Genomic DNA, 71,324 nt, shown 5'->3' with positions numbered 1-71,324 from the left:
GTTAAGAAGAACACAGCTCCTACAGACCCAGCTTCAATTGGAAACCAACCTATGAAGGAAAAGTCTGCTCTTCCTCTCTTACCATCTGTCAATGCGGGCGAATCATCAAACAAGAAAAAGAAGAAGAGCTCTAAAAAGAATAAGAAGCAGGTGTTTGAGGACAACGATGATCTTGTTTCCCCTCAGAAATATCTTATTGTGCAGCCAGAACAGATTATCCCCCCAAAGCAACGTAAGGAAACAAGAAGCAGGAAAGGCAAAGAAATCCAAAAGGCGAATCCTTCATCGGGTTCTGGCCTCAGCTCTTCATCATCTTCGGAGCAGGAACCCCCTGTAGATTATGAGTCGGACCTTCCTTCCTCCGGGGATGAGAAGCAAGAAGATCATACGCAGTATATAAAAATCCTCTCTAGGAAAGAGCGGAACCAGTTGAAGAGCACCTCGAGAGGATCCTCGAGGAAAAAATCATCTCATTAATGGCGGTTAACACCTTTTGTTGGAACATACGCGGCTTTAATAGTAGTATAAAACGTAGCAGCTTCAGGAAATGGATAAGGCATGAGAAACCCCTTTTTGGTAGCCTTATTGAGACCCGTGTGAAGGTTCACAAGTCTCACAAATATTTATCTACTTCTTTTGCGGGATGGAATTTTGCGGGTAACTATGAATTTGCAGAGTTAGGCAGAATCTGGGTGTTGTGGGATCCTTCTTTTCAGTTGGTTGTCCACTCCAAGTCGAAGCAGATGATCACCTGTATCGTTAGGTTGCCGCATTCTGCGGAGGAGGTGGCAATTTCCTATATCTATGCTCTCAACTGTAAGTATGGCAGGAGAGAACTTTGGGAAGAGCTTCGGAGCCTGGCTAATGATCCTATCATATCAACTAAGCCTTGGGCGGCTCTAGGTGATTTTAATCAAACACTGAACCCTCAGGAAAGTTCTCAAGGTGGCACTCGAATTACTGGGGGTATGTCTGATTTCAGGGACTGTATCGAGGATGCTGGGCTCTCTGATATGTCTTTTCGCGGCAACTGGTTTACATGGTGGAATAACCAAATCGATAACCCTATTGCTAAGAAACTGGACAGAATCCTCATCAACGACAAATGACTTCTTCAGTACCCCTTGTCTTATGGTCACTTTGGCGATATGGGTGTTTCTGACCACTGCCCCTCATCGATTGTCCTTGGCTCCCCTAATACCTCCAAGAAAGCCTTCAAGGTATCTCACTTCCTCCTCCATCATAATGAGTTCATTCCGAGGGTTGCGGACCATTGGGAAAACACGTTTGTCTCGGGCACTGCCATGTTCTCTCTTTCGAAGAAGCTGAAATCTCTCAAAGCTGTCCTAAAGTGTCTGAACAGGGATCACTATTCGGGAATTGAAACTCGGGTTAAGGAAGCGCATGGAAACCTTGTTGATCTCCAGGACAGATTCCTAGACGACCCTTCTCCTCAGTCGGCTAGCTTGGAAAAACAGGCTTATAAAAAATGGTATGACCTTGCTATTGCTGAAGAGAGGTTCCTTCACCAAAGATCAAGGGTTACTTGGATGGAAAGTGGGGATGCTAATTCTGCATATTTCCACCGAGTTGTTGCAACCAGACGATCGACTAACCAAATCCATTATCTAGTTGATCAAACGGGTGATCGGTTGGAGAAGACGGATGCGATTCAGGGGCATTGTATTGATTTCTATGCGACGTTGTTGGGCTCTCAATCCCGTAATCTCTCGGAAGAGGACAAAAACACAATCTTCCTTCTTACTCACTTTCGATGTACTGAAGAAGCAAAAGCGATGCTTACTGCGCCCGTAACAGCTGAGGATGTAAAGAGGGAAGTGTTCAGGTTACCCGCCAAGAAATCTCCGGGTCCTGATGGCTATACCGGAGAATTCTTCAGGAAGAGTTGGGATATCGTTGGTTTGGATCTTATTGATGCTGTGCAGGAGTTCTTCTCATCAGGGAAAATCTTGAAACAATAGAATGCCACTGCGATTAGTCTAATCCCCAAGACTGAAGGAGCTGAGAAACTTGGGGATTTTCGGCCCATCTCTTGTTGCAACGTTGTCTACAAAATCATCTCCAAGATTTTGGCACGACGTCTTCAACTGCTTCTCCCTGGAATGATTTCTCCCTCGCAGTCTGCCTTTGTTAAAGGAAGATTACTTGTGGAAAATGTTTTGTTGGCAACTGAGCTTGTTCAGGGGTTTGAAGGAAAGAACGTTTCTACGCGTGGCCTTCTTATGGTGGATATCCGGAAAGCTTTTGATTCTGTGAGTTGGGAGTTTATTCTTCAGATTTTTGAGGCAGCTGAGTTCCCGAGCGTGTTTACCAATTGGATCAGAGAGTGCATAACCACTCCCCAGTTCTCTATAAATGTGAATGGTGATCTATGTGGCTACTTTAAGGGAAAACGTGGACTGCGCCAGGTTGACCCTCTCTCCCCTGCTCTTTTTGTCATCGCGATGGAGATTTTCTCAACTCTTTTGACATCGGAGTTTGACAAAGGAAAGATTGGCCTTCACCCTCTTGCCAGGTATCCGAAAGTCACTCATCTTTCCTTTGCAGATGACCTGATCATTTTTTTCGATGGCACTGTGAGGTCTCTAGAGGGAATTTCCTCTGTCCTAGATCGCTTCCACAGCCTCTCGGGGTTAGGCTTAAACATGGAGAAATCATCTCTCTTCCATGCGGGATTGAATATTGGGGACCAGACTACTCTAAATGGTCTTGGGTTCCGCAATGGCGTTTTCCCAGTCAGGTATCTTGGTCTTCCGTTGATTAGTAGAAGGCCCCGTATTTCTGAGTACTCTCCACTCCTTGATAAACTCAGGGGGAAGTTCACAGGCTGGTCTGTCAAATGTCTATCTTATGCTGGTCGGCTCCAACTTATAACCTCTGTTATCTACAGTCTAGTAAATTTCTGGATGTCCGCTTTTGCTCTTCCTACTGGTTGTCTGAATCTGATTGAGAAAATGTGTAAAAGCTTCCTCTGGTCTGGTGATGTTTCTAAAAGAGCGGCTTCAAAGGTCGCTTGGAAGTCTATTTGCTTACCGAAGAAGGAAGGAGGGCTGGGACTTAGGAGCTTCAAAGCATGGAATAAGGCTCTCAACCTGCGTTTGGTATGGCTTCTCTTCTCCAACAATGTCTCTCTTTGGGTTTTTTGGAACAGAGAGCATAGGCTTAAACGCACCAATTATTGGCTTGCTGAAGAGAGAAGTAATCACTCTTGGATCTGGAAGTTTTTATTAGGCCTCCGACCTCTCGCCAAGCTTCTGATTGGCTGCGAAATTGGTGATGGATGCTCTGTGAGCTACTGGTGTGACAACTGGTTGGCTCTTGGTCCGTTAATAGACTACATTGGCCATGCGGGGCCCTGGAAACTTGGTATTCCCATCGGCGCGCGTGTTTCTCATGCGGTCGCTGCTGACGGAACCTGGCGCCTTCCTAATGCGAGATCGAGGAGCTTGGAAATTAGAGACCTGCGAAATACTCTCATTTCCACTGTCCCACCACAGACAAGCAACGGACCTGATGTCTTTTCATGGGGAATTGAAGGTTCCCGTCGCCACCAATTCTCGACTAAGTGCATCTGGGATTTCCTAAGGCCGAGTGCTCCCATGGTTACCTGGTTCAAAACGGTCTGGTTCAAGCATGCTACTCCACGTCATGCCTTCCACTTCTGGACTGCAAACTTGAACAGGCTACCAACCAAGGATCGGATGATACAATGGGGAGTCAACGTCTCTGAGGTTTGTGTCCTCTGCAACCTTTCTCCGGAAGCACGTCACCACATCTTCCTCGCCTGCCCTTTCTCGCTCCAGGTCTGGGACAGAGTTCTACAGCGTTTTGAGGCTACTCCCTCAATATTAACTACTTGGCTAACTCTTCTCCAGTGGATGAGGACGCCAACCAGATCGTTCTCTAGGACCCTGAAATGTCTGGCTGCCCAGGCAACAGTCTATCTCCTTTGGCATGAGCGCAACAACAGGATCCACACACAGGTTTCCTTAACGGTGGAGGCTCTTTTCAGGAAAATCGACCGAACCGTGAGAGACTCTCTTCTTGTCCGCCTCCGGAAACGAGGCTGCGAGAAGCTTCTCTCTCAATGGTTCACCCACGCCTGATCATCTGCATCTTGTAATATTGTTCCCGCCCTAGTTTTTATGGCTTTTATTTTTTTTTGGGCCTGAAGCTGCTGGTTTTGTCTAAAGCATTGTAATTAAACGCGTGTTTCTTTTGGTAATATATTCACATTTTATCAAAAAAAAAAAATTGTCTCAAATCATCTTAATATCTTACATGTTTTAATAAATTAACTCATGGACCTTAAATATACTTATATATATATATAACTCTAATCAGCTCGATCATATATATTATTGTATAATATAAATATTTATTAATCTCAAATATTTGATATTTTAGACCAATTGATTATGATAAAATACGATAAAATATTTGTTTACTATGAATTTTTATGAAAAATATTATTTAAAGTTAAAAATTTTAAATTAAATCTCTCTTGTATTTAAGAAATTTTAAAGTATTAAAAGTATTATCTAAATTTTCGTAATAAAATTTAATTAGAATTTTTTTTTTGAATTTTTTGAATTTCAATTAAATTGAATGTAAATTTTTGTAACTAAATTTAATTAAATTTCTAATAATTTGAAATTTAAATTAAAGATGACCTAGATTTTAAGAAATCTAAAAATATCTAAATTAATAACTAATTTTTGGAAATTAAATATAAAAATAAAATAAAATATTATAAAAAAAAATTTAGGAGTGTTTGAATGCAAGCACTAAATATGCTTCTGTTTTAATAGAATAGATATGAATGTATCTAGATCTAATCTTCTTTTTTTGTTTGTTTGTTTTTTTTTTCATTTAAGATGAAGGTAAATTCTTACAAATTTTGTTTGTTAGGTACTCCTATAGTTAATTAATTTTGCTATATAAATCGATCGTTGTACCACTTTTTTTCCTCACTTTTTTAGTCATTGTTTTTACATATTAATGGCAAAATATCTAAGTTTTTTTTTTGTCAACAATATCTAACTTTTTATTGTTATTTTTTTAATTAGGAAAATAACAGAAAAAGAATTTTATAGATGTTTTGGACTAGCAGTATAGGTTAGATTAATTATTTTTTTGGCTCTCCCTTTTTGCTTAGGATTCTATATCCCAAATAGAGTATTTGGTTTTTAAAAATGGGGGTTTTTTGGCTGGGTTATTTCCCCAACTGCTGGAGAGATTTTGTAAAGATATAACAAGATTTTGGTGAATCTGTATCAAATCTAAGTGTTTGTAAGCTAGGATTTATAAAGTTTGAGTCGTGTTCATCAGCGCCGCTCTAAATACAAAAACCCTAGATCATCTGTTTGTCATCTGTGAGTGCATTCTTGAGTTCTTTCTGCAATGGCGAATATCGATAAGGCTTTAAGGGCTTTGTCGCTGGAGGAAGAGGAGGATACTCCTTTCATTATGCCAAAGGATCCGAAATACTGTTCGAGTGAAAGGAATATAATGAGCATAATGGGCAGAACGTTAAACCCTGAATGTCAGAACATGGCAGATTTAATCCTGGACATGCCGAGGAAGTGGCAAGTGTACGATCGAGTCAGAGGCATGACTTTAACAAAGGAGAAGTTTCAGTTCATATTCAAATATGAACATGATTTAGAAGAGGTGATAAGAAAGAGAGTTTGGACTTTCAATGAATGGTCGATGGTGATCAACAAATGGATGAAAAACCCACCGGAGGATTAGCTGCAGTTCATGCCGGTGTGGATTCAGATTAGGAATATCCCGGTCAATTACTATACGGAGGCTGCTATCTATGATCTGGGGGATTTAATCGGATAGGTGAAGGAGATTGCCTTTGATCCTTATAAACCTCAAAGCAATGATTACGTGAGGGCCGAGGTAAATTTTGATGTTTCTAAACCGGTGAGAAGATCAAAGGCTGTGGTATTGCCAAATGGGGAGACAACTACTGTTTGGTATGACTTCGAGAGGATTCAAAAAAGATGCTACCACTGTCAAAGGCTCACACATGAGAAGGACAAATGCTCTATCTTAATCAAGTCACGAATTGATAAGGCTGCAGCTCGAAGACAGAGTATTTTAGAGGCAGAAAAGGTTCATGAGCCGGTTTTGAAGGATAATGACCCTCTTTTTGGAGTACTTTCCGAGGATCAGGTAGGGATCGATCCATCGACTGCAAGGACTCGGATCAACTCAGAGGTCCTACATGAAATGAGAACTTATTTGTTGGCTGCAGAGGAACCTGAAAGAAAAGTGAGAGAGGAACGTGTTAAGAAGTTCATTTTGGACTTGAAAGGTGATCGACGAAGTCAAAACATGATTTTAAGACTTGAAGTGCCCCCACAAGTCACCACAGATATCGATAAAGTAAAGGGACCTATTTTCCAGAATAGAGAGGATGGGAATGATGGTAAGCGGGAACTTAGTGAACACAGTGGAGGGAAGCTGATAGGAGCGGTGATAAATGCGGGTTTAGCTGTGAGAAGAATGCAATCGATTGAATGCATTGCTTCAGAGAGAGCTGCAGCAAACTATGAGTCTGAGGGCTCTGTTTTCAGGTCTGTGTCTATGGGATTTGAGATAGGTTCCTCTGAGGCAAGCTCGTCGGGTATGAAAGTCATAGCCATTAAGCACCGAAGGAAGCTTACTCCGACAAAGAGGAAGTGCAAAAGATCCTCTAGGGGAAAAGTTGCAGGAAAGGGAGTTGCTGCAGAGGGGATTACGGTGGGAGTTTCACCACAAAAGAAGAAGGCAGAGGAAGGGAAGATAGAGTCAACCAAAATCGCAAGGCGTACAAAGAATGAGGTGGTCCCGCATGAGGGACTGCCGGAATCCCAATGAGTATAATGAGCTGGAATTGTCAGGGTTTGGGCCGGGCACAAGATCTGACAATTCCTAGACTAAAGGAAATGCGTAAAAATCATTTTCCTAAGGTCTTGTTTCTGATGGAGACGAAGAGATGTAGAAATGCTTTGGTTGATTTACAAGTTTGGTTGGGGTATGACAAGGTCTACACGGTTGAACCGATTGGATGGAGTGGTGGGTTAGCTTTGCTATGGAAAAATGGTGTCACAGTTGACATGGAGTTTGCTGACAAAAGTCTCATTGACGTTAATGTACATATGGGTTCGTTTAAGTTTTTTGTGTCTTTCGTATATGGAGATTGGTTAAAGGCACAGCTCGGGTATGGGAAAGACTTATGAGAATCGGAGCTCAGCGACATGGGAGTTGGTGTATAATGGGTGATTTCAATGAAATCTTACACAATGGTGAGAAGCTCGGGGGACCTAAGCGGAGTGATGCATCATTTCAGCCTTTTGCAGAGATGTTGAGGACTTGTGACATGGCCGAGCTACCGAGTTGTGGCAATGGATTCACGTGGGCATGTACTTGAAACACACATTGTCTAGTGCAAGTTGGATAGATGCTTTGGGAATAAAGCTTGGAGATCACTTTTCTCGATTGCTAATCAGATATTCCTGGAAAAATTGGGTTCAGACCATAGCCCTGTACATGTGTTGGTTCAACTGATGAATAGACCAACATTGGGAAGAGGAACCTTCCGATTTGATAAGAGAATGATAGGGAAACTTCTGGTTAAGGAGACCATAAAGGAAGCTTGGATTGGAGAACACACCTCTGCACATATCTCTTTGATGGACAGAATTGGGAAGTGTCGCAAAGCTTTAGGTTGGTGGAAGAGACAGAACAATCAAAACTCTATGGAGCGCATACAGAGATTGCGGGTTGATTTGGAGGCTGAACTTACGTCTATGTACCCCAGTTTTGAGCATATTCGAGAATTGAAGATGGAAATTGCCAAAGGGTTTCGAGAAGAGGAGGTCTGTTGGCGTCAAAAAAGCAGAGAGAAATGGCTACTGAATGGCGATAAGAATACAAGCTTTTTTCATGCTTCGGTTAAATCGCAAAGGTCAAAAAACAATTTGGAGAAGCTTATCGATGACCAGGGCAGAGAAGTCACCGCAGTTGCTTCGATGGGGGGATGTTGCAGGGCAGTATTTTAGAGATTTGTTTTCTTCTACGGGAGAGGGTGATCTGGGGAATCTCTTTATTGATTTCCAAGCGAAAGTCAACGATCAGTTGAATGACCATATGATAAAGAAAGTCACTGCTAAGGAAGTTCGTGAAGCTGTTTTCTCGATCAGAGCTTCTAGTGCTCCTGGAGGCTATGGCATGAATTGTCTGTTCTTTCAAACATATTGGGATGTACTAAGGAAAAGTGTGACTACGGAGGTGCAAGGTTTCTTTAAGACTGGTATTTTACCGACGTTATACGCAGATTTGTTTGATCCCGAAGGTAAATAATCAATCGTTGATAACAGACCTCAGACCTATAAGCCTATGTACGGTCCTGTACAAAATCGTCTCAAAGGTTTTAGTGGCAGGAATCAAGTAGTGGCTCAATGACATTATGAATCCGACTCAATCGGCATTTGTATCAGATAGGCTTATTTCCGACAACATCATCATCGCGCATGAGCTTGTACATGGTTTGAGAACTCACTCGAGAATTTCAAAAGAAGATATGGCTATTAAAACAGATATATCAAAGTCTTATGATCGGATTGAATGGAGGTATCTGGAAACTCTGATTTATGCTTTGGGTTTTCATGAGAAAGTTGTTAAATGGATCATGACATGTGTGTCAACGGTGACTTAAACTGTTTTCATAAATGGTGAGCCCCATGGTATGATCAAGCCGGAGAGAGGCATACGCCAAGGTGATCCGCTGAGCCCATTCCTTTTTGATCTGTGCACCGAGGGTCTATCTCATCTTTTAAGGCGATCTGAAGCTGAAGGAAGAATACATGGGATAAAGTTCTCTGAGAATGGACCAGCGGTGAATCATTTGTTGTTTGCAGATGATTGTTTAATTCTTTTCCGAGCAAGTGATGAGGAGTGTGCAGTTATATACGATGTTTTACAGCAATATGAGAATATGTCAGGAAAAAGATTAATTTCAAAAAATCATCAATCACTTTTGGAGCTAATGTCCATGCTGATGTCCGAGGAAGCATTCAAGAAAAGCTGGGGATTATTAACGGAGGTGGTGCTGGCAATTATCTTGGGATTACAGAGTGTTTTAGTGGCTCTAAGATAGACATGCTCCATTACATCCAAGAGAAAATGAAGGCTCGATCATGGCTGGTATGATCGATTCTTATCACAAGCGGGGAAAGAAATTCTGTTAAAGTCGGTAGCTATGGCAATGTCAATTTTTGCCACGTCTGTTTTTAAACTTCCGAAAACAACATGTGTAAATCTCAGGAATGCTATGGCACAATTTTGGTGGAATGCTCAGGAAGGACAGAAGAAGATTCAGTGGGTTTCTTGGGAAAGAATGTGTATAGAACAAGATCTGGGTGGAATGGGATTTCGGAACATTAAGCTTTTCAATCAGGCGTTACTTGCAAAACACGTATGGAGGGTTTTGATGTTCCCTGATAGTTTATGTGCTCAGGTGATCAAGAGTCGATATTTCCCTCACACAGACATCCTGAAGGCAAGACTTTGGTTACCGTTCGTCGTATGCCTGGAGAAGCATCCTACATGGCCGTGAACTTCTGCCGAAAGGGTTAAAACACGGTATCGGGTCGGAGGAGTGTATTAATGTCTGGTTAGATCCCTGGATCTTTGACGAAAGACCAAGAGCCCCATTTCGGAGGAATCTGTTCTTTAACTTAAACATGAAGGTTAAGGAGCTGATAGACCCTCAAACGAAGACATGGGATAGGGGCAGATTGCAAGAACACTTTGTACCTCACGATGTGGAGATCATTCTGAAGATTAAACCAGGTTTTGGAAGAGATGATAGTTATGAATGGGTACACAACCGCAATGGAGACTATTCGGTGGGTTCAGGATATTGGCTTGGGAGGAAACTTGATGAATCTGCTGTCAGAAGGGAGGCATTGGCAAGCCCTTCTTTGAACTCCATCCGAACAAGGGTATGGACGGTAGCGGCGGCGCCAAAAATCAAGGTCTTTATGTGGAAATGCTTGAATAATGCGATATCGGTAGGGGAGTGTTTGGCAAAACGTGGCCTCAAAACTGATGAGATGTGCCAGATATGTGGAGAACGAAATGAGACTATTAACCATGTGCTTTTTGAATGCATGGTAGCAATACAGCTTTGGGCACAGATGTGCTTTCCTTTTCTACGTACTGGATTTGAACCTCGATCAGTTTTCGAGAATTTCCATTATTTACTTGAATGCAGGAGTAATATGGAGATACCAGAGGAGACGAGAAGATGCTTTCCATGGATCTTGTGGCAATTGTGGAAGAATAGAAATTTGTTTCTATTTGAGGGGAGATGATTCACGACAATGGAGACAGCAGCAAAAGTACGGGATGATACAAATCAGTGGTTACAGGTACAGAATATTATAATAAATGAAGGAAGTACCAATGCAATTCAGAGGATAGATCCCAAAAGATGGGAAGCACCAGAGGGAAGTGATCTGAAATGTAATATTGGCGTCTCGTTGTCTAGAAGGAATAACCTTGTGGAAGCTGCTTGGATTTTAAGAAATAACAAAGGTGATGCGATGATTCATAGCAGAAGGGCTTTTAGCAACATCAGAAGTTTACTTGAAGCAAAGGAAAAGGCTTTATTGTGGTCCATCAAAAGTATGTGCAGCCTTAAAATGAGCAAGGTGACCTTTGCATCAGACGCTTCGGAAATGGTTGGGGCCATCCAACGACCAAAGGCTTGGCCAGCTTACCGTGGCGTAGTAATGGATATGTAGGAAGCTTTGAAAGGTATTGGTGAATGGAATTGGGTCTTGGAATCAAAGCAGGCAAATCGTATGTGGCTAATGGGGAACCGGTGTGGTTGAGGGATATGATATCAGCAGAAAAACCTCCTACCTCGGTGTAAGAGAGTATTTTTTAAATTTGTTTCGCTTGTTTGGATATGTATTGAATTGGATGGATCCTTTGCTTTCAATAAAATTACTATTCCAGTGAAAAAAAAGATGTTTTGGATTAATAATGTATTTGCGTCATCACTCAGAATCAATTTTTGCATTCATGCATACTATTAAAAAAAAGATGTTTATAATTCAAAAATGGTAGGTAGAATGTGAGAAAAAAATATTGTATTGATGGACCCCTATTCACAAAATTGGCTGCCTATTCAAAAAATAGACTGTCTAGCCGCCTAAAAACTGCTTAGGCACTAACCAATCTGATTTATGACTATGCGGTAAATTAGGTGATTATTATATTTATATCTAATATAGACCAATTTTTAAGAGAAATTATGATTTATTTGAAAAAAATCTGGATCAACTTTTTTCAATTAAATGACGCATTTTATATTTTTCTTTAATCATACTAATATAATAAGTTTCATTAAAATAATTTTTTATATCTTTCTAGAATGAACTTTTTTATAATTATTTTTTAAAATCTATTTATAAAAATTTGATGATAAAAATATTAAAATAATTAAATATTAAATAGATTAGTCACTTATTAATCACTGATTTTTGGGCTAGGCGTTAGACGAAACTCCGACTAACGCCTATTGCAATTTTGAATATTGGAGAGACCTAACCCAATATGCAATTTATTGTTAGATTGTCAGTTAAGCAATGGCTTATAAATTTGAAAAAAAAAATCATATTTTCTCGTATAGTTGAGAAACCTTAATTTACAGTACCGAAAATTTTACAATAATTTTGGTTCTTCTGGTTTTTGATAATTTGTTTAATTCCACAAACCCATAATATCAAAAAAAATTGGTAGTTATATTCTCTTTCAAAAAAAAAAAAAATCTTCGAATAGTTGAGAAACCTTAATTCACACTCTCATCAACTTTAAAACTAGAAATCATGATCTAAAATTAAATAAATTAAGAAATAAAGATCAGTAGAATACCTCATTTCTTGAAGAGAAGACAAATTTTTATCTTTATCAAACTAGATTTTAATGTATTCAAGATGATGATTTGATGCCGAAAACTCTTGTATTTATAGCTATGAGAAGTATTTGTTATCTCTTCGGATTACATCTATGTGGCTTTAAAATTCTCTAAATTACATCTTAGTATGGTAGGTGAAACGTAGAAAGAATTGTATGGATGAACTTAGTCTAATTTGTATTATTTATTTATTTTCTAAAAAATTTAGGGCATAACTGTAATTTGTTTTGAGAAATTTACATTTCTTCTTATAGCTAAAAACTACTAATTTACAAAAACATCTTTACATTTTTTTTTGCGTTTTAAACCATTTTTTATATTTTAAATCCATATTATCAAAGATATTGTAATAATATATGTATTTTGAATGTAAAACAAATAACAAAAAGTTCATAGATTTGAGAAATCATCATTTATTTGAAAAAAATTCTGGAACAACTTTTTTTTTTCAATTGAATGACACATTTTTATTTATCTTTAACCGTATAAATTTAATAAGTTTCATTAAAATAATTTTCTTATATCTTTCTAAAATGAACTTTTTCGTAATTTTTAAAAAAATCTATTTATAAAAAAATTAATAATAAAAATATTTAAAAAATTAATAATAAAAATATTTAAATTATTTAAATAATTAAATATTTAAATATTTAAATATTTAAATAATTAAATATTTAAATATTTAAATATTTAAATAATTAAATATTAAATAGATTAATCACTTATTAATCACTGATTTTTGGGCTAGATGTTAGACGGAACACGATCGTCTGACTAATGCCTAGCGTAATTTTGAATATTGGAGAGACTTAACCCAATATGCAATTTATTGTTTGATTTTCAGTTAAGCAATGGTTTATAAATTTGAATAAAAATTTCATATTTTCTTGTATAATTGAGAAACCTTAATTTATAGCGCCACCAATTTACACTAATTTTTGTTCTTATGGTTTTTGATAAATTGTTTAACTGTATAAACCCATTATATCAAAATATTTGTAGTTATATTCTCTTTTTAAAAAAAAATCTTTGTATAGTTGAAGAACCTTAATTCACACTTCAACTTTAAAACTAAAAATCATGATATAAAATTAAATAAATTAAGAAATAAGATCAGTAGAATACCTCATTTTTTGAAGAGAAGACAAATTTTGATCTTTATCAAACTAGATTTTAATGTATTCGAGATGATGATCTGATGCCGAAAACTCTTGTATTTATAGCCATGAGAAGTATTTGTTATCTCTTCGGATTACATCTATGTCGCTTTAATATCTTCTAAATTACATCTTAGTATGGTAGGTGAAACGTGGAAAGAATTGTATGGATGCACTTAGTCTAATTTGTATTATTTATTTATTTTTCAAATAACTTAGGGCATAGCTGTAATTGTTTTTGAGAAATTACATTATTTCTTATATCTGAAAACTACTAATTTACAATAACATCTTTACACTTTTTTGCGTTTTAAACAATTTTTTGTATTTTAAATCCATATTATCAAAGATATTATAATAATATCTCTATTTGAACGTAAAACAACAAACAAAAAGTTAATAGATAGATTTGAAAAAACTATTGTATAACTTATTATTAGAGAGTTATAATTTTACTATCTAGATTTAGATCTATCTAATGAGTTATACAATAGTTTTTTTCAAATCTTTTATTTTTTATTATTTTACGTTCAAAATAGGAATATTATTACAATTTCTTTGATAATACAGATTTAAAATACAAAAATGGGTTTAAAATGTAAAAAATGTGTAAATATGTTTTTTGTTTTGTAAATTAATGGTTTTCAACTATAAGAGAAAATGTAAATTAATGGTTTTCAGCTAGATAGATCTGAATCTAGATATTAAAATTTCAAATCTATTAAAATACGTTGCTTTTAATTTTAATTTATTGAAAGCATAGTAAATAATTTTCATCAGCTCAAAATTAAATATCTAAGATAAATCTGAATGTAGATAGTAAAATTTCAAATCCACTAAAACTAGAATTTCATTCAGATATTAAATATCTAAGATAAATCTGAATGTAGATAGTAAAATTTCAAATCCACTAAAACTAGAATTTCATTCAGATATTAAATATTTTAAAGACTGGACATGTGGATGTACACATACTAAATTTTTTCTAGATATAATATATGTATAATTATTTTTTGATATAATATTTAAAGAAAAATATAATGTATAATTGAATTTATATAAAGAAAATATTATCCAAAAAAATTTAGTAAATTTTTTATTTTATCTTTTTGGCAAAGAACACCTGGTTTTGGATGGAAATCCAAAATTTTAAATATCTAAGAGCCACATATCTAAATCCAGATAAATGTACCACAAATCCTATTCATGCCTATAAATACCTACTTTACTTTTCTTTAGTATTAAATCATCCAAAACTTAAGAACATAAAAAATAAGTTTTATTAAGATCGAAAATTTGCCATCTTCAGGAAATGAGGTATGTCACCAACCTTAATTTGTGAATTCATTTAGTTTTTAATAGTGATCATTTATAATTTTAAAATTCATTTAAAAAACTTTCTGTTAAAAAAAAATACTTATTTGTTCTCAAAATAATTTGTATTTTATTTTCATTTTTTATTGCTATGAAAACGTACATATATTTATATATATCATACTTCATTACCAAAAAGCAAAATTTTCGATTTTTTGGTCATATTTTAAAAATATTTTTACATATACAATAATATTTAAAAAATAATAATTGAGAGGCGATATATTTATTTTTTAAAATATTTCTTACTACTAATTTTTCATATAAGGAAAGGTATCTTTGATCCACAAAAAGAAACAGATATTTTCATATAAAGAATGTATTTTTGACCCACTCTAAATAGAAATATATATTTTCATATAAGAAAATGTATCTTTCACCTACTCTAAATAGAAACATATATTTTCTTATATAAAAAAATGTATCTTTGACCCACTCTAAATAGAAATATATATTTTCATATAAGGAAATGTATCTTTGACCCACTCTAAATAAAAATATATATTTTCGAAGATACATTTCCTTAAATAAAAAATTAGTAGTAAGAAATATTTAAGAAAAGAAATATATCTCCTATTAATTATTATTTTTAAATTTCACTAATTTAAATAGAAAATGTATATCATTTTTGGTTAATGAGAAATATTTTTCTTAATCTAAAACTTATTTATCAAATTAATGACATAAAATACGTAATTCAATTTATTTTTGTGGAGTTTAGTAATGGTATTAGGTGAAAGTTAAAGGATATGAAGATAATTTACAATTATGAAAATATATAACAATGGCTATTTGGTGATATTTTCGTGAAGTTTGAGAAAATATTAGATTATTTTGCATGATAGCAAAATGATTTTTTTTTTGCACCATAGACTTTTTACCCTCTATTACATTTTGCAAGTTAGAATAACAGTGGTTGAACAACTGATTTTGATTTGTGGGATTCTTTGTCCCCCAAACTTTGGAAATGATACAAAGTTGTACAAAATCAAAGCTTTACTTCAATCGCCTCCTAAAGATAAAAACTTTGATAATGAGAATACCTGACTAGTGAACTTTCCTGCGCCTTGTGCAGACTGATATAATTTTTCATTTGATTGTTTGAAAATCTAATAGTAGTTTGGATTTATTTGTTTTTTATTCTCCATTGTTGAATATATTTGTTTGAAGACATGATCGTGAAAACAGTGTAAAAAATAATGGATAAAAACATATGAATATTCAAATAATTTAGTTTAAATGGTTTTGAGATCTTTTGATCACTGTTATATGTATTTTAGACGTAGTTTTTGAAGCACTATACATACTTATTCGATTTTGATCATTGTTTTATGTATTTTAGACATAATTTTTTGAACTACTGTACTAACTTATTCGAAGAAAAAAAGAAGAGGTTAAACAATTTAGAAGGGTGTGAGAGAATTAGAAAGAAGGCGTACATATTTATACTAAAAAATTTGAAGCCGAAAACCCTAATCTAGACATCACAAATACCGTCATTCCATTAGACTATTTATTGATTTTTATTTTTTGTTAGATTTTTACTAAATTTTGGTTTTATAATAAAATTTAGAAACGGTTTGATTGACAATAAAATGAAGCATTAAACCACAATAATTTAGAGCGATTTGTTTTAAGTTATTTTAATATAATCATCAGATAAGAACCAATCAAAAATGATATGTAATTAAAAATAAGGTTAAAATATCTTTTTGCAGCTGGAACTCATTCTAGAGATGACACGTAAGCAAAAACATTCTGAAATTTGCTGTGGAGCCGACATTGTGACGATATTTCATTATTTAGAGATGATTTCTTTTTTTTTAACGATATTTCATTAGTTAGATATATAGATTTTTTTGTTAGATTTTTTTTAAATTTCGGTTTTCTAAAATTTTAGAAACGTTTTGATTTGACAGCGAAATTAAGCACTAAACCATAATAATTTACAGTGCTTTGTTTTAAGTTATTTTTAACACATCATTACATAAGAACCAATCGAAAAATAACACGTAATAGCTAAATGGGGTAAACATATCTTTTTGCAGCCGAAACTCATTCTCGCAATGACACATAAGCGAAACACAGTGAAACTCGCTGTAAACACGCCACATCAGCAAATCACTACACAAATATATTGTCTAATAATGGTCTTATTATTAGGAGAGGATCTGCTCGTTGTTTTTGAAAATATATTATTTTAATTGCTTCTTTTATATATGGATTCTTCTACTCACTACACGCAGATTATGAGATATTGTATGGCTATACATAAAATTAAGATATTTGGGATGTGTTGTAAGTGTGTAACCTTATAATATTCCATACTGTGTGTAGTTGGCATGCATTTTTAAAAAAAAAAACCGTAGAAATTTTAGGAACTTTGTACTCAGTTTTGGTTCATAATTTATACTCAATTTGTATACAAAGCTTTTAACATGCATGTGAAACAACGAAGCTTTGCATAACAAAGACATAGACTTCCATGTTCAAGATAATGTAACTGAGAAGCTGCAAGTTTCTTAGTCCATACATCTCTCTGATTTTGAGGTTTTAAGTATTTGCACTAGCTCTATGACAACAGGAAATGTGTTGTTTAAGAAAACGACAATACATTTTCTTTTGCATAGCAAAATGACAGCGAATTTCAATTATTTTGGAAGATTTTGTTCTTTTTATCTAAGGAGGGGTGGTTTTTCCCTAAAATATTTTTTCTTTCATGTGAAAATCTAGTCTATCAAAATACATGTTCTATAACATAAATGTTTTATTCTTATCATCTAAACGTTATAGAGAATGTAATTTTTCTTATACCATGATATTTTTATATATATGAACATCTACTTTCATAGCTGACAAAAAAAAAGAACATCTACTTTTATCATATTGATTTATAAATATGTACGGATATATTATTCTGGAATTTTATATTGTATATATATATATAGCGTATAAAATATTGGTATATCTATTTACATTTTACAACAATGCCAAATGAATATACTTTGACAGTTAAAATATTTTATCAATACCGTTTTGCTATTTTTAATGAAAATTTTACATTTGTTAGATCTTAATATTTACTTATTCAACTCTAATTCTCAGCTTCATGTTTATGAGAAATTTTACAAGAGGTAAAATACAAATTATCATGTAGAACTTGAAGTAATGAGATGAAAGATATGAAGAAAACAAAATATTAGAAATCATAAAGTAAGAAATGTTGATAAAGGAGCCAAATAAAAACCGAAAAAAAAAATAAGAGAGAGTTTAGTAATTTGCCTCACAAAAGTATCATTTGTCTAAACCATTTTCTTACGTATCTAGCTCTTCAAATGAATGTGAAAACATGTGCTAGTTCTATTCAAGTTTTCATTAAATATTATATGAAGTATCTTTAACGGTATAATCAACAAAATAACGCAAGTAATTTTTATACCAAAATAATGCGGTAAATACTTTTTGCCATTTGCTAGTAGCAAATTAGGAAATCGTCATTTACTCAAAAAAAAAAATTAGAGAGACGGAGACGAATCAGCCATGGAAGCTATGAAGGAGATGGTTGAGCAAGAGTTAGGAGAACTGAGACAGACGTTCGCGAGTGGGAGGACAAGGAGCATGAAGTGGAGAAAGAGACAGCTTAGTGCCATAATCGAGATGGTCAAAGAAAAAGAAGATGAGATATGTAAAGCTCTGTTTCAAGATTTGGGCAAACACCCCACCGAAGCTTATAGAGATGAGCTTGGTGTCGTCAAGAGATCAGCCACTACTCCTTTAAACTTTCTCGATCAATGGGTCCTTCCCAAAAAGGTACACGATCATCCCAAAAAGGTACACGATCAAGATTCGAGGCTAAGAACCTTGCTTTCTCTAAGCTTTTGATTTTGTTTTTCCGGGAAAAAACATAGCAAACTTCCTCTGATGTACTTGCCAGTTAAAGGGAAAGTGATCTCAGAACCACTAGGAACTGTTCTGATTATGTCCAGCTGGAATCTCCCCATTTGTAAGATTCAAATCTTGAATTTGAAAATTGCTTCTATCCCTTTTTAGACAAGAAAATTTAACTAGATTTTGTGTTTTTGGAACCAGCTTTGTGTTTAGACCCACTCATTGGAGCAATATCAGCAGGGAGTACCGTGATGCTCAAGCCATCTGAGCTTAGCCCTAATGCTTCCTCTTTCCTCGCTAAGACGATCCCAACTTACCTAGACTCTAAAGCCATCAAAGTAATGGAAGGAGGTCCCGATATCTCCACAGTCCTCTTGCAGCATAAGTGGGACAAGATCTTCTTCACCGGTATCAAATCCATCTCTAAACTCACACAGTCACACTCCAACAAAAACTGCATTTTAGATCTCATTTGCGCAATTGTTGTTGTTTAGGGAGCCAGAAGGTGGGACGGATCGTGATGTCTGCAGCTGCACAGCATTTAACTCCAGTAACCTTGGAGCTTGGTGGAAAATGTCCGACCATTCTTGATGATAGATCCATCTCAGGGGATATCAAGGTATGCTCTGTTTTTGTTTCTTTCTAAACATCATTTTTGGACTACAAGAATCTAAACATGGAGTAATCTAATTTTAGTAATTTTGTGATGTAACAAATATAAAGACGGCTGTGAAGAGAATTTCAGGAGGAAAATGGGGTTTCTGCAGTGGACAAGTTTGTGTCGCTGTGGATTATCTTCTTATCGAACAAAGATTTGCTTCTTCTCTGGTACGCACACACTCATATGACCATGATCTAAGGCCTATCTGCGTGAAAAGCCTTAAATTTGTTGGATCTTTAATGTGTTTTTTTTCAGATTGATATGATGAAGCAAACAATCAAATCGTTCTACGGTGAAAACCCTAAAGACTCTGGATGCATCTCAAAGATTGTAAACAAGAATCATTTTTTTAGGCTGTCCCGTTTTCTTAATGATCCTCATATCAAAGCTTCGATCGTTCATGGCGGTTTCACAGACGAAGAGAAACTGTGATTATTCTTTTTGTTTCTCCAATACATCACTCGTTCAGTTTCTTGCTTTACACGAAAATGAACAGTTATGTTGTAACTTTTAACAGGTACTAGATTTTACCTCGTGTATCCACACAGAAATATTTTATAATCAAAATTTGTAATATAGTTTATGTTTTATTTATAAATATAATTTTTCTAAGAAATGACAAAGATTAATTTATATGTTTAGATATAATTTGTGTTTTAAATTTGTTTTCTAGTACTATTATGACCACAATCATATAAACATATATCTAATCCAGTTATTCTATTAATAAAAAATAACTGTTATTATAAAAACATATTTTTAATTCGTTTATTCTATTAATCTAAAAGGAACCGTGGTTATAAAACTATAATTCTAATTCGTCCGTTCATATTACTATATAATATAAATATTTACTAATTTTAAAATAATTTTTATCTTAATATCTTGCATGTTTTGATAACCTAACCCGCATAACACCACAATTATAAAAAAAAATCTAACCTGTTTCATCATATTACTATATAATATTAATTTTTAATATGTAAAATTTTAGTCTGATTGAATATGACTGAAAAAAATAACGTATTCATTAATCATAGTGTTATTCTGTAAATATTATTTGAATTTTAAATATTAAATTAAATCTAACATATTTAATCTAACTTATATTTAAAGAAGTCTAAAGTAATTTAAATTAATATCTATGTTGAGATTTAAATTTAATTAAAAAAATAAATAGTTTGAATTTAAATTAAATATCACCTATATTTAAGGAAATCTTTAGTTATCTAAATTAATATCTAATTTTCGAAATTAAATTTATTAAAAAATGTGTTTTTAAATGATATTATAATAAATTAAGATAATTGTAAATCCAAATAATTTTTTTAAAAAAATTTAAATGTGTTTGGATGCAAGCACTAAATGTGCTTCTGTTTTAATAGAATAGATATCGAGCCAACAATCTTGTTGGACCCTCCTCTTGATTCTGAGATCATGACAGAAGAAATTTTTGGACCGATCTTCCAATTATTACAGTAAGCAGTTAGAGTTATACCTACTACAATTGGTTTTCTTTTTATCAGATTAATATATGATGTCTTTGATTCTTGCATTCAGTCAGTTACGTGACATCCAAGAAAGTGTAGAGTTCGTCAGGTCAAGACCAAAGCCTCTTGCCCTGTACGTATTCACCAAAGACAACAACCTCAAAACAAGAATCTTATCGGAAACATCCTCAGGAAGTGTCACGTTCAACGATGTCATGATCCAGGTATATACATATGACATATACACGTTAAAATGGACATTACTAACTTTGAAACATTTGGTCTTATATTTTTGTTAATTATAAAAAGTCTCAGAAACTTTGGATGGGACTAATCTAAACCAATCCTACTTTATTTTAATTTTTGCTAAAGGGCTTAAAGCAATGCTATCTTTTAACCTTCTATAATACAAATGGTACCTCCAAATCAACTAACAAAATAAGAGACAAATGATTCTAAATTTACATCATAGGCACGATTAATTCTGCGTTTAGTTATTAATGTTGGAAAAAATACAGAGTATATGCGAAGCGTTACCATTTGGAGGAGTGGGAGAGAGTGGCATGGGGAGGTACCATGGTCAATATTCTTACGAATGTTTCAGCCACGAGAAAGCGGTCGTGGAAGGAAACTTGGCCGTTGAGCTAGAAGCTCGATATCCACCATGGACCACGTACAAGCTTAGCTTTATCAGGCTCAGTTTTCTTGAAGATATCTTCGGCCTTGTCCTCCTTATGTTAAGGTTTTATGTCATTTCTTTCTTTAATTATATTCTCAACAAATGGTAAGCGAGAGACTTCACACTACAAGATTACAGGTGAATTACGACACCAACATGAATCGGAATTCAGTCGCTAAATCTCTATATACGACTGAGTTACGACTGTTTTCTGTAGTCGTAAATTATTCGTCGCTAAATATAATAGTCGTAATTCAGTCGTGAAATTATGACTAATATGCGACGAAATTCTGGTGACGTGGAGCAGTCGTAAAATGGTCGGAAATGGTTATGACTACATTGCGACTATATTTGCGACCCTTTTGTGACTGTTATGTAATCGTTAAAAAGTCGGTAGTCGTAGTTGTAAAACAGTCGCAAAATTTAACGACTAAGGTGTGACTGTTAGTGCCTCAAGTTGCGACTAAGTAGCGACTGTTTTGTGACAGAATTACGACGTGATTGCGACTCTATTGCGACTAAATTTATGAACGTAATAACAAATTGGTATTGCTTCTCAAAATGCTAATATGGTATGTTAAACCCTATTGTTTTGCAAAAAATATTATACAATGCAAAATAAAAACATAATTACCATTTCCAACATAACAAAAAAGGCTTACTACATTGTTCACAAAAGAAGATATTACATTATTCACAACCATTGGTAAGAAGTTCTAAATGGTTGAAAAAAAACAAAGGAGATGTTCAAAAGGAAGCTGAAAGAGATGAGAAACCTATAGGAGCGGTTGGAGCACTGGTTGGAGGAATGGTTGGAGCAATGGCTGGAGCACCGGTTTCAGCAACTGTTGGAGCAGAGGATGGAGCAGATTGAGCAGCCACAAAGTCCAAGAACCTTGGATCTGTTTCACGCAAATACCTCTCAAGCAAAGACAGCTTCTCGATCTTGGCTTGTTGTGCAGCTGCTGCTTTGGAATGCTCTGCTTCACGCCTTGCGTTTTCAGCAGCTTGCTCCGTAATCTGGCGTTGAGCTTCTTGGAGTTGTTCTTGGAGAGTGTTGAATGCTGCAGTGCTCCCAGTGCACTTCCGTTTTCCATTGACATGCGACTGAGAGAGGCTTCCTACTCCATAAGGAATGCCTCTTTCATTTGTGAAAGTGGACTGCAGTAAGAAATAAAAAAAACAGCACTAAATTTCTATAACAAAAACAATAAGCATAAGGAAACTATCAATATGAATACCAAACACACAAACCATAAAAGAATTGCATTTGAATACCAAACACATAAACATTATTTGAAACCGCAAAAAGCAAAGAAAAAGAAGATCATACCTGAAGAAAGAGGTCATTATCCTCTTCTATGGATAGCTCTGGCCGAGATGCACCATCAGAAGTGCCGAAGTTTTCTGTCCACAAGTCAGCAAACTTGGCTTCCAAGTTTGCCTTATATCTTTCAGCGACCTTCTGAGCTTTGCGATCAACATAAGTCCCATCCGGCCTTGTATGAGTCTTGATGAAAACTTCACCAAGACTCACGGGTCTTCCGAGTTCTTCTTCCTGCAATGACAAAATCAAAATAGTCAAATGAAGGAGGTAGATAATTGAATAATAAAAGAGTAACTTACCATCTCTTGTTGTATTTGCAGGTAGGACTTCTGGCCAGAGAGATGGACGTGTGGACCAAGACCATCACGATCAGACAAACGAGCCGCTGATGTGGTCAAACTCTTCTCTCTCGCTTCTTCAGTATCCCAGTACTCATTCATCTCTTTCCATAGCGTATCGCGAATCCAGTTGGGCTGCACGCGAGAAGTCCTGCAGGTGCTCACCATGTCTTTCATGCGTTGCTGACAAATGCTCTCAAACTTCTCTTGAACAACACCAGTGATGAGCGGATCCCAAGTATGTGTTTTCTAAAATAACAAAAGAGAAGATGATGTGTATAAGTATGTGAACAATGCTTATTTGAAGTATTGAATAACTAAACAAAAATGTAAATGAGAAAGAGATCCATTACCGCGAATTCAATGAAGTATCGCTCCTGTCTATCCCTCGGCACACAAGTCCAGCTGTAGAATGCACCATCAAACTTGTTTGTGAAGATTTTGGTTATCTTTCGAGTAAGTTTTGACTTGTCCCGACCAAACCTGCAAACACATACACACATAAAACATAAACAGATAAATCTACAAACACATCAAAGCAAGAGACATCAAGCAAGTTAAACAAAGGAAACAAATTTAAACTAAGTACAAGAGACCTACCACGTTGTATTCGGCATGGGAATGGGAGAGAGAACTGTTGTATATGCTTCACGGCCAGGCTTCGCAAGCAAGTCATTAAGGAAACTCAGCTGGTCTTCATCGAGATTCGCAGACACTTCTTGAAAGGAAGCTTCGTCACCAGCACTATGAGCTTCTTCAGTGTGAGCATTATGAGCTTGAGAGGATTGAGAGGTCCGTTCTTGAGACATTGGAGATGCTCGTTCTTGAGAGACTGGTGATGCCCGTTGCTGAGAGACTGGTGATGCTCGTTGTTGCGAGAGTGGAGAGCGTGCTTGAGGGTCTTTAGAGGACCGACGGTGAGGCTGATGAGAGCTGCGTTGGCTGGTGTGAGCTTGAGAGTCGTTGGATCTTCGCTGTGGACTGGGTGAGGACTGGAAAAGCTGAGTCGGCGGTGGGTAATCTCTCACATGCGTCGGCTGTGAGAAGGAGGGGACGAGTGGTGGTGGAGAGCGGGTTCCGGTTGCAGGAGTGAACTCATAGCGACCCGGCAGAGGCGACGGAGTCCTGGCGTTCGAGCAGTCGCCGGTGACCTTCTTTGCTGTGACGGGTGGACCTACTCGTTGTTTCTTCCTGCCGGCAGCCATCGGAGAGTAGAGTAATCGGAAGAGGTGGAAGAGAGTTAGGGTTTATCGGAAGAGAGTTAGATTGATTTCGGGAATTTGGGGAGATTGGGGGAAATGTGGAAAGAGATAGGAAAATTCTAGGGATTTGGCTCGGGGATTTGGGGAAATTTTGGGAAAGTTGGGGAAACAAAAAAAGATTGAAAATTTGGGGGAATTTGGGTTTAGATTTTGGGAAAATTAGGCGGGCTTTGTAATTAATTGGGCCTAAAATTGTCGTTAATTAAATGGGCCTATTAGTCGTAATTTAGTCGCAAATCAGTGGCTAACACTTTATTTAGTCGCAGATCAGTGGCTAACACTTTATTTAGTCGCAAATCAGTGGCTAACATATGTTTCAAATGATATCACATTATTTAGATGTTAAACATAATAGTTAAGCCAAATATGAAAAATATTGCATCATAAATTACATAATGTTTTAGTATAGGTCTTCTTCTTCTTCATCATCATCATCCGAAGACGATAAATTACATTGGAATTCATCATCTGGTTCTGCATCTCCAACATCGAAATCAAGATTTATTGGGTTCACTCCGTGTACTCGGTTGTCGACTACGAGATCCTCAATTGTTGTCAGCAGTACCGGATCATCAGATGTTTGTTGCAAAATAACTGGTTCCTTGTTCTCATATTCTCCTGAAATATTTCCCCTCGGATTGACTTTAAGAACGTTGAGCCACAATTGCTTTGGTTTCTTCCGGTATGGATACGGGATGAAACAAACTTGATCTGCTTGCGAAGCTGTGCAATATCAAATATTAGAAGTATCAATATGTATATCTTATAATAAATATATTTTTTTTGTTAGGAGAACATACATACCTAGAATAAATGGTTCATACTTATTGTATCTTCTGGATGAAAGAACATCAACGATGCCGCCATTGCCCCTTCGGGTGCCTCTACCAATAACAGGATCATACCAGTCACACTTAAAAAGTGTGATTTTCAAATTTACCATCCCCTCATACTCCAGTTGTATGATATCAGTTAAAGTCCCGTAGAAATCAGCATCATCAGATGAATCAGTATAGTTTTCTCCTTGAACACATACTCCATAGTTACATGTCTTTCGTCCCATACCATGATTTTTCGTATGAAACAAATATCCTCTTGTGAAGTAAATGGGCCAGGTTTTGGCCCTATTCACGGGGCCGTGCACCATTTCTTGAACCCACACAGGAAAAGGATGTGTAGCATTCCAGTAAGTTACCTGCAGGTATACCAAAAGATTAATATCTTTCAATATAATATACACATAGTTATAAAAGTAGTTCGACTTACATATTCTTTCACCCATGAAGGATATTCATCGGCTCTTTTTGCAGAAACTTCTTTCTCAGAGAGTCCCGAATATTTTGCGGATATGTAATCTTCGAGCATACTACATTTTACACCAATTTTGATAAGAAAAATCGTATTAGATTTTTTGAAAACATTAATTTTGCAAACTAGCTTACATACCTCTCGAATGGCCGAAAATATTCACAGTTTCGCAAAACATAAGCATGTGCGATTTGATGGTCTTTCTCTGAAAGCCATATTTCATGCATTTGCCCACTAGGACGACCTATGTGAGTAAATATATCAGGAACTCCAGGGACATCGTATACGGGGACTTCACCTTCATTAAATCTTGTTAACCTGACCAAACAAGTCAAAACTAGCTCACATTAGTCAAAGTGGGCATGTGAGACATAAATTACATGTTTAAACACAATTAAGTGTTTACCTGGATTTCGTTTGAATATTTGAAGCAAAGTAATGCTCTGTGAAATAAGCTATTTCATCATTGATATATGATTCAACAATTGACCCTGATGCATATCTTTTGTTCTTTGCTTTTGCCTTCAACTTCTTGAAAAACCTTTCAAAAGGATACATCCACCTATACTGCACAGGCCCTCCTAATTCAGCTTCGTAAGGGAGATGTACAGGCAAGTGCTCCATCACGTCGAAAAACGATGGTGGAAAAATCTTTTCCAAATTGCACAAGATTAGAACTATGTTCTGTTTTAGAAGTTGGACACGGTCTTTATGCAAAGTCCTAGAACATAAGTCACGGAAGAACCCTCCAATCCCTGCAGAAATCAGCATCAAATGGTTAATTGAAAATAATATGTATAATCATATATAGTTAACTGAAATAATTGTTTAGAATTATTAATAAGTACCTGATAATGCATGATGGACATTTTGATCTAAGAGTTCTGCAAAGATAAATGGAATTAGTCGCTCCATAAAAACATGACAGTCATGACTCTTCATGCCTGAAAATTTCCCATTCTCTATGTCAGCACAACTCGCTAAGTCTGCCGCATAACCGTCAGGGAACTGTACCATTTTCACACATTCCAATAATTTTCTTCTGTCAGCTACTTCCAATGTGTATACAGGAAAAGGAGCTACACCATTTGCATCAACATGTAAATGCGCTCGATCACAGAATTGTTCTATATCCAATCTTGACTTGATTGTGTCTTTAGATTTCCCCAACACACTCATAAGAGTATTGATGATATTTTCAAAAAAATTCTTCTCTATATGCATCACATCAAGACTGTGACGGAGATTAAGGTCATTCCAATACGGCAACTCCCAAAAGATGCTTTCTTTGTGCCAATTATGCCACTTTCCGTATCCAGGCATCTTTTTTTCATGACCGTTTCCACCACACTCCCACGTTTTCGCTGGCTTGACAGCTTGTATTCGCTCGGTATAAACTTGCTCACCATTCAAAGACTCTGGTGGACACTCATTCATAGCATGTCTGCCCTTCAAAAAGTCTTTTCTATTTTTTCTTAGTGGATGACCCTGAGGAAGAAACCTTCTGTGACAATCAAACCAACACGTCTTCCTTCCATTTGGCAGATAGAAAGCCTTTGTGTCTTCCATACAAATTGGGCAAGACAATCTACCATGGGTCGTCCATCCTGATAACATACCATACGCTGGAAAGTCGTTTATCGTCCACATCAGCACAGCTTTTAAATTGAAATTTTGATTTAAAGATACATCGTACGCATCAACTCCAACTGTCCATAACTCTTTCAACTCTTCGATAAGTGGTCGGAGGAAGATATCTAGACTAGCTCGCGGATGATTTGGCCCAGAATTCAATATTGTAAGGAACAAGTACTCTGTCTTCATGCACATACCAGGGGGTAAATTATAAGGAGTCAAGATAACAGGCCATAAAGAATGATTGCGAGACATGCCAAAAGGATTGAACCCATCTGTACATAGTCCAAGATAAACATTACGGGGTTCTTCGGCAAATCGGGGATGTATATCTTGAAAATATCTCCACTCTGCAGCATCAGAAGGATGACACATTTCTCCTTCCTTTGACTGGTGCTCTGCATGCCATCTCATTGCCGCTGCTGTTTTCTTGCTCTGATACATTCTCTTCAGTCTGTCGCCAATAGGAAGATACCACATACGACTATATGGTATTCTTGTTCGTGATCGCCGTCCTTCGTTAGGCTTATATCTTGGTGCTTGAAAAAATCTACATTCCTCCCACATTTCATCCTCTTTCCAGAAGATCATACAATTGTTGATACAAACATCAATTTTATGATATGGGAGACCTAAATTTCCCATCAATTTCTCTGTCTCGTAATGTGATCCCGTTGCCTGATTTCCATCTGGCAAATACTCTGTAAACAAAGATGCCCATGCATCCACAGACTTTTCACTCATGTTATAATCTGCCTTATTTTGCATGAACCGAGCATCTAAGGATAACTGCGAGTGACCTTCACGACAACCATCGTATAATGGTTTTTTCCCAGATTCTAACAAGTTGTAAAATTTTTCGGGATGGTTACGTATCGGTTCTTGATCATTCTGGTAACTATCATCTACATTCTGATAGTTATCATCATGCTCATGATGATAGTTACCAGGAAATGCATCATTCACCATATCCACATATCTATCTTCTACTACATTGCCCATATCTTCTTCACTCCCACTTAAATGATTTGTATTAGCATAACTAGTTCCATAATCCATAGTGATTTCTTCTCCATGCTTATACCAAATATAATAATCCGGCATGAATCCTTTACTAAAGAGATGATTCCAAATTCTTCTTCCCGGCATAAATTTGTCATTTTTGCAAACACTACAAGGACAGTGAAACTTATCGCCATTGTTTTGTGCTAAAGGCTGGTTATTTGCAAAATTCATGAATTGCTCCACTCCCTCTACGAACTCAGTCGAGAAATTCTCCGTCTCTTCATCGATCCGGTTATACATCCACTCTCTATGATTGAAAGTTCCCGACATTTTGTTGACAACTCGTTTTGTTCTCTCTGTAATTTTTTTTTTAAGTTCTTGTTTTTTGTTTATGATATATCCGAATGAAGAGAAGAAACTTGTGAAACTTGTATATATAGATAATTTTGCGACTAAAATGTGTCTGAATTGCAACGACTTTGCGACTACTAACATTTAGTCGCTAAAATTAGGTACAACAACCACGAAATATGATACACGTGTTTTTAATTTTACGATTCGCCGCAAATGTCGCAAATTAGTCGCAAAGTGCCGACTTTTTTACGACTACAGTGTTATGACCACGGTGACGTCGTAAGTTAGTCGTAAATTTGCGACTATGTTACGGCTGAAAGATTTAGTCGCACATTGGCGACCGATTTGCGACGAATTTTGTTTAGTCGCAAAAACGTCGCAACTCCGTCGCTATGTAGTCGGTATATTTAACGACTACATATGTAGTCGCAAGATTGAGTCGGTACATCTCCGTTTTCTTGTAGTGTCACATTTTACATGTGTATAGTATTTCGATCTGAAGATCGCTATATATATATAATATGGGACCTCAATTTGTTGTTTTCGTAAATTATATATATTTCCTCTTTTTCTCTGTTATTGAACTCGCTTTCAGCATTTGTAATCAATGTTTATTAATAAACTAATAAATCTTTCACAACTAGAACTCTGTTATTTGGTAATAGGATCATTTCATTATGAACTAAAGTTCTTTTTTTTTTTGGTCAAGTGAACTAAAGTTCATACGAATTTATACTAATCCCAAAATCTCTGGAGAATCGAATTTAATTGCCTATCTTCTTTTCTGCAAAATCTGGCTCTTATTATTTTGGTACGTGCGTTAATGTTTGTGTTTCTATTCTACAAAGGCTAGATAAAGTACCCCGGCTTTGCGCAAGTTTCTTGTTTCCTACAATTAATAAATTTTTTTCACTTGCCAATTATTACATATATATAATAACTCTCGCCAACGTTGAATTTTCAATGGTATTTGCATCTCTTGTTCGATACTGTATTTTCAATATTTTTTTAGTACAGGATCAACTTATTTTATTAGTTTCATGACTTTATCTAGCGACGAACAATTAAAGACGGAACAAAAGTTGTTTTTGTTATTCTTAACCCTTGTTACAAATTTTTTTTTTTTTGTTATTGTTAATAGATTTTCACAGTGAATTTAAACTTTTATAGTGACGGATATTAGCGTGACAAAAATTGGCTGCTTTTTTTTAGTGAAAACCCTGACCATAAGTCTATAATGTTTTTTTCTTACAAATTATTCAAGAGAATATTGATTAGAATGATTTTATAAAATGGTCAGTTTGCTCATGTAACCTAGCTTCCTTACATTTTTGCTACACTAACCTTATCAGCAGAAAATAGACATTAAGGTCCCTTACATAAAAAAAAACTGTTTTTGTTGATTTTTTTTAAATTTCGTAAATACATGATTATACACAGATATACAATATACATGAGACTTATATACATAAATATATAATATATATACATAAATATATCAAAAATACAAAAAAAAAATCAAAATTTGGAAAATAGGATTTAATTGATACATAAATATATACATAAATGTATAATATATGAGACCTATATACATAAATATATGAGAGGATCACTACACTAACCTTAGAAAGTATCTATATTATTTGTTTGGCGCACTTTTATTTTTTTTACAAAATTAACCTAGCATACCCAAAACACCCTTTTTGCCTTTGTTAAAAAAACCTAATTACGAAAATGTCATTACTTTTTTAATGCCATGTAGGCAGATTATAACGCTGAAAATTTGATAAGTCTACCAGGCTTTGACGGTAGACTTATCAAATTTTGGTCAACGCAAAAATTTTGTCGGTAGAGTTATTAGGTCGATGGTAGATTTATTCGAGAGTTGGTAGAGTTTACAAATGTTGGTAGACTTATCTTGGTAGAGTTTTGACGATGAGAGGTAGATTTATTATGTTTCGGTAGATTTGTTGTTATGAATGGTAGACTTGTCAAAGGTGTTGGTAGACTTGTTAAAGAAAGCGTTGACTTTCTCGCATAGTTGACTTTCTCGGTAGATTTATTGACAATGAAGTAGATTTATTTTCTGAGTTGGTAGACTTATATCCTTTGGCAGTAGATTTATGTGTCAATACGTGATGATAGATATATCTGTTTTATGGTAGAGTTATATCTTGTTGGTAGATTTTTCGCTTTTGTGGTAGAGATGTTTGTTTTGTGGTAGATTTAAATTCAAGTAAAATTCATTCCAGTGAGTGGTAGATTATTTGTTACATGAGGTAGACTTACAGAATGTTGGTAGATTTATTTGTTTTGTGGTAGATATGTTTGTTTTGTGGTAGATTTAAATTCAAGTAAAATTTATTCATGTGAGTGGTAGATTATTTGTTACATGAGGTAGACTTACAGAATATTGGTAGATATGTTTGTTTGTTTGGTAGAGTTTATGTAATCTGGTAGAGTTATCGTACGTATGGTAGACTTCTTATAATAATCATGTGGTAGACTAATTAAGTTTGGTATTTACAAAGATAACCTCGATCTGGTAGACATATGAGGTGCTTATGGTAGACTTGTATATATGGTAGAGTTATTTTTCATGCTTGAGGTAGACTTAGTTGTTAATGTTTGGCAGAGATTTGACTTTATGGATTGAAATTACTTTTTTGTCCTAAAAGTATTGTCCTATCTACGAAAAAACCAGAGGTGTGGTAGACTTGTTTTGAAGTGTCGTATGTTAAACAAGTTTCATACATATGGTAGACTTGTTCCATGGTTATATTTGAGTTGGTTTTGTTACCATTAACGTTTTCTTTGCATGAGTTTGCTAAGATTATGTCGGTTAACTGTGATTCGATCACAAATGATTATTGGTATTACTATTTACGATATAGATGCCATAATCAATGGTCAAAAATTTCTAACATGAATATTTTTTCTATGATATATATTTTCTCTAAGATAACTTTGCTTTTCATATTAACTTTGAACATATATATCATATCTGTAATAACCATCTCTTAACTTAATGATTTTTTTTATTTTTATTTTTGATATTTGTTACATTTAACTCTATTTACATAAACTCTTACAACATCACATGTCAAATGATTTAGTCATGTGTTTTGATTAAAATTTATCAGTTATGATATATATCATAGTGAAAGTAAATAATAAATTAAATTGAATAATAACATTACTAGCAAATATGGTAAAAATGTGAAAATGTCTGGGTCAATGTTTTACGACAAATATAATTTGAAAACAACAATATTATCATTTAAAATCTAATTATCATTTTTACAAATTCAAAATACAGATATACCATCAATTTAATAATAAATCTACCATTATTTCAAAACAAATCTACCAAATGCAAATCTACAATTCATAGTAAAACATGTCGGATCGATACTGGATATCCCATCAAAGATTTGTTCACTATGGCAAAGCCCATAATCTGTCAGAAAAAAATAAACAAATACTGTCATTCGTTTATAAAATTCAAATATATACGACTGATAAATTTACCATAAATAACTAATAAATCTACCAAACACAAATCATTTTTCAAATAAGTTACCATTAAATGACTAATAAATCTACCAAACCACATCGTTTTACAAATAAGTCTATCATTAGATGACTAATAAATCTACCAAATGACATCGTTTTTACTCTAAAATAATGTTACCATCAAATAACTAATAAATCTACCAAACCATATTTCGTTTTCTAAATATCTACCATCAAATAACTAATAATCTAACAAACTACATATCGTTTTTCAAAAAAATCTACCATCACATATTATGAACTTTACAACAAAAAAATACAATAAATCTACCAAACTACTTATCGTTTTCCAAATATATCTACCAAACTTACCTGAAACAAAAAAAATTAGGGTTGCGGGTTTTACAGAAAAAAACTTACGCCGCCGTTAACCTCCGGGACACCACCATTTCTTCGAAACAACATCTGTCCAGTGCGGTTGTGCGCGATGCGGCGAGAACGCCGCTTAAGAGTCGTGCCAATATTTCCGAGATCTCTAACACCAACAGTAAAACTCCTCCTCCGCCAAACAGAAAGTAGAAGACGAAGGGAAAGAGGAAGACGAAGGGAAGAGGAAGACAAAGAAGAAAGAAGAAAAAATAAGAAAAATGAGGATATATGAGAAAAAAAACAAACCTGAACAAGTTTCTGAACGGCGATTGAGGCAAGATCTGTGTGGATCTGTGAAACAAAAGGAAAGCTGTGAAGAGAAAGCTGCGTTAAAATGGAGGCTGCCAAGTTATGAAGAAGAGCAGCTCCATGGGAGAAAAAAAAACGGCGCAGGAGAAAGAGAGAGAGAAGAAGATGAATTAGGGTTTTTTTTTTTAGTTTTTGGTTTTGTTTTTTTTTTTTGCTTTTTTCGTTTTAAAAAAATGTTTTTTTTCGTCAAAAAAAATTTTGATTTTTTAAAAAGTTTTTTTCGAAATTAAAGTTTTTCGAAAAAAAAAAAATTATAATGGCATTTTCGTAATAATATTCAACATCTGGATAAAATGGACTTAAACCAACTTTATAAGGTTAGTCTAGTAAGCCCTTCAATATGTTAGGTTAGGTTTGTCATTTCATTAACCTTAAAGGTTAGTCTGAGGAATTTTCACTAAATATATAATATATATACATAAATATATCAAAAATACAAAAAAATCAAAATTTGGAAAATAGGATTTAATTGAGGGATGAAAAATAAACCGTCATTTCAGTTTATTTCCCTCCCCGAAAAAACCCTAGAGGCGATTTCGACTCTCTGCTCCTCCTTCTTCTCCCACGATGACGAAGAATCTACAGATCCTCGGTGTTTTAGTTTGTCTCCTATCCTCCGTCGTTCTTACCAGTGCTTTCATCATCTCCGGTAAGTCGTTTTTTTTTGTTTTCATTTATATTTCGTTAATTTTTTTCGCGGTCTTTGCCTCCGTCACTGTTCTCCGTCTTTGCGGCTGTCAGCGACAAGATACAGGCGGGAACGGACCTACGGCGGTGAGGAAATCTGTAACCCTATTTTTTTGGGTGTTGCAGGAAACAGGTGTTCGGCGGTGGTTCCGACGGTGGATTGTCGAAGGGTTACATGTGAGTTTTTATAAACTTAGTCGATATATCTATTTTTGTTAAGTGATGGATTTGGTAGACTTGTTTTTGCAGTATATGATATATATTATATTTGATAGATTTGTATCGTTGTATATGATAGACTTGTATCACATATGGGATTTTTGAGTTTTGCTATTCGGATAGGTTCGTTTCTAATTTTTGAGGTTCGTTGATATAAATGAATGATGGAGTTGTTTCATGTTTCATGTATGTTAAAACCCAATGGTAGATTTGTTTCATGTTTGTTAAAACCGAATGGTAGAGTTGTTTTATTTTGGTCTTAAGTTGCATTGTTTACTTTAATTATATGGTAGAGTTGTTTGTGATATATATTGTATGTATGATAGATTTGTTGGTGTATATGATAGACTTGTTTGGTAATGTATCATAGACTTTTTTAAAAATCTCTTATTTTCCACAGATGGCTTCTTCCAGTGATTCAAATGATTATCCACCAAGAATGTTTCAGCCAAGAAAGTCACCTTTGCAAGAGCATAGCTTCAATTATGGCACCCACCTGACTGAATTCGGGAAGTTGAAGGAGGCTATTGGCGATGATGTGTACTTGTATCGTTGTATATGATAGACTTGTATCACATATGGGATTTTTGAGTTTTGCTATTCGAATAGGTTTAGATATGGTAGACTTGTATCGTTGTATATGATAGACTTGTATTGTTGTATATGATAGACTTGTATCACGTATGAGATTTTTGAGTTTTGCTATTCACATATAGCTGAATTGAATATCAAAACGGCGCTGATCTGAACCCAGATCTTCGTAGACGACTTGTCTAAAATCTCCATACTCGATTTCCCAATCAACAGTTACAACTCGACATCCTTTGCTCTTATCAACCAAAAACAAATATCGAGTTTTAGCGAATTCTCACTTCCCACATACTAAAAAAATCTCGACCATGCATGAAGAAGACATGATAGAGGATGAAGTACAAAGAAAAAAACAGCAAAAGAGGCAAAGAGAGGATGGCGGCGTCTACCCTAGTATAGTTGGATGCGGTGATTAGGACAACAAATTCGATAATAACTGCTGGACAAAGTTGTCATTTCACATTATTAAGTCTACCCTTCTGTAAAGTATATATCTCTATCAATTTTCAATATGTCTATCAACATTTCAATAAGTCTACCAACATCGACGTTCCCAAAAGAAGGATATGTCTATTATAAGGGTGAAATATATCTATTTTTGGCCAATATGTCTATCGATATCAAATATATCTATTACATACTCAAATATATCTATCACACATCTAAAACCTCTTACTGAATTTTAAGTCTACCTAACTGAAAATAAGTCTACTTCTCCATAATAAGTCTACTATTTTTAAGTAAGTCTACCATGAATAAAACAACATTATCATAACAAAAAAAATAACACTGTAGTAGATATAATATCTTCTCATATAAGTCTATCTTCAGGATAAACAAGTCTATCATTAGAGGTAACAAGTCTACCAATTCTGGTCAATAGAACTTCGAAAAGTCAACTTAGACTCACTAAATCTACCAACACGAAAATAAATCTACTTTGAAGACAAACAAGTCTATCAACAATCAAATATGTCTATCAACAAAATTAACTCTACCAAACGATTAAAATAAGTCTATCAACATAAGTTTACCAACATTTAACAAGTCTACCAACATCGGAAAAAATCTATCATCGAAAAATTATGTCTACCAATATTTATATAAATCTATCAGAAAATTTAAATCTATTATAAAGGATGGTAGATTTAATTCTCGACGCATGATTTGTACTGCTGACGTGGAAAAAAAAAAGTAATGGCATTTTCGTAAATACGTTTTTTGTCATCAAAGCGTCTCAAGGGTAAAATGGGGTTTTTTAAAAAGCAATGTTGTTCTGGTTATTTCGAGAATGTTAGGTTGTTTTGCTAATTTTACCTAACATTTAGGTTACGACAGTAATCCTCCCATTATTCAAATTTATTGTTTTAGTCTTGCTTATTTCTTTTAACACTATAGATATTTGAAATGGGGACCATGATACTGAAAAAAAGCTCTTTTCTTTCTCCTGGTGATAAAAAAGGCGATCTAGGTTTTCCCTTGCCGTCGTCGGCTGGCCTCACGCCTCCGGCGAGAATCTCTGTCTTTCTCCCTCCTTTTCATTTCTCCCCTCATGGCTGCCCTGGAGCCGCCGGTGCCAGTTGATATTCCGCCGGATCTGGTTCGGCCTTCGTTCTCTGACGATTTGTTAGCTGTCATGCCTAGGGGTTCTCCGTTGGTCTCTCTATCGATGGCTCCTTCGGCTGATCCTCTCCTCCATGATACTGTTCAGGATTCTACCTCTTCTCAGAAGCCCGCTTTGATTGTGCCTGTGTTGGGTACCTCGGCGGGTCCTTCAGTTTCAGTTCCCGAGGATCCTGTGGTTAAAGACGCAATTTTGTCTTCTCCTGTTTTGGAAGAGGGTTCACCGGTGGAAGCTACCGCATCCTCTTCGGGCTGCTCCCCTGTTTCTCTTTGGGCAAATAGGTTCGGCTCCTCTCTTCGTAACCTAAAGAAAATGGCTCTCCCTACATCGTTTATGGAGGATGGTACTCCTACAGTATTGGCCCCAGATTCAGTTTCTCTCAAGGCTGCAGATCTCTGGAAGGATCATGTGGTGGCTTATTTCCATGGCTCTCCTCCCTCTGCGGCTCGGATTTTTGCAGATCTGAATCCTATCTGGGGAACTCATGGAAGGATTTCGGTTAAGGTCTATTCTCCTTGTGTTTGCCTCATCTTCATTCCCTCTGAAGACACCAGAAAATGGGTCTTGAATGTTGGGTTTTGGCAAGCTGGAAACTGTGCTTTCTCTGTCGTGGAATGGTCTCCGACAGTGTCTCTGGTTCCAAAGAAGCTTCTTTCTGCTCCGGTATGGATCGTTCTTCGTAATGTCTCGCCTGCTCTGTATACTCTGGAGGGTCTTAGCGTCATTGGGTCCGCTATTGGTGACCCGTTGTATACAGAAAGGTCAAGGCTTGTTCCAAATAATTTGGGAATCGCTATAATCAAGATGGAAATCGTTCTTGGTAGAAAGCTTCTGTCTGCGGTTCGGGTGACGGATAAGGAAGGTGATACGATCTTTCCAAGGAAATCACACTCTTGATCGGATTTGGCTGATAGATCCTTGACCTCAAACGGGTTCACGGAGAAGATGCTAAGGGGTGTGTTGAAACCCGAAGATCCTTAGGCCCAAACTCACGGTGAAAGGCTTGAAACAAGAGGGCGACTAAGCTGGCTGATTGGATCCGCGGAAAAAGGATATTAAGGCGTGAGAACTAAGTTCCCGAAAATCCCTAAGCCCCTTTAACTATTTGAACGTCCCAACGAGACAACTGGGTGAAGGCTGCGTCAAGTGTAATGAACGACACTTGATCAACCGAAAATGATCAATGGCTAACCACCAAGTAATCAGAAAAAGTTCACGAAGAACAAAAGAGAGAATTTTATTAAGGAAAAAGTGAATGAATGAGATCTGGGATCTCTACATCGTTTATATAGGGGAAGGAGCAGGCGAAAAGCCATACTCGGTAAAGATAATTTTATTAAATGAAGCTAAGATCGAAATAAATAAAGCTTGGACTGACTCCTCGGCTGCCTTGACTATGTTGACTGACTCTTGGACTACCAGCCGAGATGACTTTTGGAATTCTTCATGAGTTTGGGCCGGGAAAGGAATCTAAGCCCATACCCTCGTTAAAACCTCTACCCGGAAAACCCATTGGGACAAAACCGAGCACATGAAAAAGAGTAACATGAACTTACACGCCGGCCAAACCTCAATCCGATTCCAGGTACGATACTGAGGTCAAGATGGCAAGTGTAAGTTGATCTTCATTGACCCGGCCATGAACCTCCATGTTCCTGATTCCCTCAAGCAAACTCCAAACAGCTCCAGCAAGCTTCCGGGTCTTGGACCGCGTTAAAGAACCCTCCGGAACGACTAAGGCTGAGTCCGGAACCTCCATTTGTGCCTCTGGGTCCATGATCACATCATCCCCCCCCCCTCTTGAAAAGGACTTGTCCTCAAGTCTAGTCCATCTGAAACAAAAGAGATAATGTCAGCCACATTAAAACTAGAACTCACGGCATACTTACCTTGGAGATCAATCTTGTAGGCATTGTTGTTGATCCACTCCAAGACAGTGAAAGGTCCGTCCACTTTTGGCAAGAGTTTGGACTTTCTTTCTTCTGGAAATCGTTCCTTTCTCAAGTAAATCCACACAAGGTCGCCTGGTTCAAATATTTTCTCGCTTCTGCCCTTGTTTGCATGCTTTCGGTATAGCTCCGTCTTGCGTTCAATGTTCTGCCTTGTCTTTTCGTGCATCTGCTTGACCAGCTCGGACTTTTTCTTACCATCCATACTTACACGCTCACTCATAGGTAAAGGAGTTAGATCAAGAGGTGTAAGTGGATTAAAACCATAAACGAGCTGAAATGGTGAGAATAAGGTAGTAGAATGCACATCTTGATTATAAGCAAATTCTACATGAGGTAAGTAATCTTCCCAAGACTTAATGTTCATCTTAATCACAGCACGCAAAAGGGTGGAAAGAGTCCTATTGACCACCTCGGTCTGACCATCTGATTGCGGATGACAAGTAGTGAAAAAACAAAGTTTTTTTCCTAACTTAGACCAAAGAGTTTTCCAGAAATATCTCAAGAACTTTGTATCCCTATCCGAGAGTATGGTCCTAGGCATTCCATGCAATCGAACAATCTCCCTAAAGAACAAATCTGCTATGTTCGATGCATCATCGGTTTTATGACAAGGTATGAAATGGGCCATTTTCGAAAACCTATCTACCACAACAAAGACTGAATCACTTCTTTTCCGAGTCCTAGGCAAACCTAAAACAAAATCCATCGAAATGTCCGTCCATGGTTCGGTAGGAATGGGTAAAGGGGAATACAGACCTTGATTTTGGCCTTTGGACTTGGCAAACTTACAAGTTGTACACCGGCTGCAGATCCGTTCCACATCGCGTTTCATATGAGGCCAAAAGAAGTGGTCCTGCAAGATGTGAAGGGTCATGGCCACACCAAAATGTCCCATTAAAGCCCCAACGTGTGCTTCCCTGACAAGCAAATCTAGCAATGAAGAGTTAGGGATGCATAGTCGGTTCTCAGAGAAAAAAAATCCATCATTTCGGAAATATTTGCCATAAGCGAATTTTTCACAAGAAAGAAAGACTTCCTGAAAGTCTGGGTCGGTGGCATAGGCGTCCTTGATCATCTCAAACCCAAGGATCTTGGCGTCAAGAGTTGAAATCAGTGCATAGCGTCGTGACAAGGCATCGGCCACCACATTCTCTTTGCCTTGTTTGTACTGGATAACATAAGGGAACGTCTCTATGAACTCTACCCACCAAGCATGCCTCTTATTCAGCTTCTGTTGTCCCTTAAGGTGTTTGAGAGACTGATGGTCGGTGTGGATCACAAATTCCTTCGGCCAAAAGTAGTGCTGCCAGGTCTAAAGTGCACAGACTAAAGCATAGAGCTCCTTATTATAAGTCGGATAGTTCAGCGTGGCTCCACCAAGCTTCTCACTAAAGAAAGCAATCGGCTTCTTTTCCTGCATCAGTACGGCTCCTATACCTACACCAGAAGCATCACATTCAATCTCGAAAGTTTTGAGAAAATCTGGTAAAACAAGTAAAGGGGCGTGAGTAAGCTTGTGTTTTAGCAGCTGGAATGCATCCTCTTTGACTTGTTCCCACTTGAAGCCCACGTCCTTCTTGATGATCTCGGTTAGTGGTGCGGCAATAGTGCTGAAGTCCCGAACAAATCGCCTATAGAAACCGGCTAGGCCATGAAAGCTTCGGACTTCTCCAACCGTCTTAGGGCTTGGCCAATCCCGAATGGCCTTTATCTTTTCCTCGTCCACCTGAATGTCCTGTGAACTCACCACAAAACCTAAAAAGACCACGTTATCTGTACAAAAAAAACATTTCTTAAAGTTACCGAAAAGTCTTTCTTGCCTAAGCACCTCTAGAACCTGTCGCAAATGTCCCACATGATCATCTAGAGTTTTGCTGTAAATCAGGATATCATCGAAATATACTACAACAAAGACACCTATAAAAAACCTAAGGACATGGTTCATTAAACGCATGAAAGTGCTGGGTGCGGGTGCATTAGTAAGGCCAAATGGCATGACAAGCCATTCATACAGACCATGTTTAGTTTTGAAAGCGGTTTTCCACTCATCACCTTCCTTCATCCGGATTTGGTGATAACCACTTTTCAAGTCAATTTTCAAAAATACACTAGACCCATGTAACTCATCAAGCATATCATCTAACTTGGGAATGGGATGGCGGTACTTAACTGTGATGTTGTTGATAGCCCAACAGTCTACGCACATCCTCCAGGTTCCGTCCTTTTTTGGCACAAGCAAAACGGGTACCGCACATGGACTCATGCTTTCCCGGATGTAGCCTTTCTCCATAAGCTGGCCAACCTGCTTCTGAAGCTCCTTTGTTTCAAACAGATTGGTTCTGTAAGCTGGCCGGTTTGGTAATAGGCTCCAGGTACAAAATCAATCTGATGTTCGATCGCTCGGATCGGTGGTAAGCCGCCTGGGTTGTCTTCTGGGAACACATCGGAAAATTCCTGCAAAACAGATGAAATACTGCTCGGAAGAACCGGCTCTGGGTCAGAAATGCTAGTCAAAGCATCCTTAAACAGGAGAAGAATGAAAGGCTGCCTAGAAAGAAAGGCGTGTTTAATCTCACTCGGCCTCACAAATAAAGAATGGTTTGATCTCCCGGGTTCACTCTCAAAGGCCATTTGCTGGATTTTTCTCAGACTCTCACTCTCAAATTTAGTGGAAGAGGTGTTTGGGAGATTTCTCACAATGGATTTTCCTTTGCTGTTCTGCTCGAGTCTAAGTTGGTCCAAGTAAACTTCGCGGGGAGATAAGGGTGCAAGAGTAACCTTCCGGCCCTTGAACTCGAAGGAATGTTTGTTGGTAAAACCGTCGTGTACTTCCCTCCGGTCATACTGCCATGGTCTCCCGAGTAATATATGGTTGGCCTCCATAGGTAACACATCGCACACCACTTCGTCCTCGTATCGGCCGATGGCTAAAGGCATCGAAACCTGCTTAGTAACCTTCAGCTGCCTCTGATTGTTTAACCACCTAAGGCTGTATGACTGCGGATGTTTCTGAGTAACAAGGTTCAATTTCTCCACCAAGGTAGTGCTAGCAACGTTCGTGAAGCTTCCTCCGTCTATGATAAGGCTGCACACCTTTCCCTGAACAGCACATTGGGTATGAAAAAGGTTTTCCCGCTGTTCTTCCTCCTTGACCGGTTCCTGAGTTAGCAAAACCCGTCTGGATACGAGCAATTCACCCTCGGCCGCATGCTCCTCATCATCGTCAAAAACTGGTCTGGTATCCTCTTCGTCATCTGACACAATCTCACCCGAGTCAAGCAAAATCATTACCCGCTGGTTTGGACATTTGTTGGCATAAGCACTCAATGTCCCTGTTCCTGACCGGTGTAGCCTCGGCCTTGCCTTTGTAATTGGCTGTAGATGAAGTCGGCTTGAAATCTAACTTGGGCTTGGCATCGGATCGGGAAGGATAGCTCGGTTTGTCATTGGGCCGCGAGCTGGATCCATACCGGGCAGTGCTCTTCCTCTTCAACTACTGTTCTACAAGTATGGCCTTATGGTACATGTCGGACAAACTCCGGTAGGTCTCCATATCCATACAATCCTGCACGTCTCGGTTCATACCGCTGAGGAACCGTGCCATAGTAGCGTCTTCCGGTTCTTCTACATCGGCTTTGAGCATCAATCACTTTATCTCCTGGTAGTAATCCTCGATATTTTTGGTACCTTGGGTCAGCCGCCATAGTTTAGTGTAGTTCCCGGTTGTAGTAGCTCGGAACAAACCGTCTTCGCATTATACCCACCATCTCGTCCCATGTCTCAACGGGTCGATCCCCGTTCCGTCTTCGGTTGGTGACGATCTGATCCCCCCAATCCACAGCATAGCCGTGGAACTCTGTAGCTGCCAGGTTGATCTTCTTCCTTTCTGTAAAATTCTGGCAACCAAACACGATCTCGATCTTCTTCTCCCACTCCAGATAAGCATCGGGATCGTTCTTCCCATAAAAGGGCGGTATTCGTAACTTCAGCCCACCAAGGTTGTTATCAGGTCGGCCTCGGGCTGCATTTGGTTCGTGCTGTTCTCGTCTTGGGTTACAGTCATGGTTTGGCTGATCACGATCCTCCCGACCTCGCCTGTGTCGAATCCTACTTCCACCCGAGGAGTGTCCATTATTATAATATGGGTTTTCGTTGACAACCTCCTCCTGGTCTTGAGTTCTCCTCCTCTGGCCCGTACGGTTTCAACCACCATCGCTTGGTCTGGCTTCATCAGCTCGTCGGGGCTGCGTGGTCTCTAACCGTTCCATACGCCGGTTCATGCGACTCAGCATCCGGGTGATCTGATCCATTTTATGAACCACGGCTGCGTCCCTTATTTCTCCTGAACGAACAGAGGATGGATCTTCACTAGAAGACATGGTGTACCTCACAAAATGAACAAACAAGTTAGTAAAATTTCTCTCACAAGTGTTTCACTCAGTGTTTCACTCAATCACTTCTTACAACACTAGAAACTCTCCTCGGTTCTTGTAGAAGTAGATCGAAAACTCCATTTAAGCCCAAACCAAAACAGAATATCAAGCGTATTATGAAGAAGAAAAAGAGTAGATAGACAGAAAAGATTTTCGTCTTTTAACCAGATCCTTTTTTTCTTTTTTTTCTTTTTTTTTTTTGATTTTCGTTTTTTTTTATGATCTGGGAATTTTACAAAGAAAAAAAAAGATAAGTCGGAAGTTTAAAAGACTAAAGGATAGATAATACCGATTTCAAGGGTGTGGCTCTGATACCACTTGATATGATCTTCCCAAGGAAATCACACTCTTGATCGGATTTGGCTGATAGATCCTTGACCTCGAACGGGTTCACGGAGAAGATGCTAAGGGGTGGGTTGAAACCCGAAGATCCTTAGGCCCAAACTCGCGGTGAAAGGCTTGAAACAAGGGGGCGACTAAGCTGGCTGATTGGATCCGCGGAAAAAGGATGTTAAGGCGTGAGAACTAAGTTCCCGAAAATCCCTAAGCCCCTTTAACTACTTGAACGTCCCAACGAGACAACTAGGTGAAGGCTGCGTCAAGAGTAATGAACGACACTTGATAAACCGAAAATGATCAATGGCTAACCACCAAGTAATCAGAAAAAGTTCACGAATAACAAAAGAGAGAATTCTCTAAGAAATTTTATTAAGAAAAAAGTGAATGAATGAGATCTGGAATCTCTACATCGTTTATATAGGGGAAGAAGCAGGCGAAAGCCATACTCGGTAAAGACAATTTTATTAAATGAAGCTAAGACCGAAATAAATAAAGCTTGGACTGACTCCTCAGCTGCCTTGACTATGTTGACTGACTATTGGACTGCCAGCCGAGATGACTCTTGGAATTCTTCATGAGTTTGGGCCGGGAAAGGAATGTAAGCCCATAGCCTCGTTAAAACCTCTACCCGGAAAACTCATTGGGACAAAACCGAGCACAGGAAAAAGAGTACCATGAACTTACACGCCGGCCAAACCTCAATCCGATTCCTGGTACGATACTGAGGTCAAGATGGCAAGTGTAAATTGATCTTCATTGACCCGGCCATGAACTTCCATGTTCCTGATTCCCTCAAGCAAACTCCGAACAGCTCCAGCAAGCTTTTGAGTCTTGGACCGTGTTAAAGGACCCTCTGGAACGACTAAGGCTGAGTCCGGAACCTCCACTTGTGCCTCTGGGTCCATGATCACATCAGTAGGTAACGCTGTCACCGTCTCTGCGGAATATCTTAGGGTTTCTCCGAAATGTAGTTTATGCAACGACTTCGGTCATTTTGCCTCTGTGATGTTTGCTATATAATCATAAATCCCGTAAGCCACCAGATATCCCTCCAGTTGTCAAGAAGGTCGTCGGTAAGGAGGCAATGCCTTCCTCTTCTAAGCAATTGGGCTCGGCTTAGGCCTCTTAGCATCCCATGCTGTATCTGTTACTCCTTGTGCTCCTATAGAGGTGGTGGTATCTCAGGTGAATACTGCTGATTATTCTCCTCCAGTTCGACTGCGTCTTTCGAATCCCAGTAGAGCTCGCAGTTTACCACATTCGTCGAAGCCTGAGTTTGTTAGCAGCTCCTCCTCTGAGGGGTGGACAGTGATTGCTAGGCGGTCGAAGCATTGTCCTCTGATGAGTGATGGTCATTCTCCTAGGAAGGAGGAAAGTCCTTTATCTTCAGCTAAGTTTCACGAGGAGGAGGAAGGGATTCGCATTTCCCAAATTCGTCTCAGGGGTGTTCATACCTCTTCTCCTCCTTCCTTCTCTCCGGCTTGCAATCCAGTTCGTTCTGCAAAGGCTAGAAAGAAGGCCCGTCGGAAGCTTCGTCTTAAATCTATGCTGGATGCAGAGGGTGGGTCTGAGGTATTGGCTGATGTTATCACCTCCATTTCTCTTTCTGGCAATCCTTTAAGTATTCCGCCTAGGGGTCGTTCGCCGCCGCGAATGGCTTCTCAGGTGATAGCTTAGGAAGAGAGTCTTCCCTTTTTTGCAATCCCTTGAAGATATTCAGTTGGAATGTAAGAGGCCTCAATGGCCGTGCGAAACAAAAAGCAGTCTCAAGGTGGTTGACCGTTAATCGGCCTATAGTCAGTGGTTTTTTGGAGAGTAAGGTGCAAGAGCACAATCTCTCGTCGGTTATGAATAAGGTTCTTCCCGGATGGTGTTTTCAAGATAACTATTCCGAGGAAGCAATAAATTGTAGAATTATTTTGGTTTGGGATCCAGCGCTATCTGTTATCACCTTTTTCAAATCAGATCAGCTTTTTATATGTGGAATTATGGACCATGCTACCAATAAGGCTTTTACTCTAGGACTGTTTTATGCACGTAATGAAGAGGTTCCCCGGCGTCTTCTTTGGGAATCTCTTGTGCAAATCGGGACTTCTCCAATTGTGGCAAACTCTCCTTGGGCTGTCCTGGGAGACTTCAATCAGGTTCTATCATCGGATGAAATATTTTCCTTCTATCCTTTTTCTATCTCTGTGCCGAGGATGTTGGATTTCCAGACGTGTCTCTCTTCAAGTGGATTATTTGATCTTCCGATGACTGGTTCTCGATGACTTGGACTAATCGACAACCTGAAAATCCTATCTCTCGTAAATTGGATCGGGCTCTTGGGAATGAAGCTTGGGATGATTGTTTCCCTCTCTCTTCTGTTCATTTTGATGCACCAGGACCCTCCGATCATTCCCCCTATCTTCTGACTTTAGAGGAAAATGTTTATCGGAGAAAGACCCCTTTCAAGTTTTTACCTTCCTCACATCTCATCCTGATTATGCGAGACTGTTAACCGAAGCTTGGGATGATTCTTCTTTTCAGGGTGCTCCTATGCAAGTGTTGTATAGGAGACTTCGGGATGCCAAATTCTGTTGCAACTCTCTCAACAAATCAAGTTTTAGCAACATTCAATTGAGAACTAAGGAGGCTTATCAAAAGTTGGTTGATATTCAAGAGTTGGTTCTTTCTTCCCCTTCTCAGGAGCTTTTTCAGGAGGAGAAGGACGCGAGGTTATCGTGGCAATTCTGGGACTCGGCTGAGGAATCTTTCTTCAAACAGAAATCCAGGATTCGATGGCTCGATGTGGGAGATGCCAACTCCAAGTTTTTTCATAAGTCAGTCTCTGCTAATCTTGCTTGCAACACTATTAGTTATCTGAGAAGAGAGGATAATACCAAAGTCTCCGAGAGGGATCAGGTGAAAGACATGGTTGTTCAGTACTACACCAATCTGTTGAGGACTCCAAATTCGGTGGTAAATGCTTATTCAATTGACCATATTCGCTCTCTCCATCCGTTTAGATGATCAGAAGGGCTATCCCTTCGTCTCTCAGCTATCCCTTCGGATGAAGAAATCAGGACTGCAATGTTTTCTCTCCCAGATAATAAAGCTCCTGGCCTAGATGGATTTACCCCAGAATTCTTTACTACTTCATGGAATCTGGTGGATGGAGATGTTATTGATGCTGTTCGAGATTTCTTTGTGTCTTCTAGGATGCTTTGTCAGGTTAACTCCACCGTCATTGCGTTGATTCCTAAGAGAGTGGGAGCTGATCGTCTTCCTGATTTTAGACCCGTTTCTTGCTGTAATACGATATATAAAGTAATATCTCGGATCATCTCGTCGAGGCTCAAGCTTTTTCTGGCAAATGCTGTCCAGGGTAACCAGGTTGGGTTCGTTCCAGGTCGTTTGCTCTGTTAAAATGTCTTGCTTGCATCGGAGCTTGTCTCTGAATTCCACAAGCCTGGTCCAATCTCCAGGGGTTGTCTTCAGGTGTATATTTCTAAAGCTTATGATAACCTCGATTGGAAATTTGTCTTGAATCTGCTTAAAGCCCTGGAGCTTCCCCCAGTTTTTATTTCTTGGATCAGAGAATGTATTTGCACGACCTCGTATTCGGTTTCTCTTAACCGGGAATTGGTTTGTTTCTTCCCGGGGAGGAAGGGATTGAGGCAGGGTGACCCTATATCCTCCTCTTTGTTCGATCTTGCGATGGATATTCTTTCTAAAGAGATAGACCTGGCGGTTATGCAGCATCAGATTGTGTCGCATCCTCACTGTGTTAATCCCCTCATTACTCATCTCAGCTTCGCTGACGATGTCTTGGTCTTTTTTGACGGATCTGAAGGCTCGCTTGAGGAAATTTTTAACGTGTTTCAGAGGTTCTATCTCTCTTCAGGTCTTGCCCTCAACTTCAATAAGTCTGCTTTGTTTCTGGATGGTGGGAATCCTGCTATTTCCCAGGCTCTGGCGGATCGTTTTGGGCTAATTCATGGTGCTCTGCCTGTTAGATATTTGGGCCTCCCTCTTCTTCCACATAAAATGGGGGTCGCAGATTATCAGCCCCTCCTTGATCGTGTTCGAAAGAGGATTTCTTCCTGGTTGGTTAGGCATCTCTCCTTTGCTGGGAGATTGCAATTGGTTAAATCAGTTCTTGCAGGAATCATCAATTTCTGGGCATCGGTCTTTCCTTTGCCTAAGAAATGCTTGGAGGAATTAGAGAGGATGTGTAGTGCCTTTCTTTGGTCGGGTGCTGCGGATTCTGCTCGCGGAGCAAAGGTATCTTGGGCCTCTGTTTGTACTCCGAAGGAAGCTGGCGGTTTGGGTCTTCGACGTCTTGTTGCTTGGAATAAGATATTTGGGCTCAAGCTTATTTGGCTTCTCTTCACTAAAGCTGGATCGCTATGGGTCTCTTGGGTCAAGAAAGTGCTTCTGAGAGACCGGTCCTTTTGGGATCACACTGTGGATAATTCAGACAGTTGGATATAGAAATGGCTGCCAAAGCTGCGCCCTCTTGCTAGGCCGTTTGTATGTTGTGTCATTGGTTCGGGTGAATCCACCATGTTTTGGCTTGATGACTGGACCGGGCTCGGTCCCCTGATTGATATTACTGGCTCAAATGGTCCTCGGGTAACTGGACTCTCTCGATCTATCAAAGTTTCCTCTGCTGCTGCAAATGGGAGTTGGCTTCTTCCACATGGGTGTCATCCTATTACAGTGTTACTTAGGGCTGCTCTACCGCCTTCTTGCTGTTTTCATCTGAATCGAGAAGATGCTTTCAAATGGCGTCTTCATCCTGGTGCGGAACCAGGATTGTTCAGCGCATCCGCAACTTGGAATGTTCTCCATCCCTTGGGGCCTCGGGTTTCTTGGGCTAAGAGTGTTTGGTTTTCGCAAAGGATTCCAAAACATGCCTTTCTTCACTGGATTATATCTCGCGATCCCCTGCCTACCCGAGATAGGCTTCGCAGTTGGGGCCTCTTAGGTTCTTCGTCTTGTCTTCTATGTGGTGTTGCAGATGAGACTAAGGATCACCTCTTCTTTGATTGTTCCTTCTCCTCTCAGGTTTGGGCTTCATTTTTTAGGCATCATATCCTCACGCCTCCCTCCCCTCTTCATGATATTGTGAGTTGGGTTGTCTCTCCATCTCGTAATGTTAAGCTTAACTATATCTGTAAGCTCATTCTTCAAGTTTGTTTATATGAAATATGGAGGGAGAGAAACTCTCGATTACATGGGGCGGTGTCCAAGCCCCTTTCCCAGGTAATTAGGAATATCCATTCTTTTCTCCGTGCAAAGCTTGCAGGCTTAGATAGGACCGCTATAGCTAGGCATCAAGCACCGGCGACTGAGGATTCTTATCTGACTTCTTGGTTCCTGTTTGTGCAGCTTTAGCTTTCTTATCTTTTGCCTTTGTTTCTCTAGTTTGACTATATCGCCTACCATGTTGGTTGGGTTTTCCTATTTTCTGTTTAAGTCATAATTTTAGATCTTTGGCTCCTGTGTAATTTTGCTCCAAAAAGGTATCTCTTTTAGGAAAGCCAAAATGAATGGAAAATAAAGTTAAAAAAATATATATATTTGAAATGGTAACAAAAATATGGTGTTTTCTATATATTAAAAAGCTTTGTATCTATTTTGGCATACATTTTGTTCTTTCATAAATATAGTCTTTGCCGTGTAAGTTTTTATGAAAGACTTCTGCCTCCAAGATTCGAACGGAAAAGACTAACAAAATAAATACACCTGTACAAAACTTACACGGTTATCCGAGTAGCCAGTAAACAACAACCTCATTTATTGGAATTTACTGTGATAGACCATCCCTAATCATGCATAGGCACGTTATATAATCTACACATAATTAATCACGAGTCATGAGTTGTCTTTTTCATATTTAATTATCTATTTGTGTTCTTCTATCACTAGATGGTTGCAGAGTATCATTCGTCTTTGCAGCAACATTTATCTAGTACTTTACTTATATCTCAATTCTCAAAATCCCCATACATTTTCGGAATTTTCATGGAATACCTTTTTTCTTCTTCTTTTTTTTATCAAAAATTCTTTCCTAAAAATGCTCATCTTTTCTCACTTTAAACAGTAGAGACAAATGTTGAAGCGGCAAAACGGATTGTTCATTATGTGGATATACTATATATTATAAGTAATTTATGTTCTATTTTTTCCCTAAATTAAAAGAAGCAACCGGCAACAATCAGCATAATCATGGGAAAACTTTCTACCAAAATGCTGTTGAATTACACTCCATGCTCTCTTACTTAACAAATCACAAAGTTATTTCCTTTTGTTAATGATTATTGGATAATCTTTAATCAATACAAGCCCATTAAACAATAAATATATTAAAATTATGAGATAATTAAGATCTTGGCGGATTCTCATAAAATTGAGTCCCAGGCATGGACATGTTTTCCGGGCCTTGGTTATATAAAATTCCCTTAAAGACGTGACCAGCTATGCCCACCGTCGTCTGGTAAGCATATTGGCCATCTCCGTCGTCATCGGCACCGCTCATTTTAACGCACCGGAAAAGTGCATCTGAGTTCACTTCTTCTGGAAATGTTGTCTCTCCCATCTCTAACCCTAAGAAAAGTTACAAAAAACTCAGTGCAAACATTTCACAATAAAAAAAAAAAAAAAATCAAAACCCTAACAAAATCAAAACGTTGACTCAAAACTTTGAAGCCAAACCTGATGAATCTAAGGTAGCCGGTAGATCAATCCCTTCTCTATACCCTTTCAAGATATTCCCACCGCCTCGGCCACCGCCATTTCCACTGGAGGTTGGCGTCTGTATCTGCTGCTGCCGCTCACGGCGTTTGGCGGTTGGGATCCACGTGCTCCTCACGTGAGTAGGACAGTCGAGCCCTTGGCTCTTACAGCAAGTTCTGCACCGCATGTGCGTGCACCCTTTCTTGGCTTGGTTTCCACAGTCTTGACAGCTTATGGTTACGGATCTTGATGACGTGTTCAGATCACAGACGTCAATCTGACCTGGATATAGGTCAAGGCTTTGCTGTTGTTGCCATATCTGCTGCTGCTGATTGTTGTGGCTCGTGTTTGGGTGACTTGTGTTTCTGTACCAAACCCAATTTGTCTTTTGTTGATTTTCTTCTTCGTTTTTTCTTGATGATCCTATCCCAGCCATTTTTAACCTTTCACCTAGCTCCTCCTAGAATACCTAATCTTGAATAACAATATTCATAATTCACAAACCCTAATTACCTCATAAAATAACCGTATCCTTCTCCCCACAGATTGTGTTCTTCACTTGAAGGATGAATACTTGGGGTGACAACGGAGAGAGACAGTGAGAGAAACTACAGATGTCTCTTTTTACTCACGCTAGATTTCTTTTATGCCGACATGATGAGAGTTACAGAGAATTTACGTTTGTCTCTCTCTCTCTCTTGACTCTTGGATAGTTTTTTTTTTCTTTTTGTAGATTTTGAGAAAGTTAAGTGAAAAAATTGTTGTCTGAGCAAAATCTTCTGGTTCTGTCTCTTTATAAAAGTAAAACAAAACCAATCAAAGAACCTTTATTCCCTCTCTCTATGTATCTCTAACTCTTTTATTACTTCTTGATCTCAATCTCTAGCTATCGGTTGCATCACTAGATTCTCTCTTCTCTTGCTCAATCTTAGGGACAATAGTTGGCCACGTGGCAGTGATGAAACCGGAAAAGTTGCAAATGGGTTGTGTCCATACGTTTATATTATCATACCTCATCTCAAACATTTCTCTAATTAATTAATCGCATTACCAGGTTTTAACTAAGGTAATTTGCCATTTATACGGTTGAGAAAGGCAAAACCCTAACATTACTTTTTAATAGAAAAGAAACCCTATCGTCTAAATATATACATCTTCCTTCTGAGTATAATATATACTACATAGGATTAACTAGTGCTCAAGATACCATAGGATCCTTTTTTACACATGATATAGTCTTAATGATAGGGATAGATATATGTATTTGATAGATTCCTATCGTTTTACCAAGTTATCAATTCATTAGTAGAGAATAACAGGTTAAGGTATTATAAGTTCAAAAAATATCATTTAATTAAAATTAAATTATTTCTCGTTAAGTTATGTTAAGTATGATTCATAACCAAGTGTAGATAATCCTATTCAAGGAACCTGCCCTACAGAGACCATGATTTAAACTGTTTTGGGATGGGCTTGGCCAATAACTTCGATTTTTGAGAAACTATAGGTTGAGGCCAGCACATCTCCTCGTTCAGGCATGGGCGTAGATTTCGGGCTTCGTCTTTCAACTTTCCATATCCCATTCTTCTTAAGCAAAATTCGAATCCATCTTATTATAGATAGTAGTACAGTACGACAGTTTGTTTGGAGAACAATATTTCGACCAAGTTAGTTACCTATATATACTTGATGAGAACTTCTCTATTAACCAATTCAGAAAACAAAGTAATCTAAAAAAAAGACATATATCTTAGTCCCTACAAATTCAAAAATATAAACAGAGAGAATGAGTATTGTGGCAAGAGGAATAAAAGAAGCATGTTACTCTATTTTGTTTTTACTATTTAGAGTGGCTATGCAAGGGAACATTGCGCCACCTACGTGTCTTTTGCAATGTGCTCTTTCCCTTTTTTTAACCATTTTTTTTTTGTAATGTAATATAATATTATATTCAACAACAACAACAAAAATGACAATGAAATGCAACGCTATTGAATTGAAAAAGAAATTTGAAAAGACCTGGAAACTTGATAAGAAATTTTGACATGGAAAAACAGCGACGAAACCAGTTTTCTATTGGACCTTTGAGTAGCAAACCAGCGATTTTTTTTTTTGACGTAACCGGCGAATTAGAAATGCATATTTTGGATGTTATTGCAATATGTAATTTGAGAGATTGTAATGTAATGCCAACCATGCTAGAAACGCATATTTTGGAAATTTCTGTTAAATCTTTCTTTCGTTTGAATATTACTTCATTATATATAGCCAAAAACAGTTCAGTTAGTACAACTGTACACAACATTAATTCAATGATTTTAAAACTGAACTTTAAGAACTTTTCGAAATGTAACTTTATAGTGTGTTCAAAAGAGAACAATACATAGTACAATTTGATTATTTGTGGGTGTATATGTGCAAGAGCAGAAGGGAAAGATAGAAAACCCTGTAGTTTATAGAAATCTCCATTTTATATTTATGGGCCTTACTCTTTATTTGATTTAAAAAAAATTAAAGAATCTTAATTGTTGTCGAATTAATGATTTTGAAGATTTTTTATTGTATTTTAAAAATTATTTTCTCATCAATCAGAGATCTTGTTATCGTGTTTGTTGCTAGTGGTTTATAGCATAAGTCAGTTGCTCTTCTCTTCTAGAATTGTATTTCGGTTGCTTTTACCCCCTCTAGTAACTGTGTAACGTTCCAGTTTTGTTGCCCTCTTGTTTTTTCTTGGGCTCCCTGTAAATAACTTTGCGGTTTGATTAATATTAACATGGAAAATCAAAAAAAAAAAAAAAAATTAAAAAGCATAAGTCAGTTGCTTGTTACCGACCTTTTTTGTAAATACCTTAATCAATTTTTTTTCTTTCTTATTACCGATTCTTTTTAGTGGTTGATATATGTATGCTATTGATGTTGGATTCTTCAAACTGATATTTGAGATCACCAACTTATTTATAACCTATCTAAGTATCATTCTTTTGCTTTTAGTTGGAATCTCCTTGTTATATTATAGTGATCGTATCCGAATTCAACCAGGGCAAGTACTGTTGTGTTAACATCCGAGAAGGTAGTTATGATGTACAGAAAAAATGTTGAAGAATTTCTGAGAAGTTATATATGAATCTGGGAGAAGTGATGTACGATGCTGGAATTATTATCTATTCATTAGCTAGATAGTTCCAACACAACGGGTAGATACTAACCTACCAAAGTTTAAAGAACACAAAACCTACCAAAGTTCAAAGAAAACAACGCAAAAACCTACCAAAGTTCAAAGAAAACAACGCAAAAGCCTACCAAAGTTCAAAGAACACAGAATACTAACTAATCTGAAATAGAAATCCTAAAAAAACAAAACTAGGAAACCAAAGCTAATCAATCCCTAGAGTTGCCGGAAAGTGTCTCATCCTCTTCTGGCAAGAAGTATCTATTCTTCACCCATAAAGAATCAGCGACAACAGGTTCATCATCTTGGTTCCTATGCCAAGTGTAAAGTGCATGAGTCCTGTTCTTTATCTCTAACATAGCATGTCCAAAACTAGCCTCTCTATAAGCTGAGTAACTCGGTTGGGGATACGTGTAACTGCATGATAAACAAATTATCTTAATCAAACAGCACAAATAATAATCAAATGTTATATAATTAAAATTATATGTTCTTACTCGTTAGCTATTCCTTCTATATTGCCTCCATCTCCAATGGTGATGTAAATCGGAGCAGATGGATTTTTAATAGGAGAACTCAAACCATCAGTGATATTGTACTTAATGTTGGAGACACGTTCAGATCTCTCGTAGGCATGAACATGACCAGCAAAGACAATATCAACTTTGTTTTGGACAAACCATGGCTCGAATGTGACTCTCATGCTTTCACCTTCCATATAGTGATAATTGTTGCTGTTGTACCATGGAGAGTGGACTAGAACAAGCAGCCATGGAGTCTCTTCTCTGTTTACCTTCTTGAGCTCACTCTCAAGCCATGAATTTTGCGGTGTGTACTTGTCTGTGCATAGTAACATGTCGCCAAAAAAAAATTAGATTGTAATATACAGAATGTAATAGTGTAGTAGAGTCTTAGATCATTACCGAAAGCTGAGTAAGAAGAGAGTACAATGATGTAAGCAGAGGCTCGTTTGATTGAGTACCAAAGCGGAGAAGTGCTCTGCGATGCTCTATAAGGAACGTGGTAACGGTACATGTATGGCTTGAAGGCTTGAGTCTCGCCCTGCAAACAAATTAAAAGGTTTATCCCTAAGAAAACAAAAAAAAAATATAGAACGATATGTATAGACTATATCTTACAATCCACTGGGCAAAATCAATCTCGTGGTTCCCTGCAGCCCAGATCCAAGGCTGATACGCGGCACTGGGTTCCACAAATCGGCCATAAGAATCCCATTTTCTTTGGTCGTGGTTTGGATGGTCATCGGCATATGACAAGTCTCCAACAAACAGCACTGCTTGGCCTTTGGGATTTGACATATAATGGTACAATGTCTGGTTGGAGGCATAGGTTTGTCCAAGATCACCTACGTACACAAAAGCAAACAGAGTTCAGTGGCGAATCTACATGGTAGAATGAGAATGAGGATGCAGCTAACACCGTTTCAATTTATAAAACTAATTTAATATATTGTAAAGTCTGATTAATTATTCAGCAAATTTTATAGTTTTCCTATAATTCATTATTTTGTTGTCCTTGAAAATCAAAATTCAAATCATAACTAGATATCCCGAGAAACAGAAAAATCATAAACAGAACAAAAAATCGGTTTGCTCCAAAAAAAACGAACAAAAAATCTGAGAAAATTCATAAATAGATTATATTTTATCTTTGCACAATTTATACTTTATTTTATCTACTATTTTCTGTTAGAGAAAAAAATCATAGTTCGAACATATCAACTTTAATTTGCATTTTTTTTTTTTGGGTTAAAAACAGATCAACTTTGCAATACGTCATTTCTATGTAACTAGAGAATTGACAAAACTTATAGCCTGTTAAAAAAAAAATAGTTTTATACGAACTTATAGATAGTAAAACTAGCCAAATGTTTTGAGTTAAAAACTTAAATAAAATTATTAATGAGACTAAACATGTGGTGACATGATTTAGTTTTAGTATCAGTTATTTAGTTTTAATTTAACAGTACGTAAAAAACACAATTTTTTAAAAAGTATACTTTATATATATATATATATATACTTTATATATATATATATGTGCTGTAGAGAAAATAGTTATAATTATAGGTAAATTTTATTTCTTAGACCCCGTAAAAAAACTTCTGATCTGCCATTAACAGAGTTAATACTTTTTATGAAATAAGTAACATTTAAAAGCGATTTTAGGTCGCCTGGATTAGTAACTTTTTTGTTACGAAAAAAAGAAATAATTAATATTAAAACCCTAAAATCATTGTTAAAAATTATAAATATGTGAATTACCCATGATGCCGAATGTGTAGGGAACATCAGGACCGACTTTAGGAGGGGTCGTGAAGGAGAATTGTCTAGTGGAACGACCAGTTCCAAGCTCGTAGAAATACTTAGTATCGTACTAGCACAAAGAAGAAAAGTAACAAAAATTAGTTTATTTACGAAAACTATTTGAACAAATCAGTTACTTAGATGAAAAGGTAAAGAAATTTTAAAAACCTCAAGCCCTTTAATGGTGGCATGATGAAGAAAACCAGAGGTGTAGTCATGGTATCTATAAGACGTCGTTGACGCTTCAGCGCTCAGATTTGTACTTTTGTCACTAGTGGCGATCCAGTACTTAACAATGTTAGAACCATCATCGTTTATTGGTGTCACCCACGAAATTATCATACCTCGACCGTTGTGATCTCCTTGCGTTATATGAACCTGAGGAAAAAAAAGAATTTTTGTATAAGTCATAATTAATATAGAGTAAGATTTGATTTTTTTTTTTTTTAAAGTTGAAAAGCACTTGTTCAGGAGCGTTTAAGCCAGCAGGAGGAGGAAAAGTTTCGAGTGGCATTTCTTCCGAAGGTTCAGCTACTCTAGTGTAAGTACTGGTTACTCCAGCATGGCTCACAGCAGAGAGACCTAATAATAAAACGGTAAAGAAAACGAGAGCTAAACGATTCAACGACATGTTGAATTTTCTTTTTATTGCAAAATGCCTAATGTTTTCTACTTTGTGAATGTTTGGAGAAGGTGATCGATCGATCTTTATATAAGTAGAAAAATCTGAGGTATATTCTAGTTATCCCGTTGAAGATTTTTTTCCAAAGAAAATCAACTACAAAATTTAAATTTATGAGAACAAAGAAGATTCTCGGAATTATTCTGGTATAAAATCTCTGAACAAACAAAAAAAAATCACGTATAAGATAATCATTTCCAAATCTTGGGAAAATTTGAAAAACAAAAACTAAAAAACTTGGAAAAATATATGTAAAAAAGATAATCGTTAGACGTTATATTACTTATTAGAAAGAAAAGGCAGACGTTAGACAAATAAAAAACCTACTTCCTTTGAACAATGTTAATCCATTATTAAAGGGTTGTTTCTGTTTAGTTATAAACAAAAGTTACTGGATAAAGCTTTTCTTAATTTGTTTTATCTTTTCTTCCTATTTTGTTGTTTTTGAAATGGAATCAGTGATCTAATAATCTAAGGCTATGAATATGGTATGAAATGTGAAGGTTCACATGTGAATTCAGTTACTCCATAACCGATTGAAAAGTTTACCTATCCAAAGTTGTGGAAACACCGGCTATGTATCAAAAGCAGTGGCAGTCTTTTGGATTGTTCCATATGTGAGTGGACAATGCTCCATATTCAAGCCATCTCAACGACCCAGAAGAGAAAATTAACCAACCTGCTATTAAATAAGAGGCTTTGGTCAGTCCATCAATAATTCCATTCTAAATATCAAACATAAACACTGTAACTATTTGGACTTGACTAAAAGATTCCACCAGATGAATGAGCACATCACATAACCTTTATGAAAGGCCGCAGAAGATTTGATTATTTGAAAACTCTTTTTTAACTTTCTGTAACTACTACTAAAAGTTACAAACGTAAACTATGGATAAATCTAGCAAACTCTCTTTTTATATCTAATGTATCTTTGTAAACGGTATAATGGTTCCGGAAAAAAAAAAGGCAAGGCTGATTGTCGAGTATATGTAAAGACACCACACACACACATACATATATTCAAGTGAATTCAATTAATATTTGCCACACCAAAAAAAAAGGTCGAAGTTACAAAGAATTTAATTCTAGATTATAGACTTACTTTGGCAAAAGAAATAGCAGCAATCTATGTATCTTGAGATCTTGAGATTCACTTCCACCAAGAACCTTTTGAGACCAGTCTTCTATTCTACCATTCTTATGTGGTGTCTATCTTCAAGATCTCTTCGACTGACTTTGGCTTTCTGAAATCAAAGGCATTATTTAGTGAAGAGACAATCAAAATCCAAAGCAACTAAGCTATGCAAAATCAGACGCAGCTACAAGAAATATACTGTTTAACATCATCCACATCAGTGTTTCATCTGGCTTCCCAATTTCATTTTCAAGGCCAGTCACAGAGAAATCATAACCTCTACAAAAAAAAAAAAGCAACAAGAAACTTAATTATATGGAAGAACATCGATTGGATCACACACAGGAAAACGAAAATTGACCAACACAATCATGTGGATCAATGTTTTAACTTGATTTTCTAATTTCATTCTCTTCCCAAAAACAATACCAAACCAAAGAAGTAAGGATTAATTAACAACGAAACTGAAATTGAAAATGGCATTTCATTGAGATCATGAAGAGAGAAAGAGAGAGAGATTTATGGAATAATGATGGATTTATGCTGACGGAGAAGCTTCGAATGCATGCATGATACGCCCATTTTACAATTTTCCTCACAATTAAAAGGATTTTAAGGCAGAAAAATAAAGTACGATGAAGAGTTTCGTAATTCTTGAAGATGAAGAAGCAACTATTTAAGTCAGAATTTAAATAAATAAATAAATAAAAGAGAGAGACATGTGTCCTCGTTTCCAAATATAAAATAGGGGGTACGAAAGATTTTTTTTCTTTTGGCGAACGGTTAAATTTTATTTATTTTTCGAATGGGACATTGTTTTCCACAGGCAACATGGGCCATACAGTTGTGAGTTGCCTTATATTACAAAGAAACACGATTAAGCATTTATAATTTAACAGACCGATTTTGAATCACTCTGTAGAAGCAGATGTTGGAATTTGTAGTGGTCGTGTGATTGTGAACCAAGTTGTGAGATAAGTATCTTCTGGCTGAACCGTATGGTGATGAGAAGATGATGCAGTCTCGCGGTTTAAACCGGCCAATTTTGCACGAATCAGCTGGTCGATATTGCGAATTATGGCCGTGAAAGGTCGAGATTCATTTCGATTAATTAGGAAGTCTTTAGACTCTAATTAATGGTAGCAAATCATTATTATCTAACTAAAATCAACTTAATTATTTATTAGGGAAGTTTGAGTTTTTTTATTTTCACTGTAAAAATAAATGGAAATGAAAGGATGAGAGTTTGTTTAAGTTAACAAAATATATATATACAGAGGAAGAATATTATATTGCTCTTGATCAACAAAAAAAATAAGACGATTATCTTAAGGAAAATCAAGAAGTGTTGAAGAATAATTATGTTGGCTTGAGAGTTGAGACCCATATCTTCTTTCCACTTTCATGATAAGGCTATCAATGGACAATTAGAGTTTCGATTGGGGCTTTAAAAAACATAATTATAGAGGCTTAATCATTCAAACTCACAAAAATTAAATTTGGGCACAAGGAAGGAAATACACACACATACGAAAAACAAAGAACACAAACATATTCGTCCCGCAAATATTTTGCTCATTCCATATCACGAAATCAAGAGTTAACCTTCCTACAGTTCTTCCTGATCTCACCACTTGAACCTGTCAAGGGAGAGATATTCCCCATCTTGACCATCGATTCCGCGAACTGCTCGAAGAACTCTTCTTGATCCTCTGCATACTTCTTCACAAGCTCACTCGATTCCTCGTTACTAGAGAACAAGACCTGGTCGGAATTCAAAAGTCCCATGTTCTCGATCAAGTTCTTGAAGTAGCTGTTATCAAACCTCCCGGCACTGTTGATGTCAAGCTCCGACAGGTTCTGGTCCCCACCTGATCTAGGACACATCTGGCGCAAGTTAGCAGCGTAGGATTGCTCTAAGGTGGAGTCGGGACTTCCGTTTCCGGATTGGTTGTAAAGTCTTTGCCTGAAACTCGTGCATCTTGAGAATCCAATGGTGTGACTCCCTGACAAAGACATATTAGGGTTTAACGTCAGCTTGAGAAGCAAGTAAAGTAACCATCACCATATCTCTTCCTTGTGTGTAAAGTAAGCTTACCGGAGAGAGCAACGAGGTCGGTTAGATCAAGACCCTGATTAGTAAATCTGGAGAGAATTGTGTTGAAAGTGTTGTTTGGTGCAGGAATGTTGTTATTTGAGCCACTCAAGCTGGCAGTTGTCGAATCTCTTCTTCCCAAAGGAACCATCCAGCTTGGTCCGCCAGTCTACACTCAAACCGAAACCAATTTAGATCTTGAGAACTTAAATAAGCATGCAAGAGAGAGAAAGAAAGAAATCAACTTACAAGAACAGATGAGTCTCTAGCGGCCAGAGTTAAGACGTCAGCGCAAGAAACAGTTCCAGGGCATTCATTCTCTAACGCAGCTTTGATCTGGTCGACAACCTCAAACCCGCGAGCCGATCTGCTGTTAGGGTTAGAGCTTTTCTCAGTAACTATACTCCCACTGGTGTCTAAAAGCAACGAGCCATCACAACCCTACACATTTTCATTCAAATAGATACAATGATGATTCTCTACATTAATCGTTAGCTTGTTGAGAAAGTAACTTAAAAAAAAAATCATTGAGTACCTGAACAAAACAATCGTGGAAGTGGAGCCTCATGAGAGAAGCAGCCATACGAGTCTCTCTTGCAACAGCTTGGGCTACAACTGACTTCACGATCTCCTCGGCTTTAGGGCACGAGCTGCTGTAGAAACCTGGGGAAAGGTTCCCTCTATTACCACCATAATTACTCTCGTCGTCCCCGATGCAGAGAGTAAGAGAGCAAGCGAGAGAGAGAAGAACGAGAAGGCTTCCGATTCTTGCCATTGTCAATTTCTACTAGATCAAGAAATAAAAGAAAAGAAAAGAGATGACTTTGTTGTGATGATAAGAGATATGGAGGAGGAGGAGAAGAACAAATGGTATTTATAGACAAGAGAGTTCGCGGAAATTTTGATTTGTGGAGAGGAAGAAGAAGCAAAGGCAATAGAGTTGGTAGCTTGATTGGAGTAAAATTAATTTAGCGAAACAATTTTAAAATGAATACATTAAAAAAATTATTTGAATTTATGAAGACTAAATCTTTGGTTTGGTATCCAAATGTCCCACTCTTGCATGACTTGACTGACTATTTCACCGCCCTTTTTGGTTATTACTAGTTTTTAATTATTACTTTTCAAAGTTTACACAAAGTTAAAACTAATGATAGGTGCAAAAGTTAAAATTAGTATCTAAAAAGTGAAAACTATATACTTAAAAGAGTGGATATATGGTGCTGAACTAAAAGAGAGCAAAAATATGCATTTCGATCTATAACAAAAAAAATATGGCGTTCTCCATCTTTAGTTCTAATTAGTTGAAGCTAAATAGCAAGTCAAATACAAAGAAGTGAAATGAAAATGTAGATGTGACATTTGATTCAATAGGTTTTTGCCGTCCGGATCAATACGATTAACTCTTGAAAAATGAAAAACAAACAAAGAGGAAAATTAGTTGGAGTGAATATGAAAAATCTGAGAACCATTTTTGAAATTGAAATTATACAATGGTGATTTGGTGTCAAAGCAGGCGGCAAATCGTAAACGCGTTTTTAAAATTTTTGACACTAGTATTTTAAATCATTTGGTCGAACCTACTATTATTGTAAGCGTCATTTTACACTTTTACTTGGTCGTGAGTTTAAGGTCTCCCAAGTCTTCTTTTGTGTTATAAACAAATACTAAAAATAGATAAAGAGTATGAACAGTTTGTAACTGCTCTCTTGACAAACAAAAAAAGCCAATGCAAGCAATATCCCTCAAAAGTTTCATATGTTTATTTGGGATTGACTTCTAAACAAAAACCAAAAGGGACTTTGTCCTTGTTCTATTATAAGACATGGATATGCAGGTAAAAAGCAATCTCAAGGGTGAAGAACATTTCAACGTCATCTGCGATTCACACTTGCATTTAGGTTTGACTCTTGACATCGTCTCCTTCTAGAATCAAATGATCAAGAAAAAAAAATGCATGTCATCTACGTAATAAGTACTTGAACCGCGTTATATTGTTTTTATACAGAACCGTTTCTAGAAAGAAACAAAAGGGCATAAAACGAGTTTAAAAACTGACCCTTGATATACGATAAAATATGGTAACTATATAATCATATCGAAATCATACAATTAAATGCAAAAAAAAAACTAATATGTAAACGATTTAAGTTTTGAAAATATTGTTTGTCAAATATCGAAATGTGTTTTTTTTTTTTTGAGATTAGGGTTTTAAGTATAATATATCAGTAAATTTTTTAAAAAAGGAAAACTGAATACTGAACATATCATTTCATAGTAAAATTGTTATATTTAGTCATTAATCATTATATATAATAAATTTCAATAATGTTATTATGTTAGAATGACTTCCAACTCAAAAACCAATTGCGATAATTGGATTTAGTCTATAACCTTTACTACAAAAAAAAAAGTGTATTGTTACAAAAAAAATGGGACTATTTGTTATTTTTCATACGAAACTGAATAGTGGATTAATTTTGGGTTGGATCAAATCAATCATACTTCTTTCGACACGGGCTGGATCGATTTCGGTTTGGTGCCCTTTAAAACAATTAATAATTTAAATAATTAAGCACATTAAAATTGGAGAGAAGTATACAAAGTGGACCGAGTCTATTTTAAGAAATTGGCCAGCTTAATTAGATGGGCCAAACATTTGTAATAAAAGCAAATTCGGCTCTGAATAATGTAGCCGAATTCCATAAAGCAATAATTACGTGGACTTCACTATACACGTACGGTACGGAGAGGTTTTCTTTGTACAAACATTTGAAATTAGAGCTTGTGACTCGCGCAATCACCAGTTCGAACATGTATAGCCAGATTTACTAGTCTGATTTCATAGAGTGGATTCTACCTGGAGTCTGGAGAAGAAGTTGAATGGCTCCGAAACATTATAAAGAAAATATTCATGTGTAGCCTAAGCTATAGTGTAAGTTTGTAACCATTCGCCTATGTTGTGATAGTCAGTTTGCACTACGTAAAACAAAGTCATATACTTACTAAGAAGTCGCTACATATATATGCACAGAGACAATCACTACATCTACATGTGACTTGGTGCGTGACGAAATGGTTCTATTCTTTATGTTAGAACAAAATGATTTGGTGGATCGCCTTTCAAATTTGAATGATGGAATTACACTACACCATGGTCCATGTACCGTACATTCATATTTGTTTGTTGCTTTGTTAGCGCAAGTTTCGATTTTGCTCCATAAAAGTGGTCCTATTTCAATAAAATATATTGGGATCAAGGTTGTGCCTATGTGAAAAGAATTGAAACATTGGTTTATGGGCCTATTGTTTTGAAAAAAATTGAAAAATCCAATTTATACTAATTTAATATCATTAATTATTAAAATTGAAAGATTTAGATTTAGTTTGAAAACAAAAATGCTTTTCTTTAATAAAATTAGCAACTAAATTAATAACACAATACAATACTAAGACAACATACATAGCCATCTAAACAGTTCAGCAAATTGATCTTTTTTTATATATAAAATTACCTTTTCAACTCTTCATTTTTTTTTGAATTTTTGAAAACTTCTTACTCCCTTTTTCTTCTTTATAAACAACCACATAATCAAAAACTTTTTGCCAATTGTTAAGTTTTTTAATTACAATTTTGTTTCATCTAATATTAGAATTAATTTAATTTGTGATTTGTTAGTCTGATTTTTTTTTGTTTAGGATGATAATTGTTAATACTTATTTTATATGAATTTGAAATGATGATATTATTATTTCTTTTATATGAATTAGATTAGTTTTATATGAATACAACATGAAAATGGTTAATTAGAATTTTTTAACATAAAAAAAAGATTATAGTCTTTTTTTAAACATCACCTACGGGCTCCGTATATCTGGGCACGGCTCTGATTGGAATGTATCCCAGTTTGGTCTATGTTTCAAGAAGGCTCAAAATCCAGACAAATAATAGTATTATATGAATATGTATTTACAATGAATAAGACGAAAAATACGATATGCGTATATACATGCACTCAAATGTTTACGCAAATATACACATTTATGGATTTTTCACAAGAGAAAAAAATAAATTATAGATTGTCATACGATTCATACCTAATAATTGTCTCGGGTCATATATAGGAAAAAATAATAGCCCATCGTTAGTGATGAGATCATTTTTCTATTATATTTATTTCCACAAATCATAAGAAACAGCCAATGATTTTGAACAAGTGTGTAGGTTCACATATACAAGAAGAATACGACAGCCAATAGTGTGATTATTTTATTTTTGTCATGATGTTTATACGTATTTCGTTTTCATATTTATATTAAGCGGTGCCTGTGACTCTGTGACATAACATAAAGTTTTTTTTTCTTTTGTTTTTTTGTCTCCATGATAAAGGTATCATTCAAATTATGATGATAGTATTAAAAAGGAAAAAGGTAAAAGATAAACCGATGCCTTATTCACTCACAACAATATAGGTATACAACTCTAAACTTTTTATTTTTGTTAAAGAACACTACAATAAAGTCTTCAAGATATTTAGAAAAGACAAATGCAAAGCAAATTAAACGAAATTGACGTTAAACATTTCCTTGGCCACATATGTAATAAATAGAAATCTTCAAGATACCATGTTTAATAAATGTTTTGCGTTTGTACAATTGGCATTACATTCCAAGAAAAAGAATCATTGAGTTTTGTGAATTTATGTCCATGTCCTTTTGTATGAATGATAATGAGTGTTTTGACTCCATATTTTTCAGACAAAGTATATACTTTTTCTGTTTCGTGAATGTTGTTTGACTAAAAAATTAACTATACAAATATGTTGGTATTTAAGAAGTATGTTACTAAGTAAATAATACGAATGAATCAATTTTGAAATAATTAATTTTGACTAAAAAAGTTTAGGAACTTAAGTTTGAAAAAATCATATAGAAAATGTACAGAAGTCTTCAAAACGTAACTCGGGAAACGGATGAAGAATATAATAATGTCTTGATATAATATGGAGAAGACAAACGATGATTAATATAGAGATAATCATATCAATTATAGAATTTGAACTTTATATTAATTAACAAAAAAGCACACACCAATACATGACAAATGACAGCCTATATATATTATGCCCCAAAATATATATAAGTTTATTTATCCTTCCAACCAATCAAGATGCATGTACTATAATTACATCTTCACACCAACCCAACAACACCAAAAAAAACCTAACTTAAAAATAAAATAAAAAGGGGGCAATAATACTAGTTTTTTATAATTAAATTTAACTTAATACATGTTGATATCATTAGCCATGATGGGTTGGTTAGTGTAAACCGAACCACCCCAATGATTAACGCTACCCATCATATCATCGTAATATCCGTCGCTATTAATCCCAACCGTACGATCATCGAATCCACAGCCGTCGATCTGATCGACACCACTGAATCCTGCACCACCATTGTTCGTCGTCACGAGATCGACGATCTCGTTCAACGACTCGAGTCTGGTGCTTAGCTCTGACATCTGAGCGGTCAAAACGGAATTCTCGGCTTGGATCTTCATGTAAAGCTGAGATGTGACGGTGAGACTCGTCAAGATCTGACGGTTGTCGCTTGAAAGCTGATTGATCTGAGCCGTTAGATCGTCGACGTGTTTCTGTTTACGCATCCTGGATCTACGTGCAGATTCACGGTTCGATAGCATTCTCTTACGCTTTCGCTCGTCGACGGCGACGACGGAATCCGATGGATTACCACCGTCGGAAGAGCTCGAGCTCCGGTATGTGCTGCTAGACGATGCCATTGATTCGGGACGCAAAAAAGGTTTCAACTTTTAACCAAGAAAATTACAAGAACGAAAAAAAAAGACAGATTTTTGTATTATATTTTTGTGGGTTTGTCTGAAATATAATTGATGTGATATTAGCTAGATTTTAATTTCGAAAAGGGAGGCAAATCATGAAACGTTGTAAAACCAGTAGAGGAAGACGACGGAGAAAGATTGAACAAGATGGGTTCTACGGCGGAGAGCAGATTTAACCGTGAGCCCAGAGAGCAGGATTTCGCAGAGAACCGGAGTCATCAGTTTCCAATCATTAAATTCTCAAACTTTTTAATGATTCTTTCCTCGGTTGTGAGATTTTGGATGCAAGAACAGAGAAACAGAGGAAGATAGAAATATATATATATTTTGGAATATGTTGAGGAGGAAGAAGAAACAGAGGAGATAAATATAAGGGAAGATTTTGGAGATAAGGAAGAGAACTTGTGTGAAGGGGAAAGAGGTTTTCGATGAAGGGTTTGTTGTGGATTATATAGAAACCAAATCTCAAGCATCCACTTGGTATTATTTTAGAATATTCTTTTTATTTCATATTTTAAGGAAATAATGGATGGTTGAAGAAGCGTTACCACGCCCATTGTTTTATCATTTTAATTTTATACTTCAAAAAATATCTGTAGCTGGTGTACTTTTGCTTTTTAAGAAAAAAAATTCAAAAGACTGTAATTAGATATAAATATATATATATATATTTATGGTAAGTGTGGAATTTTGTATGGTCTGATTAATGCTGTATAGTAAAATGAACAAATAGGGGAGTAAGTTGACCAGAAATCAAGATAAAAAAGAGATACAGCCATGTGTCTTCAAAGCCATGCAACGATTTAGTTAATCTCAAAATCGTTAATTTATCAATGATTCTGAAATGACAAATGTTTGTACATTATGAGTGTTACAAAAAAATAAGACAATTCAACTAAAATACTTGTCTAGGCTCTTGAATAATAAAAATACAATATAAATTCATATTGGTTCAGTCAATGCTTTGGAAATAAAACGAGAAAGTTAAACAATTACACTTTTTATAACAAAAGTAGAAAAAGATAAATCTTAGGTGTAGTCGCAATTACTTTTATTTACTATTGAGGATAATATGCAGTTTACCATGAATGAGCTAATCACATGACGACGTGTGGATGATGAATTCGTAAACCGGAATGGTTTATAACCTCGTGTTTACCAAATTTTTATTGGTCGTCCGGCTTAACTGAGACGACTTGACCACCGTCACCTTTTAATAATTTCGCTTCACCTCGTACAAATTCGAGTTACCGTTGGTAGTTAGTTGTTAAATCATTTCTTTTCACCGACTAGGCTGCTGCCACTACAGTGCACGACGCCGTTTTTGACGAAATCTCTTTAATAGATCTGCACCGTACGAAATCACGTGCATTGCGTAATCCATGTTATAAATCAGCGGCTCTTAATATACTTCAAAGTTCAAATTTAAAAATAAAAATAAACAAAAATTAATTATCTGGCGAAAGAAAGTTTAAACAATACTTAAAAAACAATATAAAGGTGATTAACACTTAACCTCTAAGTAGAGGCAGGGGACAATAATCACATGGGTCCATAGGTCATCTCTTCTGGAACTTCATAACATTTTTTAATTGTATAAATTTAATAATCTATAAAACAAATTGAAAATCAGTCCCTAATCAGAGATCAAATAAAGACTAATTGACGCATTAGTGTTAGGTGAAATCCGTATTAATACTCCAGTATTTTGCTAATAATTCTATTTAGAACAATATGTAACTTATTAAATTAATTATAATAAGAGGAATATTCCAAAATACTACTATGAACTTCGTATCTGAAAATATCACACGTTTTTTAGAAAATTTTCCTAAATATTCAGGAAAACTGTCTAAAACTTTAGAAATGCTTTATTACTGTTTTAGCGTATATCCTTAGAAAGAAAAAACACAAAAATGTATGTTTATACAATGTCTTTTGATTTGAATTCTCCACCATGTATTGAGGATTCTTGTTTGGCCAAAAACTGTTTATAGTGTTATTATTTTTTATTATTTAAATTTAAGTGTGTTGCTTTTACGAATGACGTCCCGGTTTACGTATCAAGTATTTACTATGAATATATATATATATATAATGTATTTCAAAAGATAATGAGAAAAAGAAAATGCAAAGTTAGGTTGGAAGGGGCCATCAAAATATGGCATACTCTTATTTAGCTTTTTTTCTTTCTTTCCTTCGACTGTTTTTTTTTTTCCATGATTACTAGTAAAGGTACATAACATTCAGAACATATCCACTTTCTAAATTTGCTGTAATTGAAAATTTTACCCTTATTTTTGTGTTAGAATGTGAGAATTTACCCTTTAAGCAACCCTAAACTGTTTATAGCAGAACACATACCAAATCATCTGGAGACACAGGAGATTTCTTTGGTCCAGTATGTAAATCACTAAATCTGATATTAAAAATACACAAAAATGGGCTGCTAAATGAGTCACAAAATCGTTGTGGCTCCAGCTTTGAGAAAGAAAATAGAATAGTGGAAAGATGAGGAGAAAAATAAGAGTTTACTAAATTAGACCATGTTCATTGAGAGTCCTTCACATTTTTTAATTGGGTTGTTAATGAATATTTTGAGTTAAAAATAATGAAAAGGAAGTCCAAAATATAAGGGCTAAGTCCAAAAAAATATTATAATATTTTTAAAGAACTTTTAATGAAATCCTCTAATGTACATGCCCTTAGAAAACGATAAAAAAAAAAAAATTGAAAGCAAGTCACTACATGCAACCACAGCCCACAGGTAAGACCTTAAATTGGACCATTCCTTTATATTGTTCATTTGTTTTCTCAGTTAGTTTAAACAATTGTTAAGAAAGACATGTCAAATAGAAGTTAATCTCACTTTAATTTTGAGGTATTAATATATAAATATCTCAATGATGTAATTGATGAGGAATATTCCCAAACAACGTTTGTTTTATATTCACTGAACCTCTTTATAAAAGTCTAAACATACAATAGGCATATCAATGAGGTCACTTATCTCATAATATTTGAATTTGATTATATTATAAATGACTTATAAGTCAGCATTTTCGGCAAATTAATAATCATTTCCTTTTGAAAGCTGTTTCTAATTTTTTACTGTCCCAAACCAAAAAGAAAAATTATATTATGTAAACCTAGAGCAATCTAGATATAGTAAAACTTTATAAATTAATAAATATGATAAATAAGTTTTTTATTTAAATTAACGTAAAACTTAACAAAATTTGATAAAGTAATAAAATAGTAATTTTAAAAACCTTTAGACAAATTTCTATATGTATATAACTATAATAATATACTAATATATAATTTTAGTATATAAAACCCAAATTTTATGGTCAATTATTAGTTTAAAGTTAATTAACTCTTCTTTTTATTTATTTATTATATTAAAAACTTTTAATGTTGTGTGTTTTTTTATCTGCTTCTAAAACTCGTCTTTTGTCAGTTGTATACCTAAGCATATAACTTTTTTGTTAAAAAAGACATTGTATAGTTTTTTCACACAAAATTAGACATTAGTATTTTAGTAGTTTAAAGAGACGTCCGTTTTTCCTCTTACTACAATTTGCGAATAATATAACACCACAAAAACAGATTACGAAAATCATTAGCTTTTTTAAAAATAAAAAAGAAACAAAGAAAGAGCTACTATATTGACTACTACTTCACCACTAAGCAAAGCCTCCTTCAAAGAGGCAAAAATAGCTTTATTTTACTTCGGTTCAAGAAGATCTTACAGCTCATGTGCTTCTGTTAAAAGTGATTTGATTCTCTGCATCTTTAAAAAGTGAAAAGAAAAAAAATATGTCACACGGTTGTCGTCAAATGATTTATAACCCATTGGCACATAATAGTTTTGTTATGTTACTTGAAATTTTGATGTGTCGAATTTTAATAAATGGGGTTGACTATCTCATTTCTCAAATTTCATTTGAAGAATAAACTCGAAGCGGTTTATTAGACTTGTTATTCAATCGGGACTCTGATTCCAAAAAAAATAATTAAAATCGTTTATCCACTCATTCGTTCAGAAATTAAAATTGAACTCATTTGGTGTTCAATAGTAGTTTTTCTTTGTAAATTCAATGAATAGTTCTGAAGGACATACGATACGTATTTTACCAAATTAGAAAGACGAGTCTTATATAATGCCTTAGTTATTGACAAAAAAATTTCATTTCAAAACAAAATGGATTTGAAATTTAAAACTGATTAAAAATTCACTTCTTTCCGTACTATCTAGTTTATTACGAATTGCACATTCATTTTTGCCATAATTAGTGAGATTACTGCTAAAAAAACTGAGCAATAAAGAAGATAGACTCGATTCCTTAACTTTTTATATAATCTTTTTTTTAATTAATTTTCTAAGCTAATGGGCCACAACGAAGTGGAGGAAGACCATTTGAGCTTGGATTTATCACATTTTAAAAAAAAAATCCGGTCCATAAATCTTATTCAAATAATATTTTTATCAAAACAAAAAAATATATTCGAAATTGGATCAGGTTCTCAAACGGCTTAAATACAGGTTTTAGCTCATCAACAACCCATAAAATTAACCAAGTAATACCTCAAATTCTGCGTCTAGCAAACTTCAAGCTATCGATTACTTAGTCAAACAAGCTATCTGAGTTAGTCCAAAATATTTTATAGCGGTTTAGAGTCGTTACAAAAAATTTTGGAGGAAATATAGCATGAGTTATCTTGAAATTTACAGTGGCAGTTTAGACTTCGAAGGGAGCTATAAAGAGAGACTCAAGACTTAATATTGCACAAATCTTTTTAGCACTAATCGCACTACGCTCTACGAGCTCTCTTTATAATCATTTTCGTCGAGAAAACTTGTGCTCGTCTATATCCGATTAATACAAAATTCAACTTTTTCATTTCTATACACAACTGATTCAAAATATTTGGCACATCGTTATAATTTTCTAATCCAAAAATTATACACAAAATTTTGAGTGTAGAATTTAGCATTCATCTTATATTATTATTTTACAAGGACACTTTAAAAAGACTTTTGGATCATGTGTAATTTACAAATGTGTTATGCTGAGGTGTCAAGTTCAGAAAGCTTCTCAAAATCTTTTTACAAAAAGGTTTATGTTACTAGAATAATTACAACCAATACCACTTATATTAATTTGGTTAAAAAACAAATATAACTTATAAAACTAATCATTAAAAGTAATGGTTTAAAATATATCTTTCTTTCTATAATTAAACAAACCAAAATTAGTAAATCATTTCAAAATATATTTATTAGCAAATTAAATAGAAAAAAAGATTTGAGATTTAATTATCTCATATTAATTATTTTCTTATCTTTAAACCTTATTCAATAATATAATATAAAATATTTTTAAATTATTATATTTCTTTTATTCTCTTTAATTTATTTACTTTTTCTGAATCAATTATCACATCAAACATATAATAAATTTATATCTTATGCATATGCGATAATTTGAATTTTGAAAAACAAAACAAAATATTCACTAAATTTTTTATTTAATAAGATATATCAATTTTTCAGTTAAACTATTAACTATAAAATTATATTCACATTAAAAACTAAGATGAAAATTAATACTAAAATATTATAATCATATTATATATTTTTAATTGCAATACTAATGAAAAATTATATTAGTACTCATCATAATACTATTAGCATACATATAAAATCAATTAAACTATTTATTTTTAAATAAAATAAATTATGTTAAATAAAATATTTTTTAGATACTTCACGCGGCGGGCGCATGACACGGAAGCTATTTGTTTATGATTTATAAATATTTAACTAAAACTATGCATTCAATATTTCTATAGATTTTCTGATTTTTATACTTTTTAGAAAAATCATTGTAGTTAACCATTTAAAAAAATATTTAAGACAAAAACAAAAATTCTATTTTTTGCAAAAATTTCAGTTACAATTTTTTCAAATATAATACAGATGAAATTTGGTTGTTACCTAAAATAGTTATCAGATATATTTTGCATTTATTTATGTTTATTGATGATTATTTTTTAAAAAATCAAAATTTTTAAAATCTATATATAACAATTTGGAATCCTTTTCGATTATCCTCTATATAATAAAATTAATACTAAAATATTATAATCATATTATATCTTTGTAATTGCAATACTAATACAAAATCATATTAGTACTCATCTTTTTTTTTTTAACTTCAAATCAAATTTTATTATAATGAAATAGTGTAATCCTCGTGGAGGACAGATACAATACACGTAGGAACATAACGAAGTGAAATAAATTGAGAATTAGAAAAAGTTTCATTTGCCAAGATATCAGCTGGTTGGTTACTGCTCCGATCTACCCAGATAAAATCAGTGCACTCAAATTTTCCTTTCCACAATCGAATCTCACGAACCAAATTATGCAGACCAAAATGTTGATCTGTTCCATTGATGAGCTTTGGGACTTTGTTATTATCTCCTTCAAAAATGATTTTCCTATATCCTCTGATCCAAGCTTGTTGCATTGCCATTAGAAGTCCTTGTAATTCTGCTTCAAGAGATGAGGTACATACTAATCCAGTACTCTGACCTGCCTCCAAGTAAAAGCCTTTCTCGTCACGCAGAATCCACGCTCCTTTAGAAGAAACACCATTGCTCTGGTATCGACAATCATAGTTGCATTTCACGTATCCTTCTTGCGGACGTTTCCAACTTGATCTTCTAATATTTGG

At 35.8% G+C, this 71,324-nt stretch overlaps 6 protein-coding genes and 1 pseudogene across 9 annotated transcripts; 2 read left to right on the top strand and 5 right to left on the bottom strand.

Annotated features, from left to right (window-relative positions):
* The first annotated feature begins 5,424 nt into the window (after nucleotides 1-5,424).
* LOC112089909 lies at nucleotides 5,425-6,894 on the top strand. Its single transcript, XM_024160772.1, has 2 exons — nucleotides 5,425-5,694; nucleotides 5,872-6,894. The coding sequence occupies exons 1-2, from the start codon at nucleotides 5,425-5,427 to the stop codon at nucleotides 6,892-6,894; spliced, it is 1,293 nt and encodes a 430-aa protein (XP_024016540.1).
* Nucleotides 6,895-18,075: 11,181 nt separating this feature from the next.
* Nucleotides 18,076-21,362, top strand: LOC18026357 (annotated as a pseudogene).
* A 3,218-nt stretch (nucleotides 21,363-24,580) lies between these two features.
* Nucleotides 24,581-28,458, bottom strand: LOC112089908. Its single transcript, XM_024160771.1, has 6 exons — nucleotides 26,337-28,458; nucleotides 25,895-26,243; nucleotides 25,627-25,806; nucleotides 25,447-25,546; nucleotides 24,985-25,375; nucleotides 24,581-24,903 (listed from the first exon to the last, which is right to left on the bottom strand). Exons 1-6 carry the CDS (start codon nucleotides 28,456-28,458, stop codon nucleotides 24,581-24,583), a joined length of 3,465 nt encoding a protein of 1,154 aa, XP_024016539.1.
* Nucleotides 28,459-48,883: 20,425 nt separating this feature from the next.
* On the bottom strand, nucleotides 48,884-50,020 carry LOC18026355 (protein SHI RELATED SEQUENCE 4). The gene is made up of 2 exons (XM_006409131.2): nucleotides 49,284-50,020; nucleotides 48,884-49,175 (listed from the first exon to the last, which is right to left on the bottom strand). Exons 1-2 carry the CDS (start codon nucleotides 49,738-49,740, stop codon nucleotides 48,952-48,954), a joined length of 681 nt encoding a protein of 226 aa, XP_006409194.1. The 5' UTR covers nucleotides 49,741-50,020; the 3' UTR covers nucleotides 48,884-48,951.
* A 2,437-nt stretch (nucleotides 50,021-52,457) lies between these two features.
* LOC18026354 (purple acid phosphatase 5) lies at nucleotides 52,458-57,249 on the bottom strand. Of its 4 annotated transcripts, none has more exons than XM_024160702.1 (10): nucleotides 56,820-57,249; nucleotides 56,588-56,729; nucleotides 56,032-56,164; nucleotides 55,264-55,382; nucleotides 54,969-55,178; nucleotides 54,759-54,870; nucleotides 53,613-53,839; nucleotides 53,397-53,535; nucleotides 52,971-53,313; nucleotides 52,458-52,890 (listed from the first exon to the last, which is right to left on the bottom strand). In XM_024160702.1, exons 4-10 carry the CDS (start codon nucleotides 55,312-55,314, stop codon nucleotides 52,683-52,685), a joined length of 1,290 nt encoding a protein of 429 aa, XP_024016470.1. In that variant the 5' UTR covers nucleotides 55,315-55,382; nucleotides 56,032-56,164; nucleotides 56,588-56,729; nucleotides 56,820-57,249; the 3' UTR covers nucleotides 52,458-52,682. The 4 variants fall into 4 exon arrangements, with proteins under 4 accessions (XP_024016470.1, XP_024016469.1, XP_024016471.1 ...); XM_024160701.1 differs by having other exon boundaries at nucleotides 56,032-56,161; XM_024160703.1 differs by lacking the exon at nucleotides 55,264-55,382 and having other exon boundaries at nucleotides 56,032-56,161.
* An 842-nt stretch (nucleotides 57,250-58,091) lies between these two features.
* Nucleotides 58,092-59,554, bottom strand: LOC18026353 (peroxidase 15). The gene is made up of 4 exons (XM_006409129.2): nucleotides 59,251-59,554; nucleotides 58,965-59,156; nucleotides 58,719-58,884; nucleotides 58,092-58,626 (listed from the first exon to the last, which is right to left on the bottom strand). Exons 1-4 carry the CDS (start codon nucleotides 59,488-59,490, stop codon nucleotides 58,214-58,216), a joined length of 1,011 nt encoding a protein of 336 aa, XP_006409192.1. The 5' UTR covers nucleotides 59,491-59,554; the 3' UTR covers nucleotides 58,092-58,213.
* A 4,211-nt stretch (nucleotides 59,555-63,765) lies between these two features.
* Nucleotides 63,766-64,995, bottom strand: LOC18026352 (bZIP transcription factor 2). The gene has a single exon (XM_006409128.2). It carries the CDS (start codon nucleotides 64,516-64,518, stop codon nucleotides 64,000-64,002), a length of 519 nt encoding a protein of 172 aa, XP_006409191.1. The 5' UTR covers nucleotides 64,519-64,995; the 3' UTR covers nucleotides 63,766-63,999.
* Nucleotides 64,996-71,324: the final 6,329 nt, after the last annotated feature.

The sequence above is a fragment of the Eutrema salsugineum genome, unplaced genomic scaffold (assembly GCF_000478725.1).
Source record: "Eutrema salsugineum unplaced genomic scaffold, Eutsalg1_0 scaffold_11, whole genome shotgun sequence".
Lineage (NCBI taxonomy): Eukaryota > Viridiplantae > Streptophyta > Magnoliopsida > Brassicales > Brassicaceae > Eutrema > Eutrema salsugineum.
Note: the sequence above shows the minus strand (reverse complement) of the source record. Positions and strands in the feature narration are given on the sequence as shown.

Excerpts from the sequence above, each read along its gene's own strand:
- LOC18026353 (XM_006409129.2), bottom strand. The coding sequence starts at position 59,490 with ATGGCAAGAATCGGAAGCCTTCTCGTTCTTCTCTCTCTCGCTTGCTCT. Across the intron at positions 58,885-58,964 it reads CTAGAGACTCATCTGTTCTT|ACTGGCGGACCAAGCTGGAT; the intron begins GTAAGTTGATTT and ends GTTTGAGTGTAG. Across the intron at positions 58,627-58,718 it reads CGACCTCGTTGCTCTCTCCG|GGAGTCACACCATTGGATTC; the intron begins GTAAGCTTACTT and ends TGTCTTTGTCAG.
- LOC18026354 (XM_024160700.1), bottom strand. The coding sequence starts at position 55,431 with ATGTCGTTGAATCGTTTAGCTCTCGTTTTCTTTACCGTTTTATTATTA. Across the intron at positions 54,871-54,968 it reads CCACCATTAAAGGGCTTGAG|TACGATACTAAGTATTTCTA; the intron begins GTTTTTAAAATT and ends TCTTTGTGCTAG. Across the intron at positions 53,314-53,396 it reads CTCTTCTTACTCAGCTTTCG|ACAAGTACACACCGCAAAAT; the intron begins GTAATGATCTAA and ends TACTATGCACAG.
- LOC112089909 (XM_024160772.1), top strand. The coding sequence starts at position 5,425 with ATGGCGAATATCGATAAGGCTTTAAGGGCTTTGTCGCTGGAGGAAGAG. Across the intron at positions 5,695-5,871 it reads ATGAACATGATTTAGAAGAG|GTGAAGGAGATTGCCTTTGA; the intron begins GTGATAAGAAAG and ends TTAATCGGATAG.
- LOC112089908 (XM_024160771.1), bottom strand. The coding sequence starts at position 28,458 with ATGTCGGGAACTTTCAATCATAGAGAGTGGATGTATAACCGGATCGAT. Across the intron at positions 25,547-25,626 it reads TATTTTCGGCCATTCGAGAG|TATGCTCGAAGATTACATAT; the intron begins GTATGTAAGCTA and ends TGTAAAATGTAG. Across the intron at positions 25,376-25,446 it reads CTTCATGGGTGAAAGAATAT|GTAACTTACTGGAATGCTAC; the intron begins GTAAGTCGAACT and ends GTATACCTGCAG.
- LOC18026355 (XM_006409131.2), bottom strand. The coding sequence starts at position 49,740 with ATGGCTGGGATAGGATCATCAAGAAAAAACGAAGAAGAAAATCAACAA. Across the intron at positions 49,176-49,283 it reads GGCTACCTTAGATTCATCAG|GGTTAGAGATGGGAGAGACA; the intron begins GTTTGGCTTCAA and ends AACTTTTCTTAG.
- LOC18026352 (XM_006409128.2), bottom strand. The coding sequence starts at position 64,518 with ATGGCATCGTCTAGCAGCACATACCGGAGCTCGAGCTCTTCCGACGGT.